Below are 71,207 nucleotides of genomic sequence, written 5' to 3' on the forward strand. Positions count from 1 at the left end.
TTACAGTTTTTGTCGGCCGGCTTTAGTTTACGAGATACATAATTGTAAAAACTTGTCATTGTAAATCGATCGATGTACTATCTTCTACCCGATTTGGATGAGCTTTGGATATGTTGTCAAGACCATGATTCTGAACAACATTACCCTTTACAGTTTTTGTCGGTCGGAAGAACTTTACTTGTCAATTCATATGGGTGGATCTCTTTACCCGACTTACGGCAATTTTACCCGAACGAGGGAAGAAGCAGAAACTAATTGTATTAAAAACTCACTTATTCAGCCGTAAATCCATTTGCTGCGTCGAAAGGTGTGTCACTGGGTCACTCGGTGACGAACTGCACAGATGTCTTCAGGTATACGACAGTACCGAAAGCTAAGGGACGTACGGCCAGGTCGACGAACTGCACAGCCGCTGGTACAAGGCCTAAGGGATGCGCGGTCAAGTCGACGATCCAGAATTTCACTTTCACTTTCGAATCGATAAATAATTCGTACGTTTATTTCACACAGATGCCTTGAAATTTTCCACACTCACAATCACTGTTCACATTTGTCAACACATAGTTATGCACTAATAATAATTGCCATATCCTTGTCCTGCTGCACAAATCACAACAATCAGGGAATGCAATCACTAGACTGCGGATTTCATGCATTTGTAGCAAACATGAGTAGGTGCATTTTAATACAGTAGAGAGATTAAAATAATTTCAAAACACCAATGTATTATTTTCAACTTCTTAAAATGATCACAGTAAGAATCAAATATCTGTCTGGCTCCTGTCCCTTGTAATAGCGGCAGCCAACTTTCATTTTACATAAAGATCCGCAGTCTAGTGATTGGATTAAATAATCGTTTAATTAGTTTAAGCAATTATTATTAGTGCATAACTATGTGTTGACAAATGTGAACAGTGATTGTGAGTGTGGAAAAATTTGAAGGCATCTGTGTGAAATAAACATACGAATTATTTATCGATTCGAAAGTGAAAGTGAAATTCTGGATCGTCGACTTGACCGCGCATCCCTTAGGCCTTCTACCAGCGGCTGTGCAGTTCGTCGACCTGGCCGTACGTCCCTTAGCTTTCGGTCCTGTCGTATACCTGAAGACATCTGTGCAGTTCGTCACCGAGTGACCCAGTGACACACCTTTCGAAGCAGCAAATGGATTTACGGCTGAATAAGTGAGTTTTTAATACAATTAGTTTCTGCTTCTTCCCTCGTTCGGGTAAAGTTGCCGTAAGTCGGGTAAAGAGATCCACCCATATGAATTGACAAGTAAAGTTCTTCCGACCGACAAAAACTGTAAAGGGTAATGTTGTTCAGAATCATGGTCTTGACAACATATCCAAAGCTCATCCAAATCGGGTAGAAGATAGTTCATCGATCGATTTACAATTACAAGTTTTTACAATTATGTATCTCGTAAACTAAAGCCGGCCGATAAAAACTGTAAAGGGAAATGTTGTTCAGAATCATGGTCTTGACAACATATCCAAAGCTCATCCAAATCGGGGGAGATTCACATAATCTCGAGAAACTCTTGTTCGTTGGGGCATCGCGGCGTTACACCACGCTCGTCTCCCGGCGCGCCTGGTTCAACGTGCCATCGCGCGTCTAGGTCGCGCTCTGATTGGTCCGTGTTTTTCGTTAATAACTCCTAAACAAAGCCCCGGCTGACATTGGTGCAAAGGAAAATGTTGCTTCAAATGACCTAAGGAACCTCCCATTTCCCGGAGTCGAAGGGGTTTTGGGACACCCTGTATATATACATATATATATAACTATATGTATATAACTTTGACAAATACTTCGATAACCGTTTCACTGATTTCGATTCCCTTAAAAATGATTTCAGACTATTTCAGAACCCCCTCGCGGCCATAATCGAAGAACAAGCTTCCGAGTATCAAGAGGAACTGCGCGATTTTCATCAAAAAGTTCCTCTGAAGACTAGGGAAGAAAACAGTGTCGAATGTTTTAAAATATTAAATGAATCAAGATATCCTCTCCTCAGAAATTTCGCACTGAGAATTTTTTCAATGTTCGGATCGACATATCTGTGCGTATGTTCGTTTTATAAAATGCGGAATATTAAATCGGAAAAGCGCACCCGGTTGAATGACGCTTCTTTATCGTCTGCGATGCGAGCCGCGACATCTAATCTTTCATTTGATATATCTGATATTCCGAGTACATCTAAACGTCCACGAAGAAGTTTGTCAGAATGACTGTTTAAAATTTTGGCAATGGAATTAAGAAGTAGTTCTCTCTCTCTCTCTCTCTCTCTCTCTCTCTCTCTCTCTCTCTCTTCCGCATTTATTGTTCAAAGTTAGTTTCAGAAATTGTCATGCAGCAGAGTGGAATAGGCCTACAGGGGAAAACACATAAAAAAAACGCATTGACAATAGTACCTCAACGGTAATGTGGAAACCTATTGATACGGGTGTCGCCCTAATGCGCCACGCGCAGTTCATACAGTCTGGGATATGTACGGGCCTGAGGACTAGGGCCGTTACGGAGAGCGAGACGTGCGGTGGGAAAAGGAGGCGGCGCGAGCCGAGAGCGGCCTGCAGAGTCTCCTCCGTGCCGACCACTGCATTAAAGTATCCTCGAAATTTTTATTCAAATAATTTTCTGCCCATCACCTGCGCTAGGCCGTGGGCTGGCCGGGGGATTGCCCGGCCGTGTTTATTGCACCACTTGGCTAAGGCGCTCCAGGCCCTCGTCGCTTCGTCGCCCAAGTGCAGGTGATGGGCAGAAAATTATTTGAATAAAAATTTTGAGGATACTTTAATGAATAAAACCACTAGAAACAGTCCTAATTCCATCGAGTTTAGGCTTTTATTAATCGGCAGAACGCCACGAATTGGCTCGTGTGACTTTCGTGAGGGCAGCACGGAAAATAAATAAGTTCAGCATTCACTCCTTAGCGGGGTTTCATGCCGAGCTACCTGGCTGGCCAGCCGTATTTATTGCACTACTATTGTGTTCTGGGCTCAGACTTCAGGGCTCGACCCTCGGGCCTCGGTCGTGTTCATTGTAGCCTCGAGCTGGTCGAAATTATTCGTGGATGTATTCATTTTCGAGAAAATAGAATAAAAATAAAGAATAAAAATTGTATTCGAAGCTTGGAATAAATTTTCGGCGAATACAAAATTATTCAAATAATTTTCGAATAAAAGATACTTTTGTATTCGAGCCTTCGAATAAAGAATAAAAATGTTGTATCTTTTATTCGTTACCCGGAATTTTTATTTAAATACAAATTTTGCCCATCTCTGCCAGAGCGTCTCGAGAAGGCCACGGCCGTCGATGGACTTCCAAGCGGCAACAAATCTCTAGCGGGTTGACGGCTCCACAGCAGGTAGCAGGGCTCCCTGAAAGAAAGGTCCCTTTCCCTAAAAGAGGTGGGGAGCCCACGGAGACCTTTTTTTTGCCACACACAGCAGGGAGCCTTGCTCCCGGTCAACCCGCTCGAGATTTGTTGCCCATCGACGGCCACGGCCTTCTCGAGACGATCCGCGGCCTTCTCCAGACGCTCTGGTATGCGCACACCTTTAGTGGTACGCATGGCTAGTAGGGCTTACAGCTAAGGTGAAGTGCCCTATGCCTGGACAGCATGTTTTTCTATTTTTAATTTTATCACTTTAAATAAACAAAAATAATTTTTTAAGAGTTTTAACATACAGTTCAGAGTTTGTAAAGTAATTTAAAATAAAACTAGAGGGGTGTTGTTGCTCGCTCGCTTCGCGAGCTTCGCAAGTAGGGTTGTCGTAGCTCGCTCGCTTTGCGAGCTCGCGAGAGGGTTAGTGGTACGGATGTTATTTGGTGTGTGACTCTCCACGAGCCACACAAAGAACTTCCCGATTCGTTAGTTGCAGTATATTATTATCATTATTAAGTGTACGTTTTAAGAAGATTATACGTTTTCAGGGAAATTCAATAGTTTTCTACTTATCAAAATGTTTGCTATATGGCGTCGCATTAAACCAACATCGTAGGCTCGTTGCTCGCTTGGTTCCTTGTTATAGCATACTAATGTTGCAAAATAAATTGTCTTGATTAGTTTTTCGCAAACGATACAACTCCTCATTATCCGGGTTTGCAGTATTGATCTTGGTTTTCTTCGATACTGTTAATTTAAATTGTCCCAAGATATATAAACCGCGCTCAATTTTGAAACTCTGCTCAGTGCTATTATACATGCAACATTTGTAAAGTTCGCCTTTCTGATTTTTTAAAATCCAAACATACTTTCTCGTATGTTTGTCCCTGACTTTTATGAATCGTAATCGCTTCAGCAGGAACCACTGGAAATTGACTACGTGTGATTTGATATTTTTCCTCTCTCGACATATTTACTTGATTCGATATTTTTATTATTGGTGTTAAATTTTGATCAATATTTGCATTTTTCATATAATCACGATACCGAGTTCTTACTTTCATTCCTACTCTGGCCAATTGAAAATCTAACCACAATATAGACGGAATTTTAGTATTTTCTTGAAAAGTAATAAATTTTAATATTCCGCATGTGTGTGTGCTCCATTAACCAATCCGTTTTCAACGTCAATGTTATTAATAATTATCATATAGTTTATATTAATTTTCAATTTAATCTCAGTTAATAATTCGTTTTGAACTGATTGTGTTTTTAAAGATTGTAATATACATTTTTTTTGTACTTTCATCGATATTCTTCGAAAACGTATTCTCGGGAGTAGAGATGATTAACTCACTCTTGCATTGCGATAATTTTCGATTATTGTAAGCGAAAACATAATTTTTGTCAAAAGTTACTATAGTCCTAGCACAAAGTACCTTTTATTTTTTTTATTTTGATGAGTATTGTAAGTGCTACACTGAACATCAATAATTGTGCGCTAATATAAAAATAAACAATAAAACTTTTTTCGTGTTCTAGAATGTATCGTTGTACCTGTAAAATATATTAATAGACATTCATATAGCTAATAATCTTCCAAAAAAAAATATTAAAAAATTAATCGATTTCACTGTTATAACAGGATCCTGAAACTACGTACAATCTTCTTCACAGCTAGAATCTCTATCAGAAGATTCAAGTTCTGATAAAGAATCTGTCGTTTTGAACTGATTGTTTTTTTAAAGATTGTAATATAAATTTTTTTTTGTACTTTCATCGATATTCTTTGGAAATGTATTCTCGGGAGTAGAGATGATTAACTCACTCTTACATTGGGATAATTTTCGATTATTGTAAGCGGAAACATTAGCGTAAGGTACAAAAAAAATGAAAAAAAAATTTTTTGTGTAATTACGTTTGTTTCTTCGGTGGAAACTTTCCGTTCTCTCATATAAATTGCATTGTAGAATCAACTCCTTTCGAAAAAAACTAAAAATCTAAAAAACTACTTGACCAATATGGACCAAAATCTAATCAGCTCTAAGTTACGACGGGGCACATCGATTGCATCATTCATCATTCTGATCGCGTTGTTACTTTTTCAGAAAAGTTAACGAAAAATTTTATAACATACGCACACACATAAACACACACATACGAACATTTTGCTGAAAATAGTCTAAAATGACTCCAATGACCGTGAAACGTGAAGATCTGCTAAAAAATCGATTTTCGATTTTCGGGGTCATTACAATAACTTCCCTATAAAAAATCGGGAAGTTAAAAATATTTGATCGATTAAAGTTTATTGCTTAAATAAATTTTTATTTCACCTTAAAATACCGAAATTACTTTCTTGCCAACCCAATAGTTATCTTCAACGTTCTTACCCTACACGCCGTACAATTGAATCCATTTGTACAATAAAGTGTTACAACATGTGATTCGATAAGTTAGAATTTTTCAATTTTACAATTTCACAATTTCACTATTTTACAATGTTACAATTTTACTGCCTCTCTGTCCATTCAGATAATATATTTGAAGTTGGTAAATATGAAGAATTGTAAACTAAAGTTGTGAAATTGTAAAATTGTAAACTTCTAACCCTGTAACAATTTATTTTTTAATTGTAGGACAGCGCTGTCAGCGTATAAATCTCTAGCTCTCACTGAATTTTGCTTAGTTTTTAGTAAATAATAAATGGTCTTTAATAAATAGTAAATAGTGTTTAGCAAAAATACGCTGATAGATATCTTTATTTTCTGTTTCTTTAGAATTTTTTATTCTAGCATTTTTTGAAAATCTTTCTAAGCCGCATAAATTCATAAAGATCTGCAGTCTATTAATCACCTTCGCACTTCTAATTATGGTGGACTAACTGCGATTCCTAATTACAGTAGTTGCTGGAAAGTTTACGCTGCCAATTACATTGAGTGTATTCAATATAGATGAATAGCAGCATCGATTTATTGTTCAACTTAGAAAATTATAATATTACACAGATAACGAACTGATTGTATGAGGACATGAAACGTCTGCAAGAGTTAGGTTCCTCTTTTACAAGATTCAAGGAGAAGTTTGTACGCTTTTAATGGAAAAACCCACATGATACCTACACAGGGTGTCCCACGCAACTGGAACAGGTTATACCAGGGGGTGCAAGCTGCCGTGTTAAAGAAGTGGCCAGTATTTCAGCGCCACCTCAGTAGTAGGGCCGAACTGGGCCGAACTAATGGCAGTATATATAGATATAAAGCGGTAGACGGTTGTAAAAAAAACTGTTTACCCCAACAGGATTCGAACCTCGGTCTACCGCTTGGTAGTCCAACTCTTTAGCTGATTGGCCCACCGACGATCTTATAAAAGCATTGAAAATTTTGGTATATGTATCGCAAAAACTGCAGCGACACCAACGCCACCTCAGTACTAGGGTCGAACTACATATACTGGACCAACTATTTCCTTGGCTGTGGTTGGCTTCCGCTTGGTGACGTCACGTCGTTCATGATCAGTGCGCATGCGCTGGCATGCCATCAACGCCACCTCAGTACCAGGGCCTGCTAGGGCCGAACTACATATACTGGACCACCTATTTCCATTGCAGCTTACACCCCCTGGGTTATACCTCCTAAACGGTTGGGAATAGAGGAAAATATTATAAGAAAAAGTTGAATGGCATCGGACGGTGCATACCACGCAACTAATTTTATGCATTTTTGTGCATCGGTGCATCAGAAAAATGCAACTGCACTTTTTTTAAAAATGGAAACCTACATTTTTGACTGCACCAATCGATGCAGTTTGTGCTCTACATAAAAGTACGGACATACTTATGCCCTCAACTTATTTGTTAAGAAGTTATCGAAGCTAAAAGTTCACTGATTTATTTCGGTCTCGGCAAGCGTTCCGGAGTACCATTATCGTTACGTTATCCTAACGTTATCCATTAGAATGTATTACAATGTTTGTAAACATGGAGCGTCTGCTAATACTAGTCGCTGTAAGATTAAGATTTCCATCAGTAATCATTTAATTCCCGTGTGCGATCGTTTGTCGAATCAGAGTTTCCAAATGGTGTCATTTACGAATAGCGAATTAGTTGATGTGTTCATTTTGTTTTGCAAATGCAACGAAAATGGTACCGAGACTGCAAGGCTGTATCGAGAAATATATCCCAATCGGTAACAATCCACGCGTTCGTACTTTTACAAACTGGAGTCTAGGTGCACGGTAGTGCACCAGCCAAGTTCTTGCACTACCACCTTTTACACGAAACAATTTAGCCGTTTTTTATAGGCTTATAACTCGGCACTGGAGGCAGATGGAGAGATGTAATTTCGTACAGTTGTTAAATGCTATCATGTCTCAATATTGACTAAACCTTAATCTTCCAACATTAGTAGGTTCCGAGATATAGGACCCCAAAAATCGTTGAATTTCTCACTGACTGACTGACTGACTGACTGACTGACTGACAGATCATCAAAACCTTTTGGGTACTTCCCATTGACCTACAAGCTTGAAATTTGGCACACAGGTCTACCATAACAAACCATCGAAGGAATAATTGTCAAAGTTTGAAATTTTACACCTTAAAGGGGTGGTATTGAAAAAAAACATTACGAAATAGGTACGTAGGATAGAACATATAGAAAATGGCTGTATCTCGGGAACGGTGCGTCCTACCGCAAAAATAACGAAATTTTCAAAAGGCTTAACCTAAAGCATATAGGGTATGCCCAACCACATGACGTGTGTGGTCTTTTCATTTTTCGAAAAAAAACAAAAAATTGAAAATTAAAAAATGGCTGTATCTCGGGAACGGTGCGTCCTATCGCAAAAATAACGAAATTTTCGAAAGACCGTACGCGAGGCATATTGGGTATGCCCAACCATATGACGTATGTGGTCTTTTCATTTATCGAAAAAAAAACAAAAAATTGAAAATTAAAAAATGGCTGTATCTCGGGAACGGTGCGTCCTACCGCAAAAATAACAAAATTTTCAAAAGGCTTAACCCAAAGCATATAGGGTATTCCCAACCACATGACGTATGTGGTCTTTTGATTTTTCGAAAAAAAATAATAAAAATTAAAAAATGGCTGCATCTCGAAAACGGTGCGTCCTACCGCAAAAATAACAAAATTTTCAAAAGGCTTAACCTACAGCATATCAGGGTTAAGAGTAATAATAACCATAAACTTGATAATTGATGAAATTTCAACAAAAAGTGATGAAATCCCAACAAAAACATTCTGTAAACAGGAGCCAAGTTCTTATATGGCCGTAAAAAGTTGTGAGATCAAACAAAATACGGTCAAGTTGGTTAGCTTAGAAATACCTCTTGCAATACTGAAAAAAGCGTTTGTAAAAATTAGTTTAATAGAATAGAATAGAATTTATTCAATTTTTAATGAATTACATGGAGGGCTAAATTATTCAAACTTGGCCGCTACCTAACACCTTTTATGGTCATTGGTTTAAAAAGTAACGGCCAAGGTCGTTAGCTTAGAAATACCTCTTGCAATACTGAAAAAAGCGTTTGTAAAAATTAGTTAAAAAGAACGCTATTTAATTTTTAAAGAGTCACATGGAGGGCTAAATTATTCAAACTTGGCCGCAGCTCTTTAAACCAATGACCATAAAAGGTGTTAGGTGGCGGCCAAGTTTGAATAATTTAGCCCTCCATGTGACTCTTTAAAAATTAAATAGCGTTCTTTTTAACTAATTTTTACAAACGCTTTTTTCAGGATTGCAAGAGGTATTTCTAAGCTAACGACCTTGGCCGTTACTTTTTAAACCAATGACCATAAAAGGTGTTAGGTAGCGACCAAGTTTGAATAATTTAGCCCTCCATGTAATTCATTAAAAATTGAATAGCGTTCTATTAAACTAATTTTTACAAACGCTTTTTTCAGTATTGCAAGAGGTATTTGTAAGCTAACCAACTTGGCCGTATTTTGTTTGATCTCACAACTTTTTACGGCCATAAGAACTTGGCTCCTGTTTACAGAATGTTTTTGTTGGGATCCAATTTACGCCAATACGGCTTGTTCCACAAACCAAAACGAGACGTGCCGAAACCGATAGTTGAAGACGGAGATAGTGTTATAGTAGTGCTGGTGTTGCTTACTGACTGTTCACAAATTTTTATTTGAACAACCCTCAAGTACAATTATACTTATTCTAACGCTCCGCACAGTCAACTTACAATATTTATACTCCGCCCCACTCTTCCTCTCTTAGAAGTGGGGCAATTTTCGGCTGAGCCCCCTCTCTCCGGCCTCGCCTGGCTAACGGCCCCGGTCCGATCCTTACGATCTTACCGTGCTCGTGGACCTGGTTTCGGAGGGGGTGATCACAACCCCCTCCCGGTCTACCGGGCCTAGGCTGTTGTCAATAACAACCTTACCCGTGGCACTTTCAGGGGTTTCCGACCATGTGGCGGTCTCCATACAATACGCGATGCCGGCGAGAGTGTTTTTATAACGTTTTGACTCGACACTATCAAGCGTACCTCCCTTTCTACACACTTTCACACATAACAACACTCTATACATTTACAGATTTATCACTATACCATTCCATATTTGAACGCAATTTACAATACCTCCGCATCGTACCATCGCTACTACAATCTTAACTTTATGCACGGTATTAGTTTATTACAATATTTGTTCGACATACACATACGTAGTTCGCTTCTTACATTTTACACAGATATTTTGCACGAAGAGAGGACATTTTAACCGTAACTAAATTAAGCTATTGATTCGCAACACGCACACACAACTTAAACCGAATTATACAGTGACACATACAATGGATCCGTAACAGCTGGCGAACATCGAATTTAATCCACATGCGTCCGTGAGAGATCTGGCTAGAGAGTGTGGAATCTCCAAATCATCTTTTCAACGCATTTTGAAAACGCTGAACTTTTATCCTTATCGGTTTTCCATTGAGCAAACATTGCGGCCTGGGGACGAAGTCCGGAGAATGAATTGTTGCCGATATTTTTTACGGCGTATTCAGGGAAATGAAGACCACGGTGCATTATACAGGTGTGCCGACTTCCCTAAAAAAACTGAGGCAGATGAGTCGTAATTCTCTGGTCGCCGCCGGACGGCGCGGCGCATGGTCCCAGGTACTGTACATGCGCGAATGAGATATACACACAATCACACTCATTCGCACACGTACGGTACCTGGAATCATGCGCCGTCTGGCGGCGGTCAGAGAATTACGACTCATCTGCCTCCAAATTTCAGCATTACAGAGATGCTAAGTCGGCACACCTGTATAATACACCGTGATGAAGAATGTGTTTCAAATTCTGTGGACAGACGAGGCAACATTCACAAACAATGGAATGTTCAATCGACATAATGAAAATACAATACATGGTCCGTTGGAAATCCGCGTCTCAGGAGGAATACAAATAACCAGATACGATACAGCGTGAACGTTTGGTGCGGAATTTTTGATAAATGGATTATCGGCCCACATTTTTTTAACGGAACATTGACCGGTCAAAAGTACCTGAACTTACTGCAATCCGACCTACCAGTTCTGTTACACAATTCAGATATTCCTCTAATTGAACGTCCAAACATGAGGTACTTCCAACAAGACGGTGCTCCAGCACACAACTCACAGATAGTTGCCAGACATTGGAACAAAACTTATGGAGGGAAATGGATTGGCACGCGAGAGCCGATATTATGGCCACCGCGATAACCGGACCTCATACCCCTCGACTTCTTTTTATGGGGATATCTGAAAGATAGGGTGTATTCGCGCCCCATCACTAATCTCGAGGAATTCCGACAACGCATACAGCACGAAATATTCAAGATTACGGAGAGGGATATAAGGAATGTGGTGCGCAACATCAAGAAACGGGTGGAAAAGTGCTTGGACTGCGTTGGAGGACCATTCGAACACTTGTTGTAACGTAAGTACTTCGGAACACTGGCCGACCGACCGCAATAACTTTAATTGTGAGAGAACTTTTATCTTCGATAACTTCTTAACAAATAAGTTTAGGGCATAAGTGTGTTAGTACTTTTATGTAGAGCACAACAAACTGCTTCGATTGGTGTAGTCAAAAATGTAGGTTTCCATTTTTTTTAAAAGTGCAGTTGCATTTCTCTGATGCACCGATGCACAAAAGTGCATAAAATTAGTTGCGTAGTATGCACCGTCTGATGCCATTCAACTTTTTCTTATAACATTTTCCTCTATTCCCGACCGTTTAGGAGGTACAGCCTGTTCCAGTTGCGTGGGACACCCTGTATATCGTTTGCCCTGACCCTTTTCCTAGAGAGCTAAAAGGGTTTTCGGAAAATTTCCACGTGGAAAAAAAGGAGTGACAGCTCCAAGACCCCAAGCGATTTTCTCCTCTATTTCTTCGCAGAGACGCAGAAAAACCGACCCACTTTATCCACGTTAAATTCTGACGATTCTATCGATTATCGATGTATCTCCCTCATACTTCTATTTGATTAAATACAGCTTTCTCTGCTTATAAGCAGTAAATAATACATATATAAATAATTATTGTTGTCATTTGTTGCATAAAGTTAATGTAAGTAGTGTAACAGACCTACATAACGTAGGCCTGTTACGAACAAACCCCTGTCACACCTCCACCGGTTATACATGACGACGCGAATCTAGTAAAGTACCACCGGTCTCCTGTCACAACAACAACACCGCCTGTACCGCACGTACCTCGCACCCAGGCCCGTATTCCAACGGGAATTCAAATCAAATTGCCAAAATACTGTGCGGAAGAAGGTATACGTCACCATCAAAATACCGCACCGCACCACCATCCCTTACCACCAAACCATTCCTATAAAAGCCGTCGCGAACAGACTAGAATCACCTGAGTCTACCAGTAGCCATCCGGGAATCACCTCGTGCGATATTCCAGTGCTCTGAGTATTCTACCGGTAACCGTTGTCCACGTCTCCGCCGTTATCGGCATCCTGGTTCCGCTGGTACGAGCCGTGCTCTACCTCGAACAACCGGTGCGTCACCGGCCACTTTCGCTAGGCGCGTCGCCTCCGAGAGTCGACGATTAAGAAGCGGTGTGTCACCCCTTCTACCTCGCCGTAACACTGTCGTCCTGCCCGTCCGCTGGTGCGAGCCGTGCTCCACCTCGAACACCCGGTGCGTCACCGGTCACTTTCGCTAGGCGCGTCGCCTCCGAGAGCCAGCGAACAAGAAGTGGTGCGTCACCCTTTGACTTCGTCGGAGAACCTCCTGTCCAGGTATCCTGTCGCTCCGCTGGTGCGAGTTGTACTCCACCTCGAACATACCCGGTGCGTCACCGGTACATTTCGGGAGACGCGTCGTCCACGAAAACGGCCGAACTAGAAGTGGTGCGTCACCCTTCGACGTCGCCTAAGAACCGCCTAGAAAGTCACCCTCGTGAGGCGAGTCGCCCACGAGGCCAGTCGAGCCAGACAAGGTGCGTCACCTTGACCGAACTCCCTGAACGACTGTCCGGAGGAACTTCGATGACCCGTGCGTCACGGACATCGAAGGACCACGACAACCCGGCCTAGGTAGGGAGATCACGACGACAGTCGTGATCTAACTCTACTCCTGTCCATCCTGCCTGCGTCCTACGCCACTTACAGGTTCAGGTAGCACTCTCACGGTCACACGTTCTAAATTCACGGTCACCGTTGCATTACCATCGCGCACTGTATCCTGGGGCACCGTATCCTGAGGCACCGTAGCTTACGCGTCCGAAAGGCAGCGAGTATAATTTATTTGTCCGCAACCGACTCGTCTCAGTTATTTCGCCCGCACCGACTCCGTTCCTCGCGTCGTCACTCCACTTGTCGCTTAGAACCCTGGGTCGGCGAGCTGTTCAACACCAAGGAGCCCGAACGCGAGGAAGCCGAACGACGACGAAACACACCTGTTTCAGTAGAACAAATGTGGCTATTGATTAATTTTACTTTTTGTGGATTTCACTATTTAAAACTATTTAATTTTTGAAATTCACTATTTTATTAACTTCCCGATCTTATAGGGAAGTTATTGTAATGACCCCGAAAATCGAAAATCGATTTTTTAGCAAATCTTCACGTTTCATGATCATTGCAGTCATTCTAGACTATTTTCAGCAAAATGTTCGCGCGCGCGCGCGCGCGCGTGTGTGTGTGCGTGTGTGTGTGTGTGTGTGTGTGCGTGTGTGTGTGCGCGTATGTCTGTTTCTATGGTATCAAATTTTTCGTTAACGTTTTCTGAAAAAGTAACAACGCGATCAGAATGATGAATGATGCAATCGATGTGCCCCGTCGTAACTTAGAGCCGATATTAGATTTTGGTCCATTTTGGTCCAGTAGTTTTCTGGTTTTTTTATTTTTTTTTCGAAAGAAGTTCATTAAACAATGCAATTTATACGAGAGAACGGAAAGTTTCCACCGAAGAAACAAACGTAATTACACAAAAAATTTTTTTTTTCATTTTTTTTTGTACCTTACGCTAATGTTTCCGCTTACAATAATCGAAAATTATCCCAATGCAAGAGTGAGTTAATCATCTCTACGCCCAAGAATACATTTTCAAAGAATATCGATGAAAGTACAAAAAAAATTTATATTACAATCTTTAAAAAAACAATCAGTTCAAAACGAATTATTAACTGAGATTAAATTGAAAATTAATATAAACTATATGATAATTATTAATAACATTGATGTTGAAAACGGATTGGTTAATGGAGCACACATACGGAATATTAAAATTTATTACTTTTCAAGAAAATACTAAAATTTCGTCTATATTGTGGTTAGATTTTCAATTGGCCAGAGTAGGAGTGAAAGTAAGAACTCGTTATCGTGATTATATGAAAAATGCAAATATTCATCAAAATTTAACAGCAATACTAAAAATCTCGAATCATGTAAATATGTCGAGTGAAGAAAAATATCAAATCACACGTAGTCAATTTCCAGTGGTTCCTGCTGAAGCGATTACGATTCATAAAAGTCAGGGACAAACATACGAGAAAAGTATGTTTGAATTTTAAAACATCATAAAAACGAACTTTACAAATGTTGTATGTAGCACTGAGCAGAGTTTCAAAATTGAGCAGTTTATATATTTTGGGACAATTTAGATTAACAGTATCGAAGAAATCCAAGATCAATACTGCAAACCCGAATAATGAGAAGTTGTATCGTTTGCGAAAAACTAATTAAGACAATTTATTTTGCAACATTAGTACGCTATAACAAGGAACCAAGCGAGCAACGAGCCTACGATGTTCGTTTAATGCGACGCCATATAGCAAACATCTTGATAAGTAGAAAACTATTGAATTTCCCTGAAAACGTATAATCTTCTTAAAACGTACTAAAAATAATAATAATAATATACTGCAACTAACGAATCGGGAAGTTCTTTGTGTGGCTCGTGGAGAGTCACACACCAAATAAAAAAAAACATTAATAGCTATAGGTACTACTAGCCATGCGAACCACTAACCCTTTCGCAAGAGCAGTCCTATCCGCGAGCTCGCGAAGCGAGCGAGCAACAATAACCCTCTAGTTTTTGAATTTGTTATTTATTTGTCGAAAGAAGCTGACGATAATTATATGCACCTACTCTTGTTTCAATGTATACTATGATAATTTATTTGTAACATATTTGTAACCAACGTTTTTGTAATATCTCCGTAATAAATATTCTTAAAATGTATATTTTCCACAGTTATCATTTTATTTACAATTTTATTATCTTCTTTTTAACTTTACAATCTTGTAAAATAGACTTGTAAAATTAGCGTAAGTAGGTACTTCGAAAACCAATGTTAATAAATATGTTATAACAGGGAGGTCCGTTTAAATAAGGACACCTAAATATCTCTTCAGGTTGTTGTGATGCAAAAAATATTTGTTACGTAATGTGCATGGCGTAAATGGACCAAATATCTGGCACGAATATTTTTTTCCGAAGGTCATTTTTTTCGGAGTTATCAAGGTCATCGATGTTTTTTGATACATAATTACATTTTTATTTTTTGCATCGTGTAACTGATCGAAAAATACATTCACATATGTATAATAACATGACCTTGACCTTGATCTGAAGGTAAAACTTTAATTTTCGAAGATCAAGGTCATTTCAAGGTCATGTTATTATACATATCTGAATGTATTTTTCGATCAGTTATCCGATGCAATAAAATAAAAATGTAATTATGTATCAAAAAACATCGATGACCTTGATAACTCCGAAAAAAATGACCTTCGGAAAAAAATATTCTTGCCAGATATTTGGTTCATTGACAATATGCACATTACGTAACAAATATTTTTTGCATCACAATAACTTGAAGAGATATTTAGGTGTCCTTTATTTAAACGGAGAGAGAGAGACCTCCCTGTATATTTCAAATTATATAGACTTTTAATTATATAAACCGATATTAATAAATATTGGAATCTAAATTAAAATCCGAAAATCAATGTTAATACCCAGATAGCACACGACGTATTTTAGACGTCGTTTTCACGCCTTTTAGACGTCTAATAGACGCCTTTTTGAAGATGTCGTTTTTATGGCTGATGGGAGACGTCTAAAAGGCGCCAGAGGGTCAATTAGAGTAACAAAAAATAAGCATTTGTGTTTAAAAAAATTATGCAATTGTCAATTGCACATGCACAGTTGCACATACAGAAAAATCTAAGGATCTACGAATGTAGCGCTCTTCGAACCATTTATCTGTCTCTTATGATATTTTTCCATAAATGCATTAATAATGGAGTTATGGCTTGAAACAGTTGCGTATATATAATATACACCCTGTATATTATAACAATATACAATATTATAACAATATACAAAAACTGATCACACACACTTTAAATCAGAATAACTTTTTATGAATGGATTAAATTACTTGAATTTCTCTGTAAGGCTAGAGAAGAATTACTTTAGTAAATGACATCTAAAAAATAAATTGAAAAAATGCATTTGGTCATTATTGTGAAAAACAATTGAGTTTTACGACCTTTTTAGCTGGTCTAGTAACGAAAATTTAAAAGATGTGTTTGGTCAACTCGTATAAATTATATACGCTCCGAAAATTTTATTGAAATTAGTTAATTGAATCACGAGTTATAAACGACCAAAAGTGGCAAAAAGGCCGAAAATCTTGAAAAATTGCTATTTTTACCACTTTTGATCGTTTATATCTCGTAAACCAATCAACCAATTTCAATATGAAATTTTCCGAGCATGTATAAAATTTATACGAGTTGATCAAACAACACATCTTTTAAATTTTTGTTATTGGTCCAATTAAAAAAGACGTAAAAATCAATTTTCACTATTGTTATTCACAATTCCGACCAAATGCATTTTTGCAACATATTTTACAACAAACTAATTCTTCTCTAGCCTAGCGAAGTACTTAAGAAAAAAATATATATATATACAATATATATGTATACTAATACTATGCTTCATTAAAAAAAAGTAGTTTGATTTTTACCTAAAAAATATTTTTAATAGTAGTTTATCTCTTCTAATATTTACCTATATGTATGAATTTATGATTTCGATCGAGAAACTTCACCATTACCTATATGATTTGATATGATTTGAGTCTTTATAAGAATAAAAAGTAATGAATGTAACAATGTAGGTTTGCATGGCTCAGAGAGGAAGCACAATCATCAAGTCAACGGTTCCGAGTTCGAGTTCCGGCAACTGCATAAAAATTTCTGAATTATAATAAGGTTCTTTCGAAGACAAAGTGGAATATTCCCTCAAGCAGTTTCCCCCGTGCTTATACAATCAATTCAAATTTCCTGCGTGTCTATGTACAACTTATTCAAATTTCTCGCGTTAACGATCGACATCAAAAGTACCGCCCGGAGTGTCGCCTCTTGCTGTAGACCACTGTAGACGTCTTAGACCATATATGTATACCTATAGACCCGGCGCAGATAATTTGGCCCTCGGAAAAGATAAAGACGGTGTGACGTCACGTTCTCGAAAGATGTATAAGCTATGCTCATCGACAGTGCCTACGCTTGGTTTATATGGGGGGTGAGGGGGATCAGCGGGTGCGCCATGTACATGTACATACCCAGTACGCGGGAAGAATGGACAGGATAATTTCAAAGAATTTGACATTGTATCATGAAATTATCTATTATAAACTGTATTTGAGATACAGACGTTTATTCTGTATGTTTTATTAAGATATAAAGTAATAATAGTATTTGTATATATTAACTATTTTAGGAATCGCAGGTTACAAAATGGTTTTTTACATATAAATTGATCACATTTACAACATTTTAAGGTAGTACTGCTAGTTTTACACAATTTACATTTACCTCGCTTGTGATTAGTTATTGCTAGACTACGGATCTTTATGGGGGTAGTATACCCTCGATTTGTAACTAGAAAAGAACTAGAATCTTACTAGAAAAATGGCTCGAAACATGGGTTTGCGCGCTGTCGGTTTTCGTCCTTATTTCAGAAAATTTTGGGCTGAGTGAGGGCTTATTCTAAAGAGGAAGGTTAAACACACTGCGCCCTGGTTACGAGGTTAACGAGATTATGTTTATAACTAATAATATGAGGGCCCAAAGTAGAGAAAAAATCTAGGAAAAAAAACCAGCACATTTCAATGCATTTTTCTGTCTCCAAAAGACTTTATGACTTATGAGATGACCAGGGCGCAGCGCGTTGAACCTTCCTCTTTAGAATGAGCCCTCACACAGCCCAAACTTTGCTCAAATAAGGACAAAAACCGACAGCGCGCAGACCCACTTTTTCGATCGAAAATCTGGTAAGATTCTAGTTATTTGCTAGATATTTGCTATTTACTAGGATCTTACTAGATTTTGGGTCCGAAAAAGTGGGTCTGCGCGCTGTCGGTTTTTGTCCTTATTTGAGCAAAGTTTGGGCTGTGTGAGGGCTCATTCTAAAGAGGAAGGTTCAACGCGCTGCGCCCTGGTCATCTCATAAGTCATAAAGTCTTTTGGAGACAGAAAAATGCATTGAAATCTGCTGGTTTTTTTTTCTAGATTTTTTCTCTACTTTGGGCCCTCATATTATTAGTTATAAACATAATCTCGTTAACCTCGTAACCAGAGCGCAGTGTGTTTAACCTTCCTCTTTAGAATAAGCCCTCGCTCAGCCCAAACTTTGCTCAAATAAGGACGAAAACCGACAGCGCGCAAACCCATGTTTCGAGCCATTTTTCTAGTAAGATTCTAGTTCCTTTCTAGTTACAAATCGAGGGTAGACTACCCCCTTATGCATTTACAAAAAAATTGAGTAGATGAAATTCAAATTCGTTGAAAAATTGAAAATGTCAACACATGATTTCTGCTCTATTACAATCATTCAGGGAAGAAATAACATTCAATTTAATTTCTATTTCTTGCCATCGATGTATTGCTACACAAAATTTACACGGAGCAAGTGTATGATGGCGTAGCGTCGGCGTCGCGTCGGTCTGCCGTTTCAGCCATTTTGAAATTATCTTAAGACTGCTTAAAACTTATCTTGTGACGTCACACCGTCCTTTATCTTTTCCGAGCTGTACTCTCGGTTTTCCTATACACATACTATACCTATGCCGGGTCTATAGGTATATATGGTCTAAGGTATATATGGTCTAAGGTAGACGTAGACTGTAGACTGTAGACTGTACTGTAGTGTGTTCAAGTGTGTTTTGACTCTGTTTACCGCGAGCAGAAATTTCACAAAAATGAAATTGAAAAAGAAATCAAACGCAGTAAGAATTCCACCTATAAAGAAAGCTATAAAAGTGAAACGAAAATCGTCGGATGTCGAAGGAGAATCAACCGTATCGAAGGCGTTGAAGAATGTGAAAAAAGTTTTGGAGGTTAGTTATCACGTGTAAGAGTATTACCTTATACATTACGAAATTTCCCAAAAATTGTATTTCATTCCACAGGACAAGAATGCAGGCTCGACGAAAAAGGAATCAATATTACGAGTTAAATCACGTACACGTAAACCGACGAAGAAAATAATCAAAACAAAAAAAGAACGTACAAGAGGCCTCGTTTACGTGGGTCACATTCCTCATGGCTTTTACGAAGAGCAAATGGAAGATTATTTCAAACAATTTGGGAAAGTGACGAGAGTAAGAGTTTCTAGGTCGAAAAATGTAAGTGTGTACTTCGAATTTTGTAGCAAACTTTATTGATAGACAGCGGATTCTATGCATTTATGACAGAAATGATTAAATAGGTGCAATTTGAAACAGTGAAAATATTAGAAGAATTTAGAAACTCTATTATATTATTTTAAATTTATTAAACATATTAAGAGAGAAAATAAATTTCTATTTCACTCCAGTTTGTTGCAATTCAGGTAGAACATTTTTATTTTGCATAAACATCCGCTGTCTAATTTTCTGTCTTCTTGAATTATTACCGATGATAATAGTTTCGAATATCTAAATGAAAGAATTTTATTCAGTACTTAGATTAATTTTATTACTAGACTGCAGATCTTTATGCAAAATAAAAATTTTGTACATTAATTTTAAGAAGGAGGGGCTATAATATATAAAATCTGCAGTCTATTTATTACCGATCATAATATTTTCGAATGTGTACATAAAATAACTTTATTAAGTACATTAATTTTATCTTTTGATAATTAAGGGTGCGCCGGAGCAAAAATATCACTATTTCCGCTCGCCAATCGGCAATAGAGAAGCAGATATGTTTCTCGCAGGAAAGACACTGACAGAGAATATGAAACAGCTTGATTTTCCGATCACGTGGGCTGGCTGCATTTAGTGAAGAAGCAATACTTTTTTATGCTCTTTGTGTTGAAATATTCTCTGCATTATTGCGGGGCTCCGTACAAAGCCCTTTTTTGCAATTTGACTCTTGGAACTTTATAAACAACAAAAGTGTACATTTTTATAGAAGATATTTTTTTCTGTACACTTTTTCCAAAAAAGGGCTCTGTACGCTAACCCGCAATAATACAGAGAGTATTTCAACACAAAGAGCATAAAAAAATTTTATTCTTTGCTAAATGCAGCCCGCCCGCGTGATTCATATTCACTCTGTCAGTGTCTTTCCTGCGAGAAACATATCTGCTTCTCTGTCTTCGTAGTTTACCTCGATTGGCGTTGTTAATGTTACTATTTCCGCTCCGGCGCACCCTTAAAAATAAAAAAATTTTGATTTAGATCAAATAACTGTATTAAGTGCTTATATTAATTTTGAAATGAAATAACTTTATCTTACCATTCTTATGATTGATGTCCTGCGATATTGTCCAGAAGTGTTTATTAGTCATTGTCAGGTTTAGTAAATACAACAGTTCTCTGAATCTCGATCGACAATTGTTTAAACTACAATTAATGTTATCGGCGCACTGATTCGATCAATTGGAAAATAAGCAAATTTGCAAAAACACATAGTGTATTTAGTAAATACACTGAACGATATTCTCAACGTTCTCACCCTACACGCTGTACAATTGGATACATTTCTACCATAAATTGTTAGAGTATGTGATTTGATAAGTGCTGAAGCGATAGGAAATACTACTCAATCCGTGATAAATACTTCTATAAATGCAAGTTCATTTCGCCTTTTTTCTCATAAATCACCTTTGCTAACCTTCAAGGACCTTAATGTTGCGCCTTGTTGGATTTGTCTCAATAGCCGCTATCAGAAAATATAACTACCGAAACATAGCATTCTATTTTAAAAAAACAAAGGTGACTTTCACACCTCTGAAGCGACTCCACCTAGCAACAAAAGATTAACGTTACACTATGGCTCCTGTTGTTTGATGCAACTTTTATTTCGAAAACTTTTCTACTGTTATGTCCTAAGATGGACGTATTAAAGATTTGATAGTTTAATTGAAATTTAATTTAATAGATTTGAATTGATTGGAATTGAGATACAACGCAGTTTTGAACCTACCTGCATTCACCGGCTTTGGTTCGGGTAATTGAGGATTTCTTAATATTCTATGTGACTTTGATCATGGAATTGAAACATAGAAATCGAAGTTGGGTGGTTTCTTTAAAAATGATTTGATATTTTATTTTTTGAATAGAAATAAACAAAAGTATATTTTAAACACCAAATTTCGGAGATACATAATGTTTCTCAAAATCTTATTATATTTTGTTAGTAATTACCACTGGGTAGATTTCTTCTTTTGATTAGAACAATCTTCTTGCTGAAGGCTTCTGCGTTGATTTGGCGGTGGAGGTTTGTGCTCCAGGGGCTTCTGCGTTGATTTTTTCTTTTCTTATGATGATATGGTAATGATGAACTTAGTATGAATTGATGTTCTTGGATAGCGTACTGTGGTTTGTGAACTGAGCTCCTATTGAGGGGAGCCATCCCTTTTATAGATCGATCAATCCTTTGTTCTTAATTTTCATAAGGTGGTTACTTGATCACCAATTCCTCTTAATCGTTTTCTTCTCTGTCACTCTCTTCTATTGTATTTTTTATCCTCCTCTTGGGTAGATCATATCACTCTGCGCATCTCATAGATCAACAATTTATTGCTCATCGATTCTTCTGAAAAATCTTCGCAGTCTTCAGTGATGGACAGTCTTCAACGGATATTCGCTGATGATTTATATTTGGAAATGACTGACAATGTATTATTTAATGAAATAAATTTCGCTACGCATTTATTTAGTTCAATAAAGATTCAAATTCAAAATGAGGTTTCCTAATTCTATCGCACGCAATGTGGTGTAATATACGATAGTTCGACAGTGATTATCAACAATAGTATTTAATATTTAGTTTCTCGTACAACATTATTAGATTAAGCATACAAAGAAATTCGAAAGGTATATTGATAGCGATGACTGAACCATCGGACGTGACACTACTATTATCATACTTTTGGAGTTATTGTAGGTGGCAATAGTTAGTGCCTCACACTGTACGCATATAGTAAATATAATTTACTAGGCTCTCACATATTACTATTACATATTAAAGAAATCTGTGATTTTACTCTGCGTGAATACATAGCCAATAGCTCAGTTCGCGGAACAAGGGACGGATGAGGGTTAAAAAGCCACTTTCGAAGATACTGCAAATACTTTAATTTACAAGCTAACATAGAAATAGAAAATGAAATAAATAGAAATTGGAATTTTGTATTCTAGACCGGTAAGAGTCGTGGTTATGGCTACGTTGAATTCGAGCATTCGGATGTAGCAAAAATAGCTGCGGACACAATGAATAACTATCTAATGTGCGATAGACTACTGAAAGGTATAGTATGAAGACTTACCTAGTATTCTATATAAATGAGTATTACTTAATTTATAGTAAATCAACACGAAATGAAATTTTATATTGTTTAGCTACCTATCTACCACCGGAGAAGCAACATACACGCTTCTTTGCTGGAACTCCATGGACGAGCGAGGTTTATCCGAAACTGATAAACAGAAATACCACGAATAGCTTAAAAAATAACAGTACTAGGAGCCATAAGAGTTTTGTGCAGAGTACGCAAGATAAATTGTCTGCTCTAGAACAGAAATTGAAAGGTATGGGCGTTGATCTCACATTTGCACCGAATGATACGAAGGCGTAACTATTACATAAATACTTTTAATGTTAATAGTACGTAATTACAGCGCAGAAGTTGAACTTAAGTATTATAGACACATTAAACGTAATCGTTTTGTATAAAACACTATTTACAGTGATACAGTAATATAAGCTTAATCAAGTTTGAATAAAAACAGTTGGTCAGGAAGCTAGTTTTTCTTGATTGTTTCCGGCACCACCTTTCGTCCTCTTCCACTTCATTCGTCTGTTTTGGAACCAAACTTTCACCTGAAAAGTAGGTAATTATATTAAACAAAAGTTAATCATGCGTTTGTGGTTCTGGAATGGTTAATCCAAAAGTACGAACTTTTAGACCTTTCAACTTGAACTTTTTAGCTTTTGCACTTGAACTCTTTAACTTTGAAACGTAAATGTTTGAACTTCAACTCTTTAGCTTTTGAACTTCAACTCCAACATTTGGATTTTTGAATTTGAATCTCAACTCTTGAACTTGAGGTCATTAACTTTTGAACTTCAACTCTTTCGCTTTTGAACTTCTTTAAGAGTTGAATTTCTACGCCAGAACTTCTAGTTGAAGTGAAAAAATTCACGGTTCAAAGTTCAAGTTCAAAAGTTAAAGACTTCAAGTTCAAAAGTTCGTCTAGAAGTTCAAAAGCTAAAGGCTTCAAGTCTAAAAGTTCAAGTTCAAGAGTTGAAGTTCAACTAAAAAAAATTCAGAAGTTCGAGTTGAAGTGCAAAAGTTTACTTGAACTTTTGAACTCTTTATAACTTGAACTTTTAGACTTTTGAACTCTGTTAACTTGAAGTCTTTAACTTTTGAATCTGATCTCTTAAACTTTAAATTATGAATTTTTGGACTTCGACTTGAACTTGAATGGTAAATTCTGTGGCTTAATCCTGGTTAATCGAGTGTTGACTGAATGATTCATTTAGGGGGATTGTCGTATTATTGATTCACCTGCCGCTCCGTTAAATCCAACGCGACTGCTATTTCATAACGGCGTAATCGTGTCAGATAATTACTATGTGCGAATTCATACTCCAGATGCTGAATCTGTTGTTTCGTAAATGCGGTCCTCTCCTTTCGAGGTTTCTCATTGGTTAATCTCTTCCCCGCTTCTGAAATTAAACCATTTTTTTACTTTGTTCACATCAGACAACATCACAGTTTGCACTTCATTAAATGTGATATAAACCTGAATTTTTATACCGTTGTTAACACATTTTACTTTGTTGTACCTGAAAAAAAGTACTTGCAAGTACTTTCTTATACTTGTCAATTTTTCGAAAACCGTTTGTATTACAAAAAGAACGAAGACCAGAACATAAAAGATGACGCAGCCTGTCCACAGATCTACAGGTTTCATTTAACATATTTTTCGACGCGGTAAATAGTTTCGAAGATATTCGAGAAAAACAATTTTACGAGCCTTAAATTAATTATTTCAATGTTTAATTCATTTGGTCCGACATTTTTCTCAATTTTTCGAAAACCGTTTGTTTTATGATAAAAGTAATACGACATAAAAGACGCAGTCTGTCCAGATCTACAGGTTTCGTGTGACACATTTTTCGACGCGGTAAATAGTTTCAAAAATATCCGGGAAAAACGATTTTATGAATCGTTATTTAATTATTTTAATGTTTAATACGTTTGTTTTCCTGTTAACTGATTGAGAAATTTCAAGTTTTAATTCAGGGGAATTTCAAGTTTAAAAGGGAAATCTCAAGTTTAAATTTAGGGAATTTTCAAGTTTTGAATTGAGGAGAAATTTCAAGTTTAAGTTCAGGAAAATTTCCAGATTAAAAATAAAGACGATTTTACGAGGCTTGAGTTAGTTATTTTAATGTTTAATTCAGTTGGGCCACGTTTTTCCGTTATCCGACTGAGCTCAAACTTTGCACAGATTTTTTTTAATTATTTGGAACAACTACTGTACACTTATACCTCTTTTAACTGCAAAAGCGGTGTAAAAAGAGATCCAGGTGTATTACGAGCTTCATGGATAGTTAAAACAATTGTATAACTGTTTAAAGTGAATGTAAATTCTTTTGCATAAGTGCAGTAACCGTGCATTTATATGAGTGCATTATCGTCAACGCGTTCGTCGAATCAGAGCTGTTAGACTCTTTTTTTCTTTGGGGAAAGAGCTAAGAGCCGCCATTTACCAGTAGAAGCCTACCACTCTAAAAGGAATGATGAATCATAATCTGAGTTTATATTGGTATCACAACCTTAGAATTGGATCATCCTCTCTTATTGTTTAAGGTCTCTCGACAGTCTCGACCTCGATTAACACAACTCGGGTATAGTTGAATGTTGATCATTTTGAAAATGATACAAATTCAAATGTCCACTGTACTGTACATCCCCGAATAAAAATAGTTAAGTGGAAGGGACATTTAGTTCGTTTTTTAATTGTAAAATTAAAATTAAATGTAAAATTAACGTAAATACTTACAAAACCACTGACAATAAATATTGCATTCTGAATTCATATAAATAAACATGTAAAATTAACGTAAATACTTCGAAAACCAATGTTAATAAATATTGCAATCTAAATTAAAATAAATAGACTTGTAAAATTAACGTAAAAACTTCGAAAACCAATGTTAATAAACATCACATTCTAAATTAAAATAAATAGACTTGTAAAATGAACGTAAATACCTCGAAAACGAATGTTAATAAATATTGCATTCTAAATTAAAATAAATAGACTTGTAAAATTAACGTAAAAACTTCGAAAATCAATGTTAATAAATATTGCAATCTAAATTAAAATAAATAGACTTGTAATATTAACGTAAATACTTCGAAAACCAATTAAAAATTTTTAATAAATATATTACATTCTACGTTAAAATAAATAGACTTGTAAAATTAATGTAAATACTTTGAAAATCAATGTTAGTAAATATTGCGTTCAAAATTGAAATAAATAGACTTGTAAAATTGTTAGTGATGTTAATAAACATTACATTCTATATTAAACTAAAAAGACCTGACAAAAATTAACGTAAATACCTCGAAAACTAATGTTAATAAACATCGCGTTTTAAATTAAAATAAATAGGCTTGTAATTATTAGATATTGCCGCGAACGAAGCGTATTAAATCCATTTGAAACTTTAAATTACGTTTAACAATTCGTTGTAAATACCGTTCAATTTCTCAAGAATCCGAAATTCAGCGTTAAAAAAATTTTTCGGCTCCACTGTACATCCCCGAATAAAAACAATTAAGTAGAAGGAACATTTAGTTCGTTTTTTGCAAGAGTAATGACGTGCACTGTCGTTTTGTTTATGGCGGCATCATATTCGATGCGTCATTGACAAGTTGCAGCCGCGTGGTTGCTGACAAACGTGCCGCTCGCGTAATGGAAGTTGCTGGAATCGTAGGATGATCTGCGATAATGTAGAGAGAACGTGGTCGGATCGGTGCCCGGGCTCTTAGCTTTGCTTCCGTGCCGCTATCACAACCATAATTGCTGACTAACGTCAATCAACAGAGGCTTCGCGTTACACGATTTCAATAGCCAATAGCTATCAAAATTTGATTCAACGAGAATTCCTACTTGGAACTACGAATAAAAGTTATATTATGTAGGAATAAAAATAAGAGGTAACTGTTCTTAACGTTAAAAACATATACAGGGTGAGTCCGAAGAAACAAAACACTTAAATATCTCCGTTACATTTCGTTATACAATAAAACTTCTTAGGACAAAGTTACACTGTTTGAAGGGCCACATGTAATGGTGTAAGGGAAAAAATTTTCGAGGTCATTTTTTTATGAGATTTCAAGGTCATCGATATTTTTTTAAATGGAATGAGGTATTTTTTAATACATCAATCGATGCAACTGGACATTCGTTATAAAAAAAGTACTAACCTATGAATGTCGAAAAGTTAGTAGTTCAGGAGTCATTTCAATTTAAATAACTCTAAAACACCATTACTGTCTTTTACTAACTAAGACGTTACACAAGTAAGTAAACGTTAACATCAATTTCAATTTCAACTTCAATTTCAATATCAACTCATCAACTTCATTTTCAAATTAAATTTTTTCATTTCAACTTTAATTTTAACTCTCCCATTTCAACTTCATTTTCTACTCTTACATTTCAACTTCAATTTCAATATCAAATTTTCCATTTCAATTTCAATTTTAATATCAACTCTTCAACTTCATTTTCAACTTCAATTTTTCCATTACAACTTTAATTTCAACTCGTTTTAACCTCTTCCATTTCAATTTCAACTCTTCCATTTCAACTTCAATTTTTACTCTTCCATTTCAACTTCAATTTCTACTCTTCCATTTCAACTTCAATTTTTCAATTTCAACTTCAATTTCACCTCAACCTCAATTTCAGCTCTTCAATTTCAATTTTTGCAATTCGACGTCAATTTTTCAATTTCAATTCGTTAACTTCAAATCTTCAATTTTGATTTTCAACGTCAATTTTTCAATTTCAATTTTAACTCTTCAATTTACATTTGCAAGTAAACGCTAATGTCTTAGTACTAACTATAATGGTGTTTTAGAGTTATTTAAATTGAAATATCTCCTGAACTATACTAACTTTTCGACATACATAGGTTAGTACATTTTTATAACGAATGTCCAGCTGCATTGATTGATGTATTAAAAAATACCTCATTCCATTTAAAAAAATATCAATGACCTTGAAATCTTTAAAAAAATGACCTTGAAAATTTTTTCCCTTACACCGTTACATGTGGCCCTTTAAACAGTGTAACTTTGTCCTAAGAAGTTTTTTTATACAACGAAAAGTAACGGACATATTTAGGTGTTCTGTTTCTTCGGACTCACCCTGTATTTCGCTTCTCTTCTCCCACTAGATTGTTTATACAAGCGCATATATTTATTTTTTACGTTTCTAGCACAAAGAATCATGAAGAACAAAGTTCAAAATGCATGTAATCCCAATTATTATTTATTATCTCGATATTAATAATATACTACAGAAAATATCATTACGTACAGATTGAATTGTTTTAATTAAAGAACCTTTTAAGGAAACCAGTATCCTATATTTGTGCTAAAACCAAAATTTAAATTTTGAAATCAACGGTGTATCGGTGTAACAATTATGTGCATCAGTGATGCCATAATGAGCTCCAAACGGAGCACAGTGGGGTATTTGGCCTGAAAAAGTGGAAAAAACTATTGTAGCGTTATTTATAGGCTCAAGGTTATAATATTATATATCATTGGATTCGCCTTAAGATCGGCTACAACATTATGAAATCCAAAATACATTTTAGTATTTGAAAAATCAAATTTACCTTAATTGTTTGAAAAAAAAAATTTTTTTTAACTTTTATGTAACTGTTCCTCTTTTGTTCGAAACATTTTTTTCTCAGATTATCGAGAACCCCTGAAAAAGCGAGGCGATAGTGGAATATTTGCACTATTATAACTTGAAAAGTATTTAAGAAAAAAATATTTTATTATAGCGTTTTGGAAAGCTCTGAAAACAAGCTACAAGAATATGCAATAAAAAATGGGGTTTCTTTTTAAGAAATTGAAGATGACCTTCGCGTGATTTTCAAACGACTATCCACGGTCAAATCAATAACGCCATTTTATGGCCCCCTCGAAACCATACAACTTTTATCAGAAACATTTTTTAACCAAAATGCTTAATTTCGAAGATATACGTCTGTTTTACTTTGGATGATTCACACGGTATACATATAAGAACATTTTAAAATTATTACCATTCATTTTCATCCAAAAACACATCAGAAATTTCTACCTCGGATAATATTTCTTCTTTATTTGAGGCCAAGCGTAACCGAACATGCAGGCGTACGCGAAACGCTTAATACTAAATTAGCTATAAAATTTGAATCCAGACATATCCGGAATCAAACTTTGTTGGCTTATAATCACAAATCTTTACCGAATGTAATGACACCAAAAAGAGCACTCAATATCGCTTTATACTATAACAAAATTGTCAATAAAATTTTGTAATTTTTAAAAAGCTTACAGAATGATTGGTAATATTCAAATATTAATAACTATACTAATTTAGATGATAACACAAAATAAAATCTTTGCGAAAGTGCTCTGTATACCTATCTGAACAACTTTTGTAATACAAGAATTTACAGAATTTTCCTTCAAACACTTGAAAATCGCCAATGAACAGACGCTGTCTTAGAGACTGTTTAAGAACGCCAAGCGCGCCTTAAAAAAATCTCTCGACTTTCGATGAAGTTTACTACTTCACGGGTGTACAAATAGAAAAAATAATTTTGCAGCCTTATTCTGCAGACCTTTAACTACAACGAACAACAAAAATTTTATGCCATACGCAAAAATTTAGAAATCGAATTTTTTCCACTTTTTCAGGCCAAATACCCCACTGTGCGGAGCTCCCGTACTCTCCTACATACCCCTTCCACTATTCCATTCCAGCACCGTGCGCAGGCGCACACCCCACGGTCCCCATCGCGCACGTGCAACGTGTCTCCCATTCGTCCCACTCATTCCCCATCATTTCACCGTGACTCCCCGCATATGGCATCACTGATGTGCATTAACATTCTCCACGCAAAACAGAGTAATGAGAGTAACGATCATAATCGTGCGGCAAAATTGATTTATTTTTGGAAGTTCTTGATTGGCCTGTCCAATTTTTTAAGTAAAATAAAATAAAGATGATACAGCTATGATCGAGTTCAGATAAAAAGGTGAACAATTTTGCGATAACCAATAATTTGATATTATTGATTGATAATACCTTAATATCAATAATAGATTATAATAGGATAACAGAATATACATACATATATGTAATAGAATAATAGATATCGATAATAGAAAATATCAATAATAGATTGATGCAAATAATAATTCCTATTAAACTTTGTACGATCTCTTTTATTTAGAGAGTCAAATCTTGTAGGATAATTAAAAATAATTGAATATGTACGAAATGTTATTTTATGTAGCATTAATATCAAACTTAAGATAATAAATAATAGTTTGGATTACATGCAATCTTTTGTGACTTGATTTTTCACAAAAATGTAAACAATATAAACTATAAACAGTGACGTTTCATTTTTGCCAACCCCCCATTTCATCCATTATTCTTCATGTATATTCTACTATTTATTTTCCATGTTCATCTAACGACAACCTTGCAACGTTTTATAATAATTTGAAAATTAATCCACGAAATTAAAACAGATCTGGTAAATCAGATCACTGTTCAATGTTTACAGCAATATTTGAACGAATTCTATTTAAGCATGCTTTTATTGGCTTTTATTAGTGTATAATAATTTTCGATAACTTCAGTCTGGACTAGAAAAATTGATTTGATTGCAGATAACAATTTCTATTAACCTTTTTACGGCCTCGAGCTTTTATTTATCCCAGCATTGGTCAATAAATTCTTGTTAGATAATTATTGAAAATAATTTCATCTGCACGAAATGTTATTTTATGTGGCATTAATATCAAACTTGAAATAATAAATAATAGTTTCAATTACATGCTATCTAAAATTGAAAACAATCGGAAATAATTTAGTCTGCACAAAATGTTATTTTATGTGGCATTAATATCAAACTTACGATAATAAATAAGAGATCCCGGTCGGGACGGGAATTTCTCGCGAGATCGGGACGGAATCCCGAAAATTCACAGGAATCCTGAAAGTCTCGGAATTCCCGAAAATATCTGTGATTCCCGACATTTTGAAGTTTCTCCATACAAAAAGCTATTGTGCTCTCGAAGATTACATATCTTATTGGTCGGGAATGTTTATGTTAGTAATATATTGTAGAAAGTAATTACGAATAACGATACTTTCGGGGAATCCCAAATATTATTCTATATGCCGTACATTGTCGGGAATCCCGAAAATTCTCGGGAATCTCGGATATTTTACGAGAAGCTCGAACATTTTCGGGAATCTCGCACACCCCTATTAAACAGTGATGTTTTAATTATTTTGTCAACCAGATCATCTATTATTCTTCATTTATATTCTACCATATCAATTTATTTTCCTTGTTCATATAACGACAATCTTTTATTTTACATTAATAACTGTACTCATGATCGAATAATTAAGAAATTAACTCATGAAATTAATGTTTAATGTTTAATGTTCAATGTTCGCAGCAACATTTGAACGAATTCTATTTAATCATGCTTTTATTAGGCTCCGAGACATTAGTGTAGAATAATTCTCTACAACTTTGCTCTGGACTAGAAAAGCAGTTGCTGATTAGAAAAATATTTAGACTACCACGTGCTTCAATGTAACCATATTGGCGACAGTAAAGTCATCAAACGAGGCTATTAGAAGTTAATTACCAACATACTACCTAATAACAGCGTTCTTTCGTCACCGATGCTTGTCGCACCCTGCGAATATTGCCACAAGTGACATTTAGCTTCGTCTCCAGTGTTCTGCACAGTATTTTGAAGAAATGGAACCTCCCAGGCACGAAACATGGTAGTGGTGATTTCACGGTCTTGAGTCTTTTCGCAAATAATGTCTTCCCCTCTGTCCAGATAATGAGTATCCTCTTTTTCAGTATTTTCGTTGTAGTATTGCTCCCACCTTATCGTACATAAAGAAAGATTAATGTAAAGAATCATTGAAATCGTGGTTTTTAAATGCATTGCATTTTAAATGCAAAATAAAAATTGTGTGCACTATTATAAGCGATAGAAACCGTTTAGGAACCTCTTTCTTAAACCCTTTGCACTCGGAGCGATTTTAACTCGAAAATTAAACGTTCCGTGCGACTTACCACAATTCCATTCTGTATGATTTTCTTTATGCATATGAAATTGATACAATACCTCGTACAGTATTTAAATGTTTAGTAATAATTGGTTAGATAACAACACATATTTAACACGTTCGCTGTGTGCCAACAACGAGTTATCTCGTAGGTCGAAGTTTGTGTTTAGGCGCCAGCTGCGAGTTAATTCGTAGAACGTTTTTGTTTTACCTACGCCATATACGATCAAACTCGGAGTATTTTCATGTTCTTTGAAGGTATCTGGCTTTGGGGATTAGAAAAAAACACAACAATTGGCGTAATCCAAGAGATTTATTATAATTAATTAAAATTTGTTGGCGTGGTGGAACCGTTATTGAAAATGTCGCCCGGCAGCGAACGTGTTAATAATGTAAATACTTGAATGTTCAGTAATTAGATAGCGACATATTTAATAATGTAAACAGTTCTTTGAATACTGTTTACAATTTTACAACTATCTAAAATTGTTTCTCAAATTAAAAAAAGAACAACTTTACAATTTTACAACTTTACAAATTAAAAATTTTACGATTTTTCAATTATACTCTGTCTCCCTGCTCATTCAGATGATGATTTTGAAGTTGCAAAATATTTGAAAGAACCAAAAGTGTACTAAAAGTAAAAGTAAAGCATCCTTACTAATTTTCCAGGTTGTGACAATTTTAGAAAATTGTAGAATTGTCAAATTGCCAAATAGTGAAATTGCGAAATTGTAAAATTGTGAAATCGTAAAATAGAAAAATTGTGAAATTGTAAGGTTGTAAAATTGTAAGTCTGTCAAATTGTGAAATTGTACACTTCTATTCGTTGTAAAATGCTAAACTTGTGAAATTATAATATTGAAAAATTTTTAATTTGTGAAATTGTAATGTCGTAAAATTGAGAAATTATAATATTGAATATTGTAAAATTGTAAAATTGTGCAATTGTACACTTCTGTTAGTTGTAAAATGCTAAACTTGTAAAATGATGAAATTATAATATTGAAAAATTTTGAATTTGTGAAATAGTAATGTTGTAAAAAGTCGAGAAATTATAATATTGAAAATAGTAAAATTCTCAAGTTGTAAAATTTTTAAATTTTAATGTTGTAAAATTGTAAAACTGTGAAATTGTACAATTCTAAAGTTTTAAAATTGTGAAATTGTAAAATTGGAAAAATGTAACATTCCAATACTGGAAAATAGAAAAATTGTGAAATTGTAAGGTTGTAAAATTGTGTCTGTCAAATTGTGAAATTGTACAATTTTATTAGTAGTAAAATGCTAAACTTGTAAAATGATGAAATTATAATATTGAAAAATTGTGAATTTGTAAATTTGTAATGTTGTAAAATTGAGAAATTATAATATTGAAAATTGTAAAATTCTAGTTGTAAAATTTTTAAATTTTAATGTTGTCAAATTGTAAAACTGTGAAATTGTACAATTCTAAAGTTTTAGAATTGTGACATTGTAAAATTGAGAAAATTCCAATGTTGTAAAATTGTGAATACTTCGTACGATACTGGAATGTTCAGTAATTGATTAGATAGACGCAAAATAACATAGTCAAATAGCGAAATTGTGGAATTGTGGAGTTGTAAAATTCTAAAGTTGTAAAATTGTGAAATTGGAAAATTGGAAAATTCTAAATTTTTAAGATTGTGAAATTGTAAAATTCTAAAGCTGTAAAATTTTAAAATTGTGAATACCTCGTACGATACTTGAATGTGCAGTAATTGATTACTATTCTCTTCTTTGTTTGTATACTACGTTTACCTGTACATCCGATCATTGTTCTGCTCGAAGGAATGCGAGGGGCCATTTGCAGCGTAAGGCGAAGCCAAATTCATTTCGCCGGCTCCATTCATCGACGTAGACATATTGCACAGATTCGATATATTATTCCAGAACTTCCAGTTGCCAGGATAACAAGAACTCTGGAAGTTTAGTTGAAGATACGGCGGGGAGGGGAGTGTTGTTTCTAAGGTATTCTCCAAAGATACTTCTTCGGGCTGCTCCATTTCGTCTGGAACAGATTGAAATGTTGTTCGACGTTTATCAAACGGAAACGTACATCTTCTTAAGTATAGATTCTGTAATTTCACCAGGAATTTGGAAATTTCTATTCCACGAGACGAGCTAAAATAATTTCTTTGTTAGTTTTCATTTCCACATCGGTAGGGATCAAATGTGCCCATAATTATGAAAAGTGGACTAGGTCGTTTATACAGTCGGGGACAATATTAAGTGGCAACTCTTAAAGAATCGCATAACTGTTTTAAAATTAGTCCAAAGGACTTGAATTTTTTATAGATGTTAGACCGACTAGTTTGCTGGAGAATGAGAAAACAAAAATTTGTTTAGATTGCAATTGCTAGAGATTATACGTCATTTAGAAAACGATGTTTTGTCAACATTTTTATCTGACAATGAGCCTGTAACGATAATTTAAAAATGCGTTTTGTAGATTTCGGTAACTTATACGCATACTGAAAATTTCATCGAAATCGGTTAATGTTGTAATAATTAAAGATGAGAGCTTAAGGGTGAAATTCCGTGACAAGATTTAAGCTCTCATCTTTAAACGTTTGTAGCTCATTGCATCATTAACGGATTTTGATGAAATTTTCAGTATGCATATAAGTTACTGAAATCTACAAAACGCATTTTTAAATTTTGTATGGTCCCTACCAATTGCAATCGAAACAAATTTTTGTTTATTCATTCTCCAGCAAACTAGTCGGTCTAACATCTTTAAAAAATTCAAGTCCATAGGGCCAATTTTAAAAAAGCTATGCCATTTTTAAGAGTGTCCATTTCATATTGACCCCCGACATTATTTTTGACAGTATTTCATCACAGTATTTTTAAATTCTTTCAATGTTTTTACTGTTTTAAATTACACCTACTCTCACTTTTGTCACAAATGCATAAAATCCGCCGTCTAACAATTATTAATGATCTACAAATAATGTGGAGGGTCATTTGTTTTTTTAAACTTTATTCCTAATTTGACTTGCACATGAGTTACCTAAAATTTTTCATTCTTGTCTCTCATCAATGCTCTACAATTATATTTTATTAGAGAGCGGATCTTTATGCAAGATAAAAATATTCTACCTGAATTACAACAAGTTGCAGTGAAGCAGAAATTAATTTCCTTTCATAATATGTTTATAAGAATTCTTCTAATGTTTTTGCTGTTTTAAATTACATCACTCATTTTTGGCATAATTGCATAAACTCCGCTGTCTAATTATCAATAATTGTAGAGCGTCGATGTTAATAAACAGTTTTTTTCATTAAAATCAATTGTTAATAAAGTAAGAGATGCATAGATGAACGTTGACAAGAGTGGCTTTTAAGTTACTCTAAAAGAGGATTGAAAGAATTCAAGTTTGAACAACTTACTTTTCCTTTACTTCTTAATTTCCTGGCAACTTCTTTCACTTTTACAATTTTGCAACGGCCGAACACGTTAAAGGGGACAGTTTATGGAAACACATAGCGTTTAACATTATTTGTAGTTTATTAATAATTGTTAGATAGCGGATTTTACGCATTTGTGACAAAACTACTGAGTTTTGTGTAAATGGAAACAGTAAAAACATTAAAAGAATTTAAAAATACTGTGATATTATCTTCAACCTATTAAACATATTTACGAATAAAATAAATTTCGATTTCACTTCGAAGAAATGGAGAAAATTTTTATTTTGCATAAAGATCCGCTGTCTAATTATAACATACATATACCCTTTCTGTTGGTTGTACCATATTTCAACTATGTAAGTTTATAACAATTCAGTGAAAATTACACCACAGTAAGATTTTGATTATTATATTCGTTTAAACGGTGAATGAATTTATTTCAAATTATAATTAACCTTCACAATGGTACATTAGGCGTTTAACTGTCAACGTTATATGTAAATTATTAATACAGACAGCGGATCTTCCTGCAAAATAATAATTTTCTACTTAAATTGCAACAAACTGAAGCTATGCAGAAACTGATTTTCTTTCCTACTATGCCTAATAGGTAGAAAATAATATAAAACACATACACACAGTATTTCTAAATTCTTCTAAATTCTTGGTTTTACTGTTTTAAATTACATCTACTCATTGTCATATGTCCATAAAATTCTCTGTCTAATTATTTATAATTGTAGAGCATGTGCACTACTGTTTGTAAAATAACAGATGTATTGATTAACGTTGACAAGAGTCAGGGCTTTTAAGTTACTCCAAAAGAGAGAATTGAAACAAATCAAGTTTGAAAACTTTCTTAAATTGTTTAATTCCTGGCAACCGGTTCAAAATAATATAAAAGTTTTCTAAATTCTTCTAATGTTTCCACTGTTTTAAAACAGTAAAATTCGCTGTCTAATTATTAATAATTGTAGAACACTGATGTGTATTGTTTGTAAAATAACAGATGCATAGATCAACGTTGACAAGAGTCACGGCTTTTAAGTTACTCTAACAGAGGATTGAAACAAGTCAAGTTTGAAAAACTTACTTTTCCTTCAGTTTTTTATTTCTTGGTAATTTCTCTCTTAATTGTTTTATTTTCTGGCAACTTATCTCACTTTCGACAATTTTGCAACAGCCGAGCACGTTAAAGGGGACACTACCGTCAGATCGAGCACTACTTGTGAACCGTCTTAGCACTAACTCGGAAATGTCAAACTAGCAGACGTTAAAGCACTCCGATAGGCTGATAGAAATCAGGGTAGATGTGTGGTTGGAGAACGACCGAGTTGTGGGAGGAAGGCTGAGGGGCCACACGAACGTTTTTCTGAAATTCATCCGAGATTCATCTTGTCCAAACAAATCTTAATTACTCAGGGGGACAGTATGAACTGACATATTTATTTCGTAAGTAGAATTTATATTGTACCATCACAGTGTTGTAACATGGCCTCCTAAAAAATATTTATACAGCACCGAACTAAAAAGTTTTATATTTTCCCGTCGCTTTTACTAACGGAAATGAAAAAGAGCGTTTATGCTTTTATGTTTAGCTGCACTAAAATATTGGAGAGTAATATATTGAATTCAATAGAAAAATTTTACTCAAATGTTTCTGCTTTTGTTTATTTAGGAAGTAGAATTTATATTTTACCATCACACAATCTGGATTTAAGTTTATCTATTCGTGTTCTAATATGAATTTAAGAGTTGCAGTTTAGTACATATAATTCAGTAGAAAATGATTGTCTATATTTATAAATATTATAATAATTAATAGCATAAATATTGTATGTATACTGTATTTGTAAATAAAGATATTATCCCATTTTATCCAAAATTGTACTATTGTGAAGATTAATTATAATTTGAAATCAATTTAATTCGTCATCGTCTAAACGATTTTAATAGTAATCAGAACCACTTTGCTGTAGTTTTCATTGAATTGTTATAAGCTTAGTTGGAAATTAGTTACAAAATAAAATAAACATTTTCTACCTGAATTGCAACAAACTGGAATGAAACAGGAATTTATTTTCTTTGCTCGATTTTATTTTCAACTCTCTGCAATTATTAATCATCCACAAATAATGTGAAATCCCATGTGTGCTTTACTAAACTGTATTTCTGATTTGACTTACACACGAGTTATTTAAAATTTCTCATTCTTGTCCGTCATCAATGCTCAACAATTATATTATTAGACAGCGTCTCTTCATGCAAAACAAAAATTTGCAACAAAAAAAGCTGGAGTGAATCAGAAATTCATTTTCTCTCATAGTATGTTTATAAGAATTCTTCTAATGTTCTTACTGTTTTAAATTACATTTACTCATGTTTAGAAGCGAGTCTTATTCAGCTATACACAGTTTATTTAACATTAAACATAGCGTCAGCGGTTTTGGGTGTACTTCCGAAAGCGACATCCCTCCGATTTTGATGAAATTTTTGCCAAAGCTTATCCTTGATTACAGAAGAAAGTCCCTAAAAGGATTTTTGGCGACAAAGCCTCGTTTGCCCCCAGCCCCCTTCAAAGTTTTGACAGTTCTTACTAAATATTTTCGAAAATATTGATTTTAGAAAAGATTAGAGAAAAAAGTTTCAAACAAAAAATGAAGCTCAGAAAAAGCTCTACAAAAAAGGTTATATACATTTTTTACATAAACCTATTATTTTGGCTGTTATGACCCAAAATAACTCGCCGGGGGTCAAATTAATTCTGTCAAACATTTTAAAAAATGTATATTTTATTAAATATACCTCCGATTTTTTTTATACTCTGGATTCTTACGTATTTTGACGTGCTGATTACAAATATAATAGTGAAAATTGGCGCGAATTTTATTTTCATAGCGGAAACCATGAAAAAACCATAAAAAAAGTTATCTTTTTACTTCCGTAAATAATGGGCATTTTGAAAAATACTTCAGATAAAAGTTGTAGACCTCATCAAAATACACATTTTATGTGGTATTGATTTTTATCATAAAGATAATACTTTCTGAGAAAAATGATAGGTAATTATTTACTTATACGGAGCCACCCTCGATTTGAATGATCGCATGATTTATCCATTACTATTTAGTTCAAATTCTGTATGGCGGTTATATATGTAGAATGCAAAGATTATGCGATCAGATTTAGTTTGGATTAGGCGGTGGCGGGGGCGGAGAGGGCCGGCCGTTGGGCCTGCCCGACCACGCAGAAGAAAATCCAGGTTATACGAGTTATATGAAGTTTTGAACATTTAATATCGTTTCTTTCAAAAACTACTGTCTTTATGACAAAAATCAATATGACATAAAATGTGTAGTTCGGTGAGACCTACAACTGTTATTGGAAGTATTGTTCAAAATTACCATTATTTACGGAAATAAATGGAAAAGACTATGATTATTATGGTTTTTTTCAATTCTTTCCAATTTCACTATCATATTCGTAATCAGCACTGAAAGTACGTAAGAGTCCAGAGTATAAAAAAATCAGAGGGTTCTGGATATGTGTTACTTATTTGTATCATTTATGCAGATATTTCACTGTCACAATACATTTGTATTGTTTATGCAGTTATTATTATTATGTCATTATTATAGTATTATATTATATATTATAATTATATCATTATTAGTATTATATTATATTACTCTCTCTGTCCCATAATAATAGTAGCAGTTGATGAATTTAATTTATTATCAAAACACTACATTACATTTGTCAATAAAGTAAAAATATTACTCGTAATTTTTATTTTGAGTGTACAGATAGTTTTTCTGGATTTTTCAATAATTTCGTTACTGCATTTTAAACTTGTATTATACATATATGCGTGAGCTTAAAATTAATTATTGGAGCCATCGTTCTTCATTGCTTCCAGCCAGCATAACTTGTTTTTTTTCATCTTACTTTTACAATGGTTTGATATTCAACTAACTGAAATAAAACAATTGATTTCGATCAGCGGATGAAATTAGAAAAATAGTTATAATTCGTAATAATTAGGTTCACCTAAAAATTGAAAGGTGCGTCAAAACAAATGACAGATATCATGAAACATTGATTTTGAGTGAAGACTTCGCAATTTTGCGCTACAACATAACTTACAGCTGCATTCGCCAATAATTCCCGTTTAAATATTCACTTGCTACTATTATTATGGGACAGAGGGAGTATTATTATATCCTCTTATTAGTATTATATTATATTATTATTATTATATCCTCATTAGTATTGTATTATATTGTATTATTATTATATCCTTGTTAGTATTATACTATACAGGGTGTTTCGTCTAAAACAGTACACCTAAATATCTCTTCAGGTTATTGTGATGAAAAAAGTATTTGCTACGTAATGTGCATGGTGTAAATGGACCAAATATCTGGCACGAATATTTTTTTCCAAAGGTCATCTTTTTCGAAGTTATCAAGGTCATTGATGTTGTTTGATACATAACTACATTTTTATTTTTTGCATCGTGTAACTGATCGAAAAATACATTCAGATATGTATAATAACATGACCTTGACCTTGATCTGAAGGTAAAACTTTAATTTTCGAAGATCAAGGTCATTTCAAGGTCATGTTATTATACATATCTGAATGTATTTTTCGATCAGTTATCCGATGCAATAAAATAAAAATGTAGTTATGTATCAAAAAACATCAATGACCTTGATAACTCCGAAAAAATGACCTTTGGAAAAAAATATTCGTGCCAGATATTTGGTCCATTTACACCATGCACATTACGTAGCAAATACTTTTTTCATCACAATAACCTGAAGAGATATTTAGGTGTACTGTTTTAAACGAAACACCCTGTATATACTTATATTTTTTACCTGTCGATACCATCAGGCCTTGGTGGGCGATATGATAAGTGCACAATGGCGTATCTCCTTTAGGAATGGGGGAGAGCATCCCTTCCTATTTACGTTTTTCTTTTTACTCTTTCTACTCGCTCGCTTAAATTCGAAATATAAAATTCTTCCTTAATTCGCTCTACAACTTTCTTCACTCCAAAATGTCCATTCTCATGCACTCGTCGAATAGTATCTATAAACATACTCGCTGGTAGCACCACAACAGTTTTATCATCATATCTCTTTAACAATAAATCATGTTCTATTAAATAGTCCTCGTACGCTTTCCTTTCCAATACCTGTTTTATGGCTGGAATGCGTTCATCTTCGTTTTGTCCCTTCCAAATAATTTCGCTCATCTTATCTTCCACGATAAACACCGAATATCTAAATACTTAGCGCATCAACGTGTTTCAGACGTTCACCAGATCAGTGTTCGATTTTATGATGGAACTCTTCGAGAGTCAACGCCCATCTCGCAACTCGCGCGCGGGCACAAATCTTTCTTATACAGAGTTTTCTGCACCGCCTGGAAATCGGTAATTATTGTGAAATCTAAACCTAACAGGTACACCCGAAACTTCTGCACTGCTCTTACTATCGCCAAAAATTCTAATTCGTACGAGCTGTACTTTCTTTCTGCGTCTGTAGTGTTTTTGCTCATATAATGAACAGGATAGAACATCTTTTCGTCGCACGTTTTTTTGCTGAAAGACTGCCCCGTATCCGTCTGAACTAGCATCGGTGTGTAATTCCGTCATAGCTGTGGGCTGAAAAATGCGTAATACTGGTTGCAACATACATATAGTCCAGTCAAGGAAAAGTTGTAGAGGGAAACTGAAGGAACACAATTTTTATCTTTGGGTCTTTGTATGGACTAGTGAGACCTTGACCTTGTTTGGATTTAGTGATACTAAAAGTCCCCACTCCTAGAATGTGAGCGGGGTGCAGGGGGGCACATAGAAGGTCCCCTTTTCCGGTTTTCCGCGTATATCTCGGAAACTATGCGTCCTAGCGCTAAGACCATTCAATACAAAATTAAAGCTGACAAAATGTGCCACAGGATTGATTGGATTCAGTTTTTAGCTATCTCGCATAGTTTCCGAGATATCCGCGCTCAAAGCTCACTAATTGTGCTGAAAAGTTAATTATAGTCAAGTAAGGCAAAAAACGTGAGGCAAAAATTTCTTTTTCACAATTAGTGAAGTTTGAGCGCGGATATCTCGGAAACTATTGGAGATAGCGAAAAACTGAATGGAATCAATCTTATAGCACATTTTGTCAGCTTTAATTTTGTATGGAATGGTATTATCGTTAGGACACATAGTTTCCGCGATATAAGCGGAAAACCGAAAAAGGGTTTTTTTCGCGGGACGCGCGTTTCGCCTGCTTTGGCGGGAAGTTAGACCTCCCACATACATAAAGGGTGATTCTGGGATCTGGGACAGGTGGGATAATTGTTCTAGTTTTACTTAAAAGAGAGCAGTAACTTGTCACATTTCCCAACATAAACATCCTGTATTATCATTAACCTGTTAAAATTATTAAAGGAAGTAACAAATTTTTATTTGACTCTAGTAAGTCGCAGTTGATGTAAAATAGTCCTATTTTGCGCAATGATCCGCAGTATAGTAATCACTAGACTGCGGATTTTTATGCATTTATGAAGGAATTGACTGGTTAAAATAAAAAACTGAAAGATTAAAAGAATCTAAGAATATTGTTACGTTGTTCTCGATGTAAAAATTCTATTAAGGGATGAAGCGACGTTTTATTTAACTCTTGTTGCCCACAGTAGTTGCAAAATATCTCTATTTTGCATAAAGATCAGTGTTGTGGGGTGAGTGATTTAAAATTTCGCGAAATTACTGCAAGTTAAGGTGCCAGTGAAACGACATAGAAACTGTGTTGCAACCGATAGAAACTACTCGAAAATACGTCAATACGTGTAAGATCACTTTAATTGCATAAACAGTAACATTCTTTACTATTTTCTATATCATTCTTATTTAAAATTCGAACTTACTAGAAACAGCGTACCTAGTGACATAAATAGTTGTAACAAAATGTTTTCAGTAGTACAGGCTTGTGCACTATACTTACTTCTCAGTAAACAAAGGAGAACTGTATTTTGCAAATCGCTTTTACACACCTTTTATAATATTATAACGTTGTCTTTTACTAGTAACATATTCTGTACGATTTTTCTTAAAACTTGTTAAATAATCTGTTTCTTTTTACGGCTCAATTAGTCTTGCATTCTCTTAGAATGGTATGTAACCTCTTCAAGAGATTAAATTAAATCTGATTAACGTACATATTGGTTTTTGAAGAAATGTTATATATAAAAATATATATTGTATATATAATGTTATATATAAAAAAATTATTCAATTTCTCTCATTTTTCAACTTTCCAAAATTAAAAAAGTATATAACTTCTTAGGGTATTTAATTAAATCTGATTAACGTACATATTGGTTTCTAAAGAAATATAATTCTATATATGTAGAAAAGTGATTGACTTTCTCTTATTTATCAACCCTTTAAATTGAAGGGTATGTAACTGCTCAAGGGAATGAATTAAATCTGATTTCCGTTTATAGTTGGTTTTCAAAGAAACAATTTTAATATACTACGAAATTGATTGAATCTCTCTTATTTTTTAACTTTCCTTTCACAGTATGTACCTCTTTAAGTTATTGAATTAAATCTCTCATTGTAGAACTAGATTACTCGAAATTCCACCAAAAATTGATCGTTATCATAAATCAGTCTCTCTTCTCCCAAAGTAAACAGGGGAAAAGAGAAATGTCGAGCGTGAAAGTAGCTATAAGGCAACACCCCTCGCATCTCAGAGCTTCCTCTTCTCCGGAGCGTCTCGTACCCTCCAGTTAGTCACGGCTATTGTTTAGCTTCCTTTTTCAGCTGATTTTTGGCTGGAACACCGCGTCTGCCCGAGAAACAAGTTGTTCGTCGGTGTACTTCGAACGTGTTCCTAACAGGAAACGAAGTTCCGTGAAATACGAGCGACGTTCTAGCTGCCACGCAGTCTGCGACTACGCCCTCCAGGGAAATATTTCATCCTCGCCCCTGCTTTCCTAAAAAACTTTCACCAATATTATCTGTTATTCTTTTTCTTTGACATAGCAAACGATGATTGGTAAATGTATGCAAAATGTGTTTCCAAAAGCAACAAGTGTAAACTTGTTTGTGTTTATTGAAGGACTAAGATTTATTCTTAGCTGTAATTTGAGAAATAAATAATAAATTTCACAATTTTACAACATTACAATTTCACAATTTTACAACTTTAGAATTTTACAATTTTATAATTTTACATTTTCACAATTTCACAATTTTACAACATTACAATTTCACAATTTTACAACTTTAGAATTTTACAATTTTATAATTTTACATTTTCACAATTTCACAATTTTACAACTTTACAACTTCAGAGTTTTACGATTTCACAATTTTTCAACTTTACACAGTTTTACAATTTTACAATTTCACATCATTACAACATTAGAATTTCACAATCGTACAATTTTACAACAATACAATTTTCAACTTAATTTTTCAACTTCACACTTTTACAATTTTTGAATTTTACAATTTTACAACTGTACAATTTTTCGACATTACAATTTTACAACTTCACAATTTAACGATCAAAAGTAGTAGAAATTGCAATTTTTCATTGGTTTCTATTTAATAGCAAATGAATACAAAAGATCACGAGGGAATTTTCTTTTCCTGTTCTTAACATTTTTGTTTATGATTCTGTTTCAAAGCAAATGCTATTTCTGGAATTAATATTAAAATGTATTCAAATGACCACAATATTAATTAGCAAATAATATTGCAGAAATTAATATAAATAACCACGAAATGAATTGTAATTTGAGAAATAAATAATAAATTTTACAATTTTTTACAATTTTACAATTTCGCAATTTTACAAATTTACATCATTACAATTTCACAATTTTACAATTTTACAATTTAGAACCATTACAACTTTAGAATTTTACAAATTCACAATGTTACAATTTTACAAATTCACAATTTTACATCATTACAATTTCACAATTTTACAATTTAGAACTATACAACTTTAGAATTTTACAATTTTACAATCTTACAATTTTACATCATAACAATTTCACAATTTTACAATTTCACGATCTTGCAATTTCACAACATTACAATTATACAATTTTATAATTTTACATTTTTTCTATATTATCATTTCACAATTTTACAGCTTTAGAATTTTACAATTTTATAATTTTACATTTTCGCAATTTTACAATTTTGCAACATTAGAATTTCACAATCGTACAATTTTACGACAACACAATTTTCAACTTAATTTTTCAACTTTACAGTTGTACAATTTTTCAATTTTACGATTTCACAACTTTACAACTTTAGAATTTTACAATTTTACAACAGTCCAATTACACAACTTCACAATTTAACGATCAAAAGTGGTAGAAATTGCAATTTTTCACTGGTTTCAGTGTTCATTTGCCATTTTTACCAAAATTTTAGTGAAATTTTCAGGATGCATGTCTGTTCGTAATAATGTGTTTGTAAACAAGAGATGTCGTTTGTTTTATTGTAGTTCATCATCAGCTGTAAATATTCACACGATAGTGGACATGTGTGATTTGATCCTGCAAGATAATGTTCCCATGAAGAGTTAGTTGCCTGGATTTCTCATCAACGCTGAAGAGAATTCTCTCCTACGATCTCACTAGGTTAAAAGCTGTGTAGGCACCGTCTATCGCAGTGTCACTTGTTGACTGTTATATGAACTGATTCACCTAACACGATCACCTGAAATACTCTAACGATTGTGTCGTATGATAGTAGTAGAAAAGTTTGAGAAATAAAAGTTGCATCGGATAACAGGGGCCATAGTGTGGCGTTACTATTTTGTTGCTAGGTGAAGACGCTTCAGAGATGCAAAGATCACCTTCGTTTTTTAAAAATAGAATCTTATGTTTTGCAAGCTGTTTTCTGATAGCGGCTATTCAGACGAATCCAACGAGGTGCAACATTAAGGTCTTTGGAGGTCAGTGAAGGTGATTTATGACAAAACGGCGAAATAAAATTGCTTTTACAGAAGCTGTTCAAATTGATTGTTATTGCAATGCTGCAATCTTCTTATCACGGATTCAGTAGTATTTCCGGTAATTATTTACAAAAGTACTGCCCTCTCCGATTTTGATGAAATTTATATATGTTATGCGGCAACACATTCTAAACAACTTTTACCTTTTCCAATATAGGGGGCTCGCTTTTAGTTTTCGAGATATTTGCAAAAAACTATCGCGAATACTGTATTGAATTTTTTGTATTCCTGGACGCTCCGCTGCAACGTAGACTGTTTCGGTGCGGCGTTTGTTTACATTTTGACGCTGTAGAGATAAGAGAGAAAACAGGAAGGGTGGAAAGGGCCAGCCTGACACCACACACACCCACCTAGTGCTTAACACGCACCCACTGTTTCTAAATTATACTCTAGATTCTTACGTATTTTCACGTGCTGATTACGAATATGATAGTGAAAATTGGTGCAAATGTTAATTTTTTAACGGAAACCTTCTTTTTAAAAACACTGGGTGCGTGTTAAGCACTGGGTGGGTGTGTGTGGTGTCAGGCTGGCCCTTTCCACCCCCCCTGTTTTCTCTCTTATCTCTACAGCGTCAAAATGTAAACAAACGCCGCACCGAAACAGTCTACGTTGCAGCAGAGCGTCCAGGAATACGAAAAATTCAATACAGTATTCGCGATAGTTTTTTGCAAATATCTCGAAAACTAAAAGCGAGCCCCTATATTGGAAAAGGAAAAAGTTGTTCAAAATGTCCATATCTATAACATATATAAATTTCATCAAAATCGGAGAGGGCAGTACTTTTGTAAATAATTACCATATTTCCTATCGCTTCGGCACTTATTCAATCACATGCTGTAACAATTTATTGTACAAAAGCATTCAATTGTAAGGCGTGTACGGTGAGAACAAACCGATATGCTCCTCATTTACAGAGAATGCCAGCAAAATTCGGTGAGAGCTGAAAGATATCCTGATCGTTCTCACCCTACACGCCGCGCCATACAATTCATTACAATTGTACAATAAATTGTTACAGGGTCTTCTGTTCCAATTCTATAATTCTTCAATTTTACAACATTGCAACTTAAGAATTTTACAAGTTCACAATTTTAAAATTTCACAATGTCACAATTTTACAACTTTCTAAAATTGTCAGACCCTGAAAAATTGGTAGTCTACATATAATAAGTCTACCTTAATACACTAATAAGACTACCTTACTTTACTTTTACTTTTAGTATACTTATAAGGTATTTTTTCATATTTGCAACTTCAAAATTATCTAAAATGATAGGGAGACAGAGAATAAGATTGAAAAATCATAAAACTCTGAATTTGTAAAATCGTAAAATTTTTGAGTTGTGAAGTTGTAAAATTGTGAAACCGTGAAATCCTAAAATATTCTAAAGTTGTAAACTTGTAAAATTGTAGAATTGTGAAATTCTAAAATTCTAAACTTGTTAAATTCTAAACTTGTGATATTGTAAAATTGTACAATTCTAAAATTGTAAAATTGTGAAATTGAAAAATTGTAATGTTGTAAAATTGTAACTTATCCAATCACATGCTGTAACAATACATTGTACACATGTATTGATTTGAGATCGTTAAGGATGTCTTTCAGCGCATTCACTAAACCTGACAATAACAAATAACGCAGGATATGAATAATAAGAATGGTAGGATTAGTATCATCGAATCGTGATAAACGTTTGACAGACGGTGCAAACGATTGTGAACAGCAAAACAAAATGTGAACAGCTTCAGGGCCATTATTAGGATAACCAGGAAATTTTTGCCTTTCTCCTGCGCAATCTTGCAGATTTTGGCGAGAGATTCAATGTTAGTAATTCACTGGTTCGAAACAGGGGTTTAAAGTTGAGCCAACCAACAATTTTTGCCATTTTCTTGCGTAGTCCTGTAGATTTTTACGGGACAATGTCGTAAAGCCAAGTTTCAATGTTAGGATTTCACTGGTTCGAAAGTTATGAGTGTTTAAACTTGAACGATTTCGACTTATTTCGATTTATTAAACATATTAAGAAAGAAAATAAATTTCAATTTCACACTCCAGTTTGTTGCAATTCAGGTAGAACATTTTTATTTTGCATAAACATCCACTGTCTAATTTTCTGTCTTCTTGAATTATTACCGATGATAATAGTTTCGAATATCTAAATGAAAGAACTTTATTGAGTATTTAGATTAATTTTATTACTAGACTGCAGATCTTTATGCAAAATAAAAATTTTGTGCATTAATTTTAAGAAGGGGAGTGGTGTCTGAGACACCGTAGTGAGCAGACGTGTTTCGTGTCGCGCTCTCAAAGTGAACAGTCATTTGACTGCGAGTTGCTACGAGTTTATACTGTACTATATGTATGTAGAGTGAAATAGTTTCTGGAGTGGTTTTGTTGAATTTTAAGTTTCGGACTGCTGTCGCAGTCTCGAAAAATTGTACCAGGTTGGTGCTGTGGCTTCTGACTACAGGGGCCATAACAATATGGAAAATCAAAGTACAATGCAACCATCCGTAATGCAAACCTATGCTGGAGTGACAGCATACAGTACTCGACCAAAAAAGGACCAGGCCATAATAATGGACTCAATCGAAGGAATTACTAACGATGACTATTTAGATGGTTTGGAAAATATTACGGGCATAGAAAACATCTTGTTTATATAAAAAATCTCAGGAGGTAGAGTTTGTGCTTTTCTATCCAGCAGATCTTTAGTAGAAAATCTAACAAATAAGTCAGTACAAGTAAAGGACCATTTATTAACAATTAGACCTCTAATAGAAAAAAATAAGAGAGTTGTCATCTCCAATGTAAGTCCGATTATACCACACGAATTATTAGTCGATTTGTTAAAAAGTAAAGGCATTAGATTGGTTTCCCAAATGAATTACGTTAAAGCAGGGCTGACCAAACCTGGGCGCTCTCATATTTTTTCATTTCGTCGCCAAATATATATCAAAGAAGAAGACGAGCACCTTCTTCCGGACAAATTACAAATAACCTACGACAACACAACATACTGGACTTACTTGAGCACGGATTCAACGTGCTGCTTCATATGTAAACAGAACGGGCACGTGGCAAAGTCATGCCCGAAACAAATCCAGGAAAGGCCTACGATTAACGAATTGACGCATACTGGCAACAAAGATAGTAATGACAACGCACCGGGTGTTCTCTCAAATACAGACGACATAAATAACGAGAAAAAAGGTGTTAAAAGACCTGTTCCATCATCCACGTCATCGGAGGGCCCTCATGAAATCCTGTACTCCAAGTTAAACGAATGTACAAATCGATCTTTTGATGAAAGAAGCTCATTCCCTACCTTACCAACGACAAAGAACGACAATTTCAAAAAACCGATCACCAAGAAAAAGAAACTTACTGGCGAAGATACCTCACAAAACTGTACCAAGGATATAGATGAAATTCTTACGCCAATTAAAGACATCTTGGAGGAATATCCTAATCTTTATGTTTTGGACTACACACAATTTAAAATGTTTCTGGAAAAGTCTCGAGGGCAACACAATTCATTAGAAGTTGCTTTGGAATTCACCAAAGACATAGATGGTTTAATTGAAATGATTGACATAGTTCATAAACATATCGAGGATCGAAGTCTAAAATCAAGATGCACGAGAATTAAAAAGAAAATCCTGTTACAAAATATGTCCGACTCTGATCACGACTCCGACCAATCTCGATTATCTGATAAATTATAACATTTAAAATATCACCTTTAATAAAAGAACATTCTATAAATCCGATCATGACCACCTATCATCATAAGGATTTGAATATACTGTTTTGGAACCCAAGAAGCATCTTAAGAAGAAAAGAAGAACTTCCCAATATCCTCATCAATCTGGACATCTTGATATGTGTAGAATCCTGGCTCTCAGAAGAATCTCAAACGGATAAAAACTTTCACTTCGCTGGTTTCAAGACCTTCAGGAAAGATCGTCTGCATTCAAGAGGGGGTGGTATTCTTATTCTAATTCGCAATAACTTAGCTTACTTTGAACTTCAAAATCTAAAGTGTCCTGATCAATCTGTTGAACTAGCTGGCATAAAAATTACTAATATAAACCCCGCAATAAATATATTCGTATGTTATAGAGCTCCCCATTCAACACTCTCACAATCTCAATGGGACGAAATAGTCACACAGGTAGATAAAAGTCAACATGCAATATTGATGGGCGACTTCAACGCTCATCATACAAGTTGGAATTGCAAAAACAATGATACTAATGGTGAAAGACTTTTTAATAGTTATAACAAATCTGACTTATTTCTTCATAATTCAAAATCTATCACCTATGTTCAATTTAATAATGATATAAGGTCCAATTTAGATCTTATATTCTCTTCAGCAAACATAGCTCATAATATCAATGTAGAAGTAATCGACGAAACTTGGGGCTCTGATCATTACCCCTTATTTGTAACAGTATCGACTAAAAAAAGTATATATCACAAAAAGTCCTTCAGATTAAAATCATTAAGAACAAACTGGGATGAAGTATCTACTAACCTAGAAAAAAATTATGATCGATTTTTGACAACAGATTACGACCTTTTAACCGCAACTGAAAAATATAATATTTTCACCAATATACTAACAAATGCTGTAATAGCAAACACCCCAAAAAAAAAGAATTGTTAATGACAAAGTCCATCGAAATCCGGTACCATGGTGGGATTTGGAGTGTGACAAGGTCAAAAGGCTTAGAAAAGCGGCTTTCAAAAAATGGCAATTTACTAAAAACAGTAATGATTACATAGAATATAAAAAATTTTCGGCTCTGGCTAGAAAACTTTTAAAAAAAAAGAAGAGAGACAAATTTAGAGACTTTGCAAAGAGTATTAATTTCCGCACCAGCAAAAAATATGTTTGGAACCGCAACAAAATCTTAAAGAACAAATGGATTAAAGTAACACCTTGTCACACTCCTGAGAATCACCAGTCTGAAACCAAAATTAGGGAAGCTCTAGACAAAATTAGTCCATCATGGGTCTCTGATGATCCAGATAGATTGCCTACTTGTAAGGATAACGATTTTCTCAACTCACTCTTTGACTTTGCCGAGTTTAACATTGCTCTCAAAAAAAGAAACACTCGTTCAGCTCCAGGCACAGACGGTTTAGATTACGAAATCCTTCAAAAACTACCAATCAAATACAAATTAATTCTTCTAGACATATATAATGAAATGTTTACTACAGGCAGCTTTCCAGAACAATGGAAAGAATCATATATCCATTTTATAGGAAAATCCGACGGCAAAAATGTGAGACCTATATCTTTGACATCCTGCCTATGCAAGCTTTTTGAATCAATGGCAAAACATAGATTGGATTGGTGGGTTGAACGAAATAACGTTCTTCCTAAATGTCAAACGGGTTTTCGCCAAGGTCAATCCACCATACACAATTTGACCAACATTACCTTAAGCATTGAAGAATCCGTTAATAGTAAAAAGAACCTTTTAGCTACATTTTTAGATGTCAGCAGCGCATTCGATAACGTCAATATAAATATTCTTTTGCAAAAATTGGCAAGTATTGGTTGTCCAATTAATATGATTAAATTTATTAAATTCATAACTTTTGAAAGAATAGTATATACAGATCTCACAGGCGACCAGGCTAGAAAAGTGTTTAAGGGTGTTCCCCAAGGCGGAGTCCTTAGCCCGCTTTTATACAATATACATATACGTTTCCAACATTGCTGATAACACTGTCCAACAAATTTCAACTTTTTTTGTGATTTCAATATACTGTTGGGTCCTTCTTATAGAGTTTTTTGCGCTGATTCCGAATCTGGTTTTAATTTTTTTCCTATACGTCCAGTTTTTGAAAATCATGGCTTTGAAAAAAAAACATATTTTTCAACTTTAAACAAATATTGCGATGTTATTATAAAAGATATTGAATTGTTGTTTACAGCAAAAGATTCTGTAGACTTTCCCGAATACAGTGATATCCAATATTAATACATTATGATTGTTTAAACATGTTTAAAGAATGATTAAAGACGGAGATGCACCACTTTTGCACCAATTTTTGCGGATATTTTCGAATTTATCTCAAAAAATAAGGGTCCAGCGAAAAATTGAACTATACCACGCGAAAGAGCAGACTTTTATCTTGAGAAACCCCCCTGTGAAGTTTGCATGGTCGACGTTTTTACCGAACCAGAAAACAAAATATCTTCGCCCGACATGCGTTGACGCCAGTGGTGCTCTTCCACTAGCGCGGTCGTTCGTCGGGATACGGCGCGGCGCGCTGCGGTGAAACGGCGCGTGGCTATAAGCGCGCAATTATGTCAGGTTACTTAAATGTAATATTTTATTAAATGTGTTATACTATTGTTATTTATTATTTATTAGTATATTTATTCTGTATAAACTATTTTATGTATTTTTTAATGTTAGTCTCTCGTTTATAGTATATTTAATACAAAAAATACCTTTTGTAACAAAATAATAATTTATTCACACACTACACTATTACACTATTTACAATGCTAATATATATGTGTACACTATTCAGATATAATACACTACTAAAATACATATATTATATACACAACAACTAAAATACTATAAATAACTATAAATGTTTTTTATGAAGTTTTATACGTAGCAATGCAGATTTGAAATGCTTCACACGACTGATTTCAACAAACACAAAGCCGAAACTGAACTCTGGCATCAGTTTTCTTAAGAACCAACACGATACATATTTTATAATATGTAAAATAAATGACGGTCTACGGACAACGGAATACATACAATGTAAGGAAAGTCTGCAATGCGGTGACTGAAAAATTTTATTTTCAGTAATTGTCGTCTTATCTATGTATTGTAATTATAGTGCCAATGAACACTCGAGATTCTTCCGAGTAAAATAAGTCCAAACACAATATAAACGGGACTATTTTTATTGACTTAAATATATAATTAAAATAGTTTGCTCCATATTAAATCGATATAGTGTATTATATCTGAATAGTGTACACATATATATTAGCATTGTAAATAGTGTAATAGTGTAGTGTGTGAATAAATTATTTTTTTGTTACAAAAGGTATTTTTTGTATTAAATATACTATAAACGAGAGACTAACATTAAAAAATACAAAAATAATTTATACAGAATAAATATACTAATAAATAATAAATAACAATAATATAACATTTAATAAAATATTACATTTAAGTAAGCTGACATAATTGCGCGCTTATAGCCACGCGCCGTTTCACCGCAGCGCGCCGCGCCGTATCCCGACGAACGACCCCGCTAGTGGAAGAGCACCACTGGCGTCAACGCATGTCGGGCGAAGATATTTTGCTTTCTGGTTCGGTAAAAACGTCGACCATGCAAACTTCACAGGGGGGTTTCTCAAGATAAAAGTCTGCTCTTTCGCGTGGTATAGTTCAATTTTTCGCTGGACCCTTATTTTTTGAGATAAATTCGAAAATATCCGCAAAAATTGGTGCAAAAGTGGTGCATCTCCGTCTTTAATCATTCTTTAAACATGTTTAAACAATCATAATGTATTAATATTGGATATCACTGTATTCGGGAAAGTCTACAGAATCTTTTGCTGTAAACAACAATTCAATATCTTTTATAATAACATCGCAATATTTGTTTAAAGTTGAAAAATATGTCTTTTTTTAAAACTCCATTTTCTCAAAAACTGGACGTATAGGATAAAAATTAAAACCAGATTCGGAATCAGCGCAAAAAACTCTATAAGAAGGACCCAACAGTATATTGAAATCAAATTTGGTGTTGGACAGTGATTGATAACAAGTATATCAAGCGTAAAAATAGTAACCGGCTTCTACATATATCAATGCATAAGAGACACTAAGAATTCAATCAATCATATTTACGCCGCTAATAACCACAATAATGATGTTCAAGAATATTATTCTTTCATTAGCAATATTTATATCAACACAGAATTTGGTTCGTTTCTTACGTATGTAGAAAATCCCAATATATTAATTGAAAATTTAATTAAAGAAGAAAAATCCTATGCTCTGTACACTGACGGCAGTAAGTCTAAAAATTCAGTTTCTGTAGGAACAGCATGTGTCTGTAATGACTTAGATATAACAGTTGTAAGAAGTTTAACCAAAAACGCGTCAATTTTCACTGCAGAATCTATAGCCCTGAACGACGCTGTAAAAATAGCTTTGAATTATCCCAATCAGAATTTTCTCATTTTTACGGATTCTCTCAGCGCTCTACTCTCCTTACAACAACCTATTATAAACACAAAAACGAATCCCTATATTCTCGAAATAAGAAAAAATGTTTTCAAATTCGCCTCCGAGACCTCAAACGACAGTAAAATTAAATTTTACTGGGTACCGGCTCACTCGGGGATTCTGGGCAACGAGACTGCTGACGCATTAGCGAAATCGGCGGCTAACACGGTAGCAGCATCCTCCATCAAAATTCCCTTCACGGATCTAAGGGAATCGGCTAAATCAGTAGCAACACAAAATACATATAATACCATAGAGAAAGAAGGTTTATTCAAAGGTGTAAACTACTTCACACACTTCCACAACCGAAAGTCAAAACCGTGGTTCAGTCACACAAATCTCCAACGTGAGATTATTACAACGGTAAACAGATGTAGATCAGGACACTACAATCTTGCCAGTTCTCTCTTTCGTATAGGTTTCATAAATGATCCAAAATGTCATTGCGGTTATGAATCTCAGGATATTGACCATGTGTTATGGCAATGTCCCACGTTTGATGAGCAGAGGTTAGAATTTATCAAACAATTACAGAAACTGCATTTTTTTCTTCCGCTTTCATGCAATGTTCTTTTCTCCAGACCTACGGTGGAATTATGCAAAATAAGTTACTCGTTTTTGAAGGCCTGTGATCTAAAAGTTTAAGATAACGGTACATCTTTAAAACTACTTGAGTATTGACCGACGTTTATTTATATTTATATATATATTTATATATGTATACTTATATTTTGTATTGTATTATAAAAAGTATCACAATGTATTGAAAAATTATGTATTGCAAAATAATCTCTACCTAGAGATTCAAATTGCATTGAATAAAAAAAAAAAAAAAAATTTTAAGAAGGAGGGGCTATAATATATAAAATAATATATAAAATCCGCAGTCTATTTATTACCAATCATAATATTTTCGAATGTCTACATAAAATAACTTTATTAAGTATATTAATTTTATCTTTTGATAATTAAAAATAAAGAAATTTTGATTTACATCAAATAACTTTATTAAGTGCTTATATTAATTTTGTTACTGATGATAATATTTTCAAATATCTAGATGAAATAACTTTATCTCACCATACTTATTATCTGTTGGAATGGTAAAGACCATACAACAGCACGTCTTCCGTGTGTAGCTCGGGTAAGCTAGGGATCTTCGGCGCGAGTCGATTGCCGCGTGCGAATGGGCGCGAGTCGATTGCCGCGTGCGAATGCGTTGGCGCGGTAAACAAGCGAGTCGTCTGTCGATCGTCGTTATACAAAACATGTCAAATGTCTTCTTGTCTATTGATTGATTTCATTAAAACTGTTTCCTGTTGTTAACCTTTATATGCTGTGTGTTATTTGTGAGGCATCATAAATTCTACAGGTTATGGGCCCAGACCAGTTCCACTGCGCGAAGAATTAAAAGTAAAAGAATATAAAAATATTTTTCGTGAATACGTGTCTGTGGAAAAGGGAAATAATGACCGCCAACATTTTGAATGTTCAACACGTGGAAAAGTTGAGCAATGCAAACTATGAAACTTGGAAAGTCCAAATGAAATTCCTCTTACGGTACAATGGTTTATGGGGATTTGTAACAAAGGAAATACCGAAAACGGAAGAAAACTGTGCGGCGTGGAATATGAAGGATGGTAAGGCCTTGGACTTGATAATGTTGTGTGTCCAAACCGATCAATATACTCATCTCGATAATGTAAGTACTTCTTTCGAAGCCTGGGAAATATTAAAGAAAATATACGCGTCTAAGGGACCAATGAAAAAATGTTTGTTATTCAAAAAATTATATCGAATGAAAAAGGGTGCAGATGTATCAATGACAGATTATGTAAACGAATTTACGCGCACCGTCCAAAAATTAAACGAGGCAGGAGTAAAACTTCCAGATGAAGTAATACCAATAATGTTGTTAAATTCACTACCTAAAGAATATGAAACTTTTTGCATAGCAATTGAATCCAGAGAAATATTACCAACAATAGAAGAATTGAAGGTCAAATTAATGGAAGAGGAAATACGAAAAGGTAATAACGAAGAAGAAGAAAACAAAGAAACAGGGCTAAAGGCAACAGACACAAATAGAGGTGTTGCGACAAACTTGAAATATAATAATAAAACAAAGACGTCACAGGAGAGGCCTCGTGAATTTCGAGGAAATTGTTACGTATGCAACAGGTATGGTCACAGTGCAAAAAATTGTCATTCTAAATCCAATAATAGGACAAACAATACACATAGAATATGCAGTGAATCAAGTAAACGAAACTATACCCCACAATGGAAAAATAACGCTATGGCAGCTGCGTTAAGTAATTACCATGTAGCTGCGACAACATGGATTTTGGATAGTGGTGCAACGATACACATAACGAATGACAAAAATAAATTTAAGTATATAAGAAATATGTCTACCACAATCTATACAGGTACCGAGGAACCAGTAGAAGCCTCAGGAAAAGGTAGCGTTCAAATGACAGTAAAGCAGGATAAGAAGAATTCCATAGAAATACTATTACAGGAGGTAATGTATGCACCAAAATTTAAAAGCAACTTGCTGTCGATACCACAAATGATCAAAAATGGTTTCAAAGTAGTTTTTGAAAATGGCTATGCGAAGGTAATGCGCAAACATGGTGAGATAATGTTCATAGGAAGGGAAAGGAATGGTCTGTATCTTGTCGAGGAGGAAACCATGCACAGAGCACACAGGACCGATCAAGCACCACAGGATACGCCATTAGTGAAATGGCATGACAGATTGGGTCATTTGAATTTCACTGACATAAGGAAACTAAAATTAAAGGAAATGGTTATCGGAATGAACGACCATTTAGAAAATTCAGATCCAGTGTGCGAGGTATGTGCGAAAGGAAAAATACACAAATTACCACATAAAGCAACAACTCACAGGGCCAAAGAAAGATTAGAGTTGGTGCACAGTGACATATGTGGCCCCTTCAGCGTACCCTAAAGAGGGGGAGCACATTATTTTGTCACATTTATTGACGACAAATGTAGATATGTATATACGAAAATGCTCAAACAAAGATCAGATGTTCTTGATGCGTTCATAGAGTACAAAGCATATGCAGAAAGGTTGACAGGATGTAAATTGAAGAAGTTGAGAACCGATAATGGAAAAGAATACTTGTCGAAGGAATTCAGTCAACTATTAAAGAATGAAGGAATTAGCAGAGAGCTTACAGTCCCTTATACGCCTCAACAAAATGGTGTAGCGGAAAGGGCAAACAGGACGCTGGTGGAAATGGCACGATGTCTGATGTTACAGGCTAAATTATCAAAAAGCCTGTGGGCCGAAGCCATAAATACTTCTGCATATTTAAGAAATAGATGTCCAACAAAAATAAATCAAGACATGACACCATATGAAGAATGGACAGGACAAAAACCATATATTGGATTTTTGAGAAAAATAGGAAGTCGAGTAATAGCATTAAAGAAGGGTATCAGAAAAGGACACAAATTCGAACCAAGGGGAAAGGAATATGTGTTAGTAGGATATTCGACGGAATCTAAGGCTTACCGTTTATGGGAACACGGGACAAAGACGGTAATAAATGAGAGAGATGTACGATTCATTGAAGAACAGAACATTGTCGCAGATGAGAAGGAGCAGCAAAACCAACTATGTCCAATACAACTAAAAGAAGAATCACAGGAAGATTCTCCTGAACAGGAAGAAGAGCTGCAAACAAATAGAGAAGAAATCGAAGAAGAAGAAGAGTTGACACCAAACAGGGAAGAAGTTAACCGGAAAACTTCATTGAGGGGGAGAGGTCGCCCACGATTCGAAAGGACAGGAAGACCGGGCAGACCTAGGAAAATTTATCAGTGCAGACCATGCTCTAGTCCAGAAGGAAGAGATGATCCAATGCATGTGCAGGAGGCTTTAAATAGATCAGACGGAGAACAATGACTAGAGGCTATGGAACTAGAGTACAAATCATTAATAGAGAACAACACTTGGGAACTGGTAAGTAGACCAAAAGACAAAAAGGTATTAAAAAATAAATGGGTTTTTAAGGTAAAAAGGAAACAAGATGGATCAATTGAAAAATATAAGGCAAGGCTGGTAGCTAGAGGCGACCAACAAAGGGTAGGTATAGATTTTGATGAAGTATTCTCGCCTGTAACCAGAATGGAGACCATACGTACACTGCTTGCGGTCAGTGTGATGAAGGGAATGCATCTTCACCAAATGGACGTAATAACTGCATATGTGCAAGGAAATTTACATGATGAAATCTTCATGGAACAACCAAAGATGTTTGAAAGGTTTGATGCTCAAAATACAGTATGTAAACTAAAGAAGCCTTTATATGGTCTAAAGCAAGCGGGTCGCGAATGGTATCACAAATTGGATAATTTTTTAGTTAGCTTAGATTTTAAAAAGACCGCAATAGATCCATGTGTATACGTTAGTAACGATAAGAATAGCGATGCAATAATTATTGTTTATGTTGACGACTTGTTGATAGCGTCTGCAGATTTAAAAGAAATAGAAAAAATTAAAAACTTGTTAAAACGTGAATTTAAAATAAAGGACTTAGGCAAGGTAAAGGATATTTTAGGTATGCATGTAGAAAGGGCAGGTAGCTTAGGAAGTATCAAAGTGTCTCAAGAAAAATATGTTAAAGATTTGTTAGAAAGGTTCGATATGACAGAATGCAATACCATAAGTGTGCCCATGGAAAATAATATCAATATAGAGACCATCAAATCGGAAACTAATAGGGACGACATTGTAAACAAACCATATAGAGAACTGGTAGGAAGTTTAAATTATCTAGCGAATACGACTAGGCCGGATATAGCTTTCGCGGCGAACGTATTAAGTCGATTCAATGCATGTCCGAAAGAAACACATTGGAAAATGGCGAAACGCGTGCTTCGTTATTTAAAAGGTACGATAAAATATAGCATAAAATATGAAGACAAAAATAGTCCATTACTAGCATACGTAGATTCCGATTGGGCCGGCGATGCAAACGATAGAAAATCGTGTACTGGGTATGTTTTAAAATTAGCGGGTGGTCCAATTAACTGGAAAAGTAAAAAGCAAAGATCGGTTGCGCTATCCACAATGGAGGCCGAATACATGGAACTGTCGGAGGTAACCAAAGAAATCATATATACGAGAAATTTGTTAAAGCACATGAAAATTTGTTCACTGTTAAACAATCCAACTACAGTTCACTGCGATAATTTAAGTGCGATAGAGTTAAGTAAAAACAGCGTGTACCACGGTCGAAGCAAACATATACATATAAGATACCATTTTTCACGGGAAGCGCAAGAACAAGGAGAAATCATTGTAAAACACTTGCGTACGAGTGAAATGACCGCGGACATTCTTACAAAACCATTAGGTAGGATTAAGCACGAGACATGTGTTCGATTGTTAAATTTAGAATATTAAAATGGTTGTAAGACGTGCAGTTGAGGGGGAGTGTTGGAATGGTAAAGACCATACAACAGCACGTCTTCCGTGTGTAGCTCGGGTAAGCTAGGGATCTTCGGAGCGAGTCGATTGCCGCGTGCGAATGCGTTGGCGCGGTAAACAAGCGAGTCGTCTGTCGATCGTCGTTATACAAAACATGTCAAATGTCTTCTTGTCTATTGATTGATTTCATTAAAACTGTTTCCTGTTGTTAACCTTTATATGCTGTGTGTTATTTGTGAGGCATCATAAATTCTACATTATCGATGTCCTGCGATATCGTCCAGAAGTGTTCATTTGTCATTGTCAGGTTTAGCAAATACGCTGAAAGACATCGTTAACGTTCTCACCCTACACGCCGTACAACGTACAATTGAATACATTTGTACAATAAATGATTACAGCATGCGATTCGATAAGTGCCGAAGCGATAGGAAATACTACTCAATCCGTGATAAGAAGATTGCAGCATTGCATTGATACCAATAGCAATCACTTTGAACACCTTCTGTAAATGCAAGTTTGTTTCGCCGTTTTGTCATAAATCACCTTCACTGACCTTCAAAGAAAGAAAGCAAGAAAAGATTAATGCCACTCGACGGCCGCGGCCCCTGTTTTGTCCGATGCAACGTTTATTTCGAAAACTTTTCTGCTACTATAATAATTTCGGTGTTATTTTAACTGGCATTGTAATCGACATATTTCGTCAATGAATTACAAGTTTCTGAACTGACGAGATGCTTACTTTACGGCTTTAATCAGCCAAAAATATTACTATATTGGTGTTCCTAATTTCTTTCGATCTTTCTACTGTTTGAGATTTCTTTAAATCAATTTTCGCGTTGATTTATCGACTGTAGCAAATTTAATTAGGATCCGAAAAATGTTAGAAGGGTGAAGAGTGTACTTAATATATGTATTTTAATTTTACCATTTTTAGTTCATTCGATAAATTATTTTGATTTTATAGATTTTTTGACGCTGCTAAGTGAGCAGTGTGTATTCATTAAATGAAACGTATGTTCCTTTTGTAGAAACACTTTCATTTTTATATATTATTATTTCTAATTAAAACACAGTTTTCGTTTTCAATAATGATTTTTTATCTCTCTTCATTGGAACTTATATTGCTCCTTCTCCTAAAACTTTTTGAGAAAGTTCCACATTTAACAGACTCCGATACAGCTTATTAAAAAGTTTCGGAACTCGTTCGAGCCTCGGTTTATTTATTTGATAAAAAGTTCCTCCACATCTTTTCGAGATTAAAGGAAAATTTTACTTGATTAAATGCAGTTTTACAAAATACAATTATTCTACGATACTGCACTGCTGATATTACGCAGTAATGAGAATGTTATTAAAAGTATCTCTCTCCTAATTTATGCGTTACGCTTATTTTTATTATGCATAATTTCATCATTGTACTCGGAATAAAAATAACAAGGCTTTGTAGCCAAAGTAATGTAATCACGTCTACACTGTATACAGGGAAAACAGGTTTTAGGTTTCACGTAATTTATTACACATTCTAATCTTTTCCAGAGTTTTCAAGTTTTTCTTAAGAATTTGTTACAGAGTTTTAGAGAAAGATTAGTGATCGTGTATTGATTAATATTTTAATCGTTATTATGATACTTTTTTAGTAATAATACAGTTGTTTTCCAAAAATTATTACCAACACTTATCTCAATTATTTCAGTCTTTAGTTAATATTATTTCTCTTAGAATGCTTCGTCGTTTTAGAAAAACATATTTGTTGAAATGTGACACTTTCACATCGTAGTAATGATAATAATGTAATTTGTACATGAAACGTTAACTTTATTTAATGTCAAGTATTCTTAGCATTTTAAATTATGATTCTTCTTCATAGCAAAAGTGGGGGGTATTTCAGAAATTAATATAAATTATATTCCTTTCCTGTTCTTATCATTTGAAATTATAAAATTCCTTCTCATAGCAAATGACACTTCAGAAATTAATATAAATAACTACGACATGCATTTTCTTTTCGGTTCTTATCATTTTAAATTATGATTCCTTTTCGTAGCAAATGATATTTCAGAAATGATCACTAAAATATGAATAAAAATGATCACAAATGAATTTTCTTTTCTTGTTCTTATCAGTTAAAATTCTGATTCTTTTTCATAGCAGATGATATTTCAGAAATGAATCTTAAAATATGAATATAAATGACCAGGAAACGAATTTTCTTTTGCTGTTCTTCTTATTTAAAATTGTAATTCTTTTTCATAGCAGATGATACTGCAGAAATTAATATAAATGACCACAAAATGACTTTCTTTTCTTGTTCTTATCATTTTCAATTATGATTCCTTTTCGTAGCAAATGCCATGAAATGAATTTTTTTCCCCTGTTCTAATCATTTTAAATCATTATTCCTTTTCATAGCAAATGATTTTTCAGAAATGAATACAAATGACCACGAGGGAATTTTCTTTTCCTGTTCTTATCATTTTTGTTTATGATTCTTTTTCATAGCAAATGCTATTTCTGGAATTAATATTAAAATGAATTCAAATAACCACAATATTAATTAGCAAATAATATCGCAGAAATTAATATAAATGACCACGAAATCAATTTTCTTTCCTTGTTTTCATTTAAAATTGTGTTTTTTTCATAGGAAATGATATGTCAGAAATGAATACAAATTATGCAATAATGAAGGCTATTACTATGTATAATAAATGCCAATCGCAAACGTGTTAAACTCGATACTGGTATATAATTCATTTCTATGTATACAGTTAAAATTTCAATCTTCTGTGATCAATTTAACATACATTGCTGTATAAAAATAAGAAAATAATCGATGCATTAAATCAAATTTTGAAATTCATTTTTTCCGTGTCTTTATTTTCACTACAATTATAATTTTTAGTTGTGTGATTCTTCTGCTTGATCAGAAACTGCTACCTTCATTCATCATTTCAATTATTAATAATTTGTTACTCATTTTTTGTATAACAATTGAAAAGTCTTCCACAGTTCTCACGCAATGTACTTTCATAATTTTTCAACTTTTTCTAGAGATTCTCGAGGCTGTTTAGGATTAAGCACATAGAAAATAAGGTAGTTTAAGATATCGATGTCGAGCGATACGGCCCTCAGCCGACCCCCCGCGCTACCCGTACCTCGGATTCGCGTCCTGCGAATCCGATGTACACAACGCCCGTGTTTTGGCGATTCCCGGTATCGCGTTCGTGATGCGCGATCACGTGACTCCCGAGACCGACCGTTAATCGCTCGCATTACCAGCTCATTAGACTCGTTCTAACAGCCATCCGATTAACACGTTTTATATCGCGCCCAGTTCTTGGAACTCTATAGACTGCCATTCGGGATACCTGTCTGTCTTAACTCGATTGTGCACCAGTTATAGTATACGCGATTGCAACGTAATAAATCACGGTTTGTTAACAACGTGCGACCTCTCTCTATATCATTTTCCTTCGTCTACTTCTTCCCGTTCACGCTTACCACATCCTTCCCCAATCCGGACTCCCTTCTGTGTTTGTACCCGATCCTTTCGTCTTCCATACAGTCCACTCCTAAACCTAAATTAGTCCCGGGTTCCCAAACAAGGCAAATGATCAATGGATACGTAAAATAATTATGAATATAGACTACGAAAAAATACTAGAATATTTAATTCGATATAATTAAGTACGATTTTAATTTATCTCGTATCTACAAAGGCTATGACCACTGGAGATCAGATTTTATTTCATCTCAATTCCTTCCTACAGTAATTGAAAACTGCGTGAACATCCGCAGTCTAATTATGAAGATGAGCATTTGGAGTGTTCCAGCGTTCGATAGTGTTATTTATTAGAACTGAATGATTTTTAATGAAAAGATTCAATTATACCTAAGAATGGTGTACAGTGTACAGTGTACAGCATATTACTAGCGTTACTTGAAAGGAGAGCAATAACCTGTGCTGATCTAGTGTAAAAATAAATTGAATTAGATGTACACTTGCCGGAAGAATATTTCATGTGCGGCTACCCTAATCAATTACGCGTCATAACGTATAAACCATCACATGTATAAACATAAACCGTCTCGTCATTTATTCACTGCTACGATGATTTGCATAATGGAAATCAATCGATCCTTCTCAAATACTAATTGTAAAACTCGATCGAGATATTATTCAAAACTCAATCTGTAAAGATATAGTCGCTTTTACAAAGGTAACTATTATTTATTTATAATACTGCGATTAAATTTGACAAACATTGCAAGCATGATGCGTTCAAACGAAGTGGAGAGGTTATTAGGCATGCTAATAATAATAATTAATAAATAATTAGCTAATTGCTAATTAATAAATAATTAGATTTAGTAAGGGAATTTCATTGTTCTTAAATTTGAATTTTAGGGAGACTAATATTAAATTGACTAGCCGGTTCAGAATAATTTTAATGAAATTCAATTTTAAACGTTTGATTCAGATAAAAACAAGTTTAATGCAACGATAATTATGTAAAATTGAGTATGCAATTTCATAATATCAATAATTGCGAAATGAAAAGTATAAAACTATAGGTCATTTAACTATAGCAGTGGTAGGTTAGCGCTTATTACGAAGGTCGCGAATTAATTTGTGCAGCTCACAGTGAATCCATGAAATAATTAAATTTAGAGAGAATATTCTATTCTTCTTAAATTTGAATTGTAAAAACAATTTTTTTTAATGCCATGTGAAATTAATTATAATGCAACGTAAAATCAATTTTTTGAAATTAATTTGAACGCATCGTAAAATAATGAATCGCAAGGACGAATTTCTGAAAACTTACGCGAACAATTGCGACACGTGCGTAAGGTTGACGCAGAGTCCATCGTATTGATAGCCACAGGAGTCGAGATCCTATGTGTATGTACGAGAAGCAATTTTGTTGATGAATGATAATAAAGCAAAAAAAAAGAGAAAAGGAAAAAGAAAAAGTGGCTGGTTCGAATAAAACGTGTGCGAGTCTGGTAGTGTATCTACGCGCTCGTTGGGAATTAGTGGCCGAGAGGCTGCCGCGCAGGTATTGCAAGCAACCTGTGTGGCATGAGAACGGGGCCCTCTCTTCTCACATAATGAACGACTTCGAAGAACGGCAGTGGCATTGACCTGAATCTATTAGGGCTTTGGTTTGGCGGTATTATAACTGGCCGTGAATCAATCCCTTACTTAGCAACATTCGCGGACCACACGAAACTCTGTATGGCTCATTATGCCGGTCCTTGTTCCACCGGCGCTTCGAGTGCCAGTCGACCAAGAACTTCATTCTTCGAGCGTTCTCTTCCTTTCTTCCTGCGTTCCTTCACAGCTATTATCAGTATACAGGGTGATTCTGGGAACTAGGACAGCTGGCTCATGTTTTTTTAGCGAAAATAAACAATGAAATCGTATGTCGTACAGGCGTTCTCCTTGAAATTCACACTTTTGCATATCAATTTCAACCAGTTATAGGTTTTGCAATCCAAATTTCTCCTTTTTCAAATCAATTTAAACATTTTGCAAGTCAAATTGAACCTTTTGCAAATAAATTTTACCCTTTTGTAAATCAATTTCAACCATTTATACATAGTGTTTGCACTGCAAATTCACGCTTTCCCGAAACAATTTCAACCTTTACAAGTCTAATTGACCCTTTTTCAAGTCAAATTCAACCTTTTGCAATTCAATTTCAAAGTTTTATAGGTCTTGCATTCCAAATTCACTCTTTTGAAAGTTAAATTGACCCTTTTGCAAATCAATTTCACTCTTTCGCAAATCAATCTCAAGCTTTTATAGGTTTTGCACTCCGAACTTATCGTTTTTCAAATCAATTTCAACATTTTGCACTTCAAATTGAAACTTTTAGAAATCAATTTTACCCTTTTGCCAATCAATTTCAACACTTCATAGGTCTTATACTCCAAGTTGCTCCTTTTGGAAATCAAAATTGACTTTCTGCAAAATTAATTTCAATCTTTTATAGGTTGTGCATTCACCCATTTGAAAGTTAAATTGACTCTTCTGCAAATTATTTTCACCCTCTTTTAAATCTATTTCAACATTTTATAGGTTTTACAATCCAAATGCACCCTTTTGGAATCAATTTCAATCTTTGCAAATCAATTTCACCCTTTTGCAAGTCTAATTGACCATTTTTCAATTCAATTTTACCCTTTTGCAAATCACTTTCAACCTTTTATAGAGTTTGCACTGCAAATTCTCCCTTTTGCGATTCAGATGCACCATTTTGCAAATCAATTTCAACCTTAGCAAGTCAAATTGACCCTTTTTCGAGTGAAATGTTATCTTTTGCGAGTCAAATTCAACGCTTTGCAAATCAAATTGTCCATTTCGCAAGTTAAATCGACCCTTTTTGCAATTCAAATTGACCATTTTGCAAATCAATTTCACCCTCCTTCAAATCAATGTGTATCTTTTGCAAGGTACATTGATCCGTTTGCAAGTCAAATTCAACCTTTCGCAAGTTAAACTGAACCTTTTGCAAATCAATTTCATCCTCTTGCAAATCAATTTATAGCTTTTGCAAGGTAAATTGACCCGTTTGTAAGTCAAATTCAACCTTTCGCAAGTCAAACTGAACCTTTTGCAAATCAAATTCTACCTTCTACAGGTTTTGATTTCCAAATTCGCACTTTTGCAAATCAATTTCATCCTTTTGCGAGTCAAATGCATCATTTTGCAAATCAATTTCAATCTTAGGAAGTCAAATTGACCCTTTTTCAAGTGAAATTCAAATGAATTTTACCTTTCGCGACTTAAATTCAACCCTTTGCAAGGCAAATGGTCCCCTCTGTAATTCAAATCGACCCTTTTGCGAGTTATATTGACCATTTCGCAAGTCAAATTGACCCTTTGGCAAATCAATTTCAACTTTTTGCAAATCAATTTCACCATTTTGCAAATTAGCTTCACCGTATTGCAAATTAAATTCAACCTTTTCGAATAAACTATATTTAAGTAAGTTTTTGTGAAGAAAATCAAATCCAATCTAAATTAATAATTAAGGAATTCAAAATTTTGTACAAGGTTGATTTTAACTTGCAAGGGGATCAATTTGAAATTGATTTGCAAAAGGTGAATTTGGAGTGCAAAGCCTGCGAAAGGTTTAAATTGATTTGCAAATGAATCAAACGGATTTTAAAAAGGTTCAATTTACGGGTCGATTTACCTTGCATATAGCAGAAATTGATTTGCAAAAAGGTTAAATTGATTTGTAAGAGGTTCAATTTTACTTTGCAAGAGGTTTAATTTCACTTGCAAAAGGTGAAATTGATTTGCAAAAGGTTCCATTTGACTTGTAACAGGTTGAAATTGATTTGCGAAACCTATAAAAGGTTGATTTTGACTTCCAAACAGGTGAATTTATCTTGCAAAAGGTAGAAATTAATTTGCAAATGGTGAAATTGGTTTGCAAAAGGTTAACTTTGACTTGCAACATGTTGAAATTCATTCGCAAATGGGTGAATGTGGAGTGCAAAAACTACAAAAAGTTCATAATTGATTTGCCAAGGATAAAATTGATTTGCAAGAGGTTGAATTTGACTTGCAAAAGTCTTCCTATACGATAATACTTAACTGCAAAATTCAATATACATATACATGTACTATTTGACTAAATGTTGAGAAAAAGAGATTGAGGAATTGTGGGTTGATTATGGACAGCTCTGAAAACAAATTTAAAAAACAATTACCTCACTTCAATTTTAAAGATCAGAGAATATAAGAATAATTGATATTTTGGAAATATATGATATTTTAGTCAGATTTGATTTATATTTTCTCTACATTACACCAAAGTATTAGTAAGTACCATTTTTATTTTACAATATAGGTCCTTTGATAACAAAAAATCGTCTGCATTCAAATTTGAACAAGTGTCCGGTGGCTTTTGGATGGGAGTGTTCAAGTATGAACGTACTCAGTTAAAAATTAATTAAAATAGTTTTATAGCGGTCTATTGATTACTTTGAAACGCGACTCTATTTGACGGTATAATCAAATTATCCTGAGTTGATGGAAGGAAAATATGGTTAAACGATTGTATTTTCTGATGAAACAAATTCCATCGTGGCACTTGTTATAATTGCATTATTCCTGAACGATTCATTCATCATTTTAAAAACGATTTCAACTCTGTTCGGGAAGGATTCAGTAGGTACGTACAGAAGGATTCAACAGGTTATCTTTTCATTATCATTTATAACTAGACAGCGGATCTTTATGTAAAATAGAAATTTTCTACCTAAATGGCACTAAACTGAAGTGTGTAGATAGATTTGCTCCATTTGTTTTTAATTACTGAGTATATAGGATTCAAGTTGTTAATAAAAAAAGAGAATCGTTCCTTTACGACACAACATACTGATTTAACAAACAAGCGTATTCTCACTATGTTTCTTCTATTACGATTGTGTTCATAATAAATATAATTAGTTAAATGATCTTTTTGGATTGTTTGATTTAAAATCTCCCACAAAGTGTCATCGAAATTTATTTTCTTTGTTAATGTGGTTAATACGTTGAAAATAATATAACAGTATTTTTAATTTCTTCTAATGTTTGTACTGTTTTAAATTACAGCTACTCATTTTTGTCAGAGATGCATAAAATCTGCTGTCTATTTATAACATTTTTAATGACCTCTTGCTCAACATTCAGCCGAAGTACGAACAGTGAGTTTAAGGTTCATTCAAATTAAGCGATTAGTTCGGATAAATTAGCATAAATTAGCATAACTCCGAGTTTAAAACACAGTGAATGTTGTTACATTATCTTCAACTGATTACACATATTAAGAGAGAGAAAATAAGTGTCTCTGTCACTCCAGTTTGTTGCAATTCAAGTAGGAAATTTTTATTTTGCATGAAGATCCTATGTCTAGTTGTGTCATGAAAAGTAAAGTATAACTTTAACAGTTTCACTGTATAACTTATTTAATGCTAATACTTTATGGAGTTTTTAATGTATTCTTAACAATCATTCAGATTATCTAGAACTTCGGGGTTAATCTATAAGTGGTAAACTTATTCATGTGATTGAAATTTATATATCAATAACATTGAGAAATACATAGTAAGGGTAAAGCTTGTTGGTAAATAACAAGTTGAAATCCACATTTACATTAAATTCATAGTAAATTCAAATTAAGCGATTAGGTCGGATGCAAATCATTCAAACACAATGTAATTCAAGTACAATTTACAATGTATTTAAATTAGCACAACTCTGCTAATAATATTGTCGAAGGGGGCAGACACAATGAAGATGAGTATTCTTCGAGATGACAGCAATGTTTTGGGGTACTTCCGCAGGTAGACCACGAATCTTATCCCGATCGCGAATTACTAACCGTGATTTATCACATTGATCGCAGAATCACGACCACGATCGTGATTTATATTCTAATTCTTCATCTCGATTGAATTAATTCTTTTTTAAAATACATCAATTAGCTTGCATGAAAATATCTGCATGTAACCTAAATTTAAAATTTTCTTTCCGTATCTTATTTCAGTGTTTAGAAAAGAAAATAATTATTTCTATTTAATATAGTATAAAATTAATTTATATAGAGTATAAAAGTGCAGATGATTTCTTTTATGTTTAAGTACAATATGTTATGTACACTATGTAAACTATGTATAAAGTTTTACAAAATACCAATTATAGGAGACGCAAATGATAGTTTGAGAAACGTCTTAGAAATCTAATAAATTTGATAAAAATGCGATGTAACTCACAACTTTGTTTCGATGTTGTTAATATAATAAAATATACAGGGTATGGATCTGTGACTTGCGCGAAGAACAGTTATGCTCTCCGGTCTCCGCCAATCAGAAGCGATCACGAAAGTTACGAATCACTGTGAAAAGTCACCGTGATTGGGAATGGACGCGATCGAATAACGCGAGTGACACAAAAGTAGCAGTTCACGTCATCCCTAGAGACGACCCTTTCCGAAGCTAATCATTCGATCATCGAGATGGATAGCAGCAGGGTGGTGAAGCCTACAACAAATTTCTTGATCATCTTTATTTAACACTAAACCTACTGAGCCTTGAACTGTCTTCTGTTTGTTAACATGCTTTGTCTTGAATGTCTTTGCAACATCCATAGATTATAAACTATTACAATATCATTTAATCGAGAGATTGCATTTTACAAGAACATTTTCAACATCCACTATTTGACATTTTTAATATCTACAGGGTGTCTCAAAATTCCTTCAACATCCGGAATTGGGAGGTTCCTGAGATCATTTGAAGCGACATTTTCCTTTGCAAAAATGGCGTCCGCGGCTTTGTTTAGGAGATATTAACGAAAAACACGGACCGTCACCGAGTCGGACTCCGTTTTACAAGTGCATTTTCAAGGTCCACTTGACATTTTTAATATCTAACCAGCTCAATAATAAATATTAATTGTTATATGTCATTTAATCGTGTCACTCCATTTTCAAGTACATTTTCAAAGTCTAGTTGACATTTGTAATGTCTCGCTACTAAAGACAATTCTAATTGTAAATACAAATTTTAATGATAGAATTTAACAGAATCTTTGAATTTTTCAAGTACACTTTCTATGTCCACTAGTGTTCCTTCTGGAGAATTCTTTCTCGAGAATTTCTCGAGAAATTTTATAATTGGTTATTTCTCATTTCTCGAGAAATTACAGTATTTCTCGATAAATTTAAATCTAGGAAAGTTCTTATGAATCTCGTTTATTTTATAACATATTTTCGGAAATGAACAAATACATATACAGTCAGTGTACAAAGTATTCGTACACAATAAAAAAACGAATTACTTTTTCAAAATTGGACCCAACAGCTTGAGTTTCTTTTCAGACGTTAGAAGGATTATATAGTTTACTAGCTAATATATGTGTAAATAACTTTTTTAAAAATTCTTATTGGTCGCAATTGCGAAGGAAATAGTAAAGGTCACGATTTCTAAATTTTTGATCTGTACCTAAAATGAAAATTTAGAAGACGCCTCTGGTAGGTCTAAGTCAGTTATATACTTGTACGAAATTTCATCGAAATCGATCAAGGATGTTACGAAATATAATTGATTGAAAATAGCAAAAATTGCGAGAATCTGCGATTTCAATGAATCGCAAACCGTAAATTCAAAGATTTTTACATCTTACAATGCTTATAGCTTTTTTATCCGTCAGCCAATTTCAATGAAACTTTGTACATATATGCATATACATGTATGTATATAACTTACTTATAAGGGAAGTTACCCAACCGTAACACGCCGATTTTAATGAAATTTTGGTGTGATATAAAACTCAAAAAAATATTTGACACGTATTTTTTTAAAGCGGCCGACATTCATTTAAGGGAGTGAAAATAGCTCTCAAAGTTGGGGTGAAAAATCGATTTTCTTGAATATCTCTGAGAGTATTAGGCCTAGACAAAAATTTCAAAATCCAAGTTGTGCGTCTTTGAAGGCCGAATCTTATCGTGTATCTTTTCTCGGAGATATTCAAGAAAATCGATTTTTCACCCCAACTTTGAGAGCTATTTTCACCCCCTTAACATGAATGTCGACCGCTATTAAAAAGTACATGTCAAATATTTTTTTGAGTTTTATATCATACCAAAATTTCATTAAAATCGGCGTGTTACGGTTGGGTAACTTCCCTTGTTAGATTTACAAAATACATGTATTAAATTTTCATTACAGGCACAGATAAAAAATATTAAAAGTCGTGGTTTTTACTGTTCCCTTCGTAATTGTGACCAATAACAATTACAAAAAAACTAGAGGGGCTTTGTTGTTGCTCGCTCGCTTCGCAAGTAGGGTTGTCGTAGCTCGCTCGCTTTGCGAGCTCGCGAGAGGGTTAGTGGTACGGATGTTATTTGGTGTGTGACTCTCCAAGAGTCACACAAAGAACTTCCCGATTAGTTAGTTGTAATATATTATTATCATTATTAAGGGTACATTTTAAGAAGATTATACGTTTTCAGGGAAATTCAATAGTTTTCTACTTATCAAAATGTTTGCTATATGGCGTCGCATTAAACCAACATCGTAGGCTCGTTGCTCACTTGGTTCCTTGTTATAGCATAC

General features: G+C 34.3%; 3 protein-coding genes across 3 annotated transcripts; 2 read left to right on the top strand and 1 right to left on the bottom strand.

The window, feature by feature from the left end:
• The first annotated feature begins 18,991 nt into the window (after positions 1-18,991).
• LOC143212709 (MKI67 FHA domain-interacting nucleolar phosphoprotein) lies at positions 18,992-23,191 on the top strand. The gene is made up of 4 exons (XM_076431764.1): positions 18,992-19,295; positions 19,368-19,583; positions 22,590-22,698; positions 22,791-23,191. Exons 1-4 carry the CDS (start codon positions 19,158-19,160, stop codon positions 23,024-23,026), a joined length of 699 nt encoding a protein of 232 aa, XP_076287879.1. The 5' UTR covers positions 18,992-19,157; the 3' UTR covers positions 23,027-23,191.
• Btn (buttonless) lies at positions 23,136-34,123 on the bottom strand. The gene is made up of 4 exons (XM_076431763.1): positions 33,600-34,123; positions 31,393-31,631; positions 23,963-24,123; positions 23,136-23,271 (listed from the first exon to the last, which is right to left on the bottom strand). Exons 1-4 carry the CDS (start codon positions 33,842-33,844, stop codon positions 23,185-23,187), a joined length of 732 nt encoding a protein of 243 aa, XP_076287878.1. The 5' UTR covers positions 33,845-34,123; the 3' UTR covers positions 23,136-23,184.
• A 14,966-nt stretch (positions 34,124-49,089) lies between these two features.
• Positions 49,090-54,646, top strand: LOC143212571 (uncharacterized). The gene is made up of 2 exons (XM_076431482.1): positions 49,090-49,789; positions 53,169-54,646. The coding sequence occupies exons 1-2, from the start codon at positions 49,090-49,092 to the stop codon at positions 54,254-54,256; spliced, it is 1,788 nt and encodes a 595-aa protein (XP_076287597.1). The 3' UTR covers positions 54,257-54,646.
• The last annotated feature ends 16,561 nt before the right edge of the window (positions 54,647-71,207 follow it).

Source organism: Lasioglossum baleicum, chromosome 10, assembly GCF_051020765.1.
Source record: "Lasioglossum baleicum chromosome 10, iyLasBale1, whole genome shotgun sequence".
Classification (NCBI taxonomy): domain Eukaryota; kingdom Metazoa; phylum Arthropoda; class Insecta; order Hymenoptera; family Halictidae; genus Lasioglossum; species Lasioglossum baleicum.

Coding starts and splice junctions, on each gene's coding strand:
- LOC143212709 (XM_076431764.1), top strand. CDS start 19,158: ATGAAATTGAAAAAGAAATCAAACGCAGTAAGAATTCCACCTATAAAG. Junction 19,296..19,367: donor ATGTGAAAAAAGTTTTGGAG/GTTAGTTATCAC, acceptor TTCATTCCACAG/GACAAGAATGCAGGCTCGAC. Junction 22,699..22,790: donor GTGCGATAGACTACTGAAAG/GTATAGTATGAA, acceptor TATATTGTTTAG/CTACCTATCTACCACCGGAG.
- Btn (XM_076431763.1), bottom strand. CDS start 33,844: ATGGAGCAGCCCGAAGAAGTATCTTTGGAGAATACCTTAGAAACAACA. Junction 24,124..31,392: donor CGAAAGAACGCTGTTATTAG/GTAGTATGTTGG, acceptor GTTTAATTTCAG/AAGCGGGGAAGAGATTAACC. Junction 23,272..23,962: donor TGGATTTAACGGAGCGGCAG/GTGAATCAATAA, acceptor CCTACTTTTCAG/GTGAAAGTTTGGTTCCAAAA.
- LOC143212571 (XM_076431482.1), top strand. CDS start 49,090: ATGACCACCTATCATCATAAGGATTTGAATATACTGTTTTGGAACCCA. Junction 49,790..53,168: donor AACAGTATCGACTAAAAAAA/GTATATATCACA, acceptor GCGTAAAAATAG/TAACCGGCTTCTACATATAT.